We start from the raw sequence: 72,089 nt of genomic DNA on the forward strand, positions 1-72,089 counted from the left end.
TGCGCGCTGTCTATTCCCACGCTCCCAGCAATCCTTGACCCCACCTGCCCGTTGTTAAAAGCAAAAAACTGCAGATGCTGGAAATCCAAAACAAAAACAGAAACAGAAATACCTGGAAAAGCTCAGCAGGTCTGGCAGCATCGGCGGAGGAGAGCACAGTTGACGTTTCGAATCCTCATGACCCTTCAACACTTTACTTAGTTCTGTTGAAGTTCGCTCTGGGTGCCCGGGAGGAACTGGGGAAGTCTGGGGCTTTGCCGTTTTGGAAGTTAAACCTGTTTTAAGGTACAGGCTAGGGTCAGACTCATTCTCCCTCAACATACAATTATTGGGATTAACACCCATGTCCTTAACTGCCTGACCTGAGATCTGGCAACATCTGAATTTCAGCATGGCCCCAAGGCTGCCATTGAGACACTGTACCTGTGTACGTCTCCGTATACACTGTGGGTGGGCTTTTCATAATTCACACGATGAGGCAAATGTATTCAGACATTACTACCAGTTAATTTATTTTAGTGATATTTGATTGAGGGAGGAACAGGAATACAGGACAGAACACTGCAAGAACCACCCCTCCCCTCCCCTCACCACACCCTTGGAGTTTTTAAAAAAAATTTCTTCTTTTATGGGATGTGAACATCCCTTTGTTGCCCACCCCCATCCCTAATTGCCCTTGAACTGAGTGGGTGACTAGGCCATTTCAGAGGGTGTGGGTCCAGAGTCACCCCAGACCAGGCAAGGATGGCAGATTTCCTTCCCTAAAGGGGCATTCATGAACCAGATGGGGTTTTTTAAAAACAATTGATGATAGTTTCATGGTCACCATTACTGAGACTAGCTTTATAATTCCAGATTTTGTTAACTGAATTTAAACTCCTCCAGCTGTCGTGATGGGATTTTGAACCCATATCCCCAGATTACCAGCCAAGTGACGTTACCACGACCCTCCCAGAGTGCCACCAACTGAGCTAAACTGACCCAGAGGGATAGATCGGTAACTGTCATGATAATAATCCAGGAGAAATAGCCCATGATACAATCGATGGACCGAAGGCAGAATGGGTTAATGGAAGTGAGCCAAAGTGTGTAAAACAACCAGTTTACTTCTGGGGTGTATCATGCAAGTGTAAAGAGTAGACTTGATAGAGGGCAGAGGGGAAAAAAAATGGCAAACTGGGGAAATGTGAGACTTAATGTGGTCTTGCCCAGGGACCAAGCTGTGATCAGCATGGTGCTAAAATGAGTCGAAAATATTCAGGTTGAGAAATCACCGTCTTGCCTCCTTAAGACAGACTAAATTGGAACATAAATTCTATATAATTATCTTAAATGAGATTCTGAGCCTCCCGCTGTTCTAATACAGAATCTGCTTGCAGCCCACGATTGGAATGGAGAGTACAGCCATATTTCCACTGGGTATTCTGTCACAACCGCCTTCAGGAACATCCTTCAAAATTGCTTTAATGGAGGTTACAGGGACAGCACAGGACGCGATTGTTCACAATTTCACAGTCAGTTTGGAAAAGGAGATCGGCTTATTCCACGTCTCTCTCTTAGCTGCGGGTGCAGCAACCTCCTTAGGATCCGCGGAGCTCGTTCATTAACTATCACCCCACAAACCCTCCCAACCCACCCCGCACCGCCCCACCACATACACACACTGCCCATCAACTGTGAGCAATATGCTCCTTAAAGCTTATCCCTTTGACCAGGCTTTTGGTCACCTGTCCTCGTATCTTCTTATGTGGCCCATTATCAAATTTTGTTTGGTGACACTCCTCTCTTACTATGTTTTGGTGGTTATATAGATGCAGGTTGTTGTTGTTGTATGTTGGCTCCCGGACATCTCTGACTGATGAAAGTGCTAGCAAGATGGACAGTGTACATGAAAAAGGAATTAAGGATCAGGAAAGAGCTTGATGACAGAATAATCGAACACCAACTGTGGCGGGAGATGCTGGGTGGGTCAATGGCTTTCTTTTCACTTCAGACTCTCTTATCAATATTTTGAACACTGGGGGGAGGGAATTCAGCTCCGTAGAGAGCCTGGGATTGATAGGGGAGAAATTGCGAAATTTGGCGCAGCCTTAAAACTGGGTTATTAGTGTTTGTGTCACAGTGCATTATAAAGAATTGCAACATATGTAAGGCACAGAAAGAGGTCATTTGGACCAATCAGCCCAGTGTTTATGCTCCACATAAGCCTCCTACAGTCTCACCCTGTCAGCAGATCCTCCTGTTCCTTTCTCTCTCTGATGTCCTTATCTAGCTTCCCCTTAAATGCATCTCTATAATTAACTGTAGTTGTAAACACACACAACTGGCCCGCACGAGGAGACTTAAATTTGCCAGCATCTGCCAAGTTGGCAGGTTAGGGCAGAGTTCTCCTTCAGCTTCCCTCAAGCCACATGTGTCCCCAGACTCTGGTGATCCAGATCTTGAAACCGATCCCTTTGACATTTTGATTTCTTACTCACGGACTGTGCCGTTTTAATTTCCTGGGTGGCTTCGCACTGTTGCTTCAGTTGTGAAGAAATCCTGAATCAGAAGTCCAGGCTTCTGTTGGCATTCAGAATGGAAAGATATGCAGTTTAGCAGGAATGAAGATTTAATCTTTCTTGATGACTCCATCCTCTGTGTCTCCAAGGTATAAATGTTGGACCATGGGGTTAAACGTTTGAACTCCGGCAGAGTAAGGTTTTCAGCAATAGGATCACACTCGATATTAATAATTGTTGCATTGGCCTCAATTGAACTACTAGACAAAGGATTTTCACATGAATATTGTTTATCAGCTTAATTAATACAACAAGTTGCATTTATATAGCACCTTTAATATTGTAGAAAGACACAACGTCCCCTCGATCTTGTATAGGCCGTCCTTCAGCCTTGTTTGGACAGTGTCCCTGGGTTGTGTTTAGACAGTGTCCCCAGGTTGCATTTGGACAGTTTCCCTGGGTTGCGTTTGGACAGTGTACCTGGGTTGCGTTTAGACAGTGTCCCTGGGTTGTGTTTAGACAGTTAGTCCCTGGGTTGCATTTGGACAGTGCCCCTGGGTTGCGTTTAGACAGTGTCCCTGGGTTGTGTTTGGACAGTATCCCTGGGTTGTGTTTAGACAGCGCCCCTGGGTTACGTTTAGACAGTGTCCCTGGGTTGCATTTGGACAGTGCCCCTGGGTTGCATGTAGACAGTGTCCCTGGGTTGCGTTTAGACAGCGCCCCAGGGTTACGTTTAGACAGTGTCCCTGGGTTGCATTTGGACAGTGCCCCTGGGTTGTGTTTGGACAGTGTCCCTAGGTTATGTTTAGACAGTGTCCCTGGGTTGCGTTTAGACAGTGTCCCCGGGTTGCGTTTAGACAGTGTCCCTGGCTTGTGTTTGGACAGTGTCCCTAGGTTACGTTTAGACAGTGTCCCTGGGTTGCATTTAGACAGTGTCCCTGGCTTGTGTTTGGACAGTGTCCCCGGGTTGCATTTGGACAGTGTTCCTGGGTTGTGTTTGGACAGTGTCCCTAGGTTACGTTTAGACAGTGTCCCTGGGTTGTGTTTGGACAGTGTCCCTAGGTTACGTTTAGACAGTGTCCCTGGGTTGTGTTTGGACAGTGTCGCGAGGTTACGTTTAGACAGTGTCCCTGGGTTGCATTTAGACAGTGTCCCCGGGTTGTGTTTGGACAGTTTTCCTGGGTTGTGTTTAGACAATGTCCCTGGGTTGTGTTTAGACAGTGTCCCTGGGTTGTGTTTAGACAGTTTCCCTGGGTTGTGTTTAGACAGTGTCCCTGGGTTGTGTTTAGACTGTGTCCCTGGGTTGAATTTGGACAGTGTCCCTGGGTTGTGTTTAGACAGTGTCCCTGGGTTGTGTTTAGACAGTGTCCTTGGGTTGCATTTGGACAGTGTCCCTGGGTTGCATTTGGACAGTGTCCCTGGGTTGTGTTTAGACAGTGTCCCTGGGTTGTGTTTAGACACTGTCCCTGGGTTGCATTTAGACAGTGCCCCTGGGTTGCATTTAGACCGTGTCCCTGGGTTGTGTTTGGACAGTGTCCCTGGGTTGTGTTTAGACACTGTCCCTGGGTTGCATTTGGACAGTGCCCCTGGGTTGTCTTTAGACAGTGTCCCTGGGTTGTGTTTAGACAGTGTCCCTGGGTTTTGTTTAGACAGTGCCCCTGGGTTGTGTTTAGACAGTGCTCCTGGGTTGTGTTTAGACAGTGTCCCTGGGTTGTGTTTAGACAGTGTCCCTGGGTTGTGTTTAGACAGTGTCCCTGGGTTGCATTTGGACAGTTTCCCTGGGTTGTGTTTAGACAGTGTCCCCAGGTTGCGTTTGGACAGTTTCCCTGGGTTGTGTTCAGACAGTGTCCCTGGGTTGTGTTTAGACAGTGTTCCTGGGTTGTGTTTAGACAGTGTCCCTGGATTGTGTTTAGACAGTGTCCCAGGGTTGTGTTTAGACAGTTTCCCTGGGTTGTGTTTAGACAGTGTCCCTGGGTTGTGTTTAGACTGTGTCCCTGGGTTGTGTTTGGACAGTGTCCCTGGGTTGTGTTTAGACAGTGTCCCTGGGTTGTGTTTAGACAGTGTCCCTGGGTTGCATTTGGACAGTGTCCCTGGGTTGCGTTTGGACAGTGTCCCTGGGTTGTGTTTAGACAGTGTCCCTGGGTTGTGTTTAGACAGTGTCCCTGGGTTGCATTTGGACAGTGCCCCTGGGTTGCGTTTAGACAGTGTCCCTGGGTTGTGTTTGGACAGTGTCCCTGGGTTGTGTTTAGACACTGTCCCTGGGTTTCATTTGGACAGTGCCCCTGGGTTGTCTTTAGACAGTGTCCCTGGGTTGTGTTTAGACAGTGTCCCTGGGTTGTGTTTAGACACTGTCCCTGGGTTGCATTTGGATAGTGCCCCTGGGTTGTGTTTAGACAGTGCCCCTGGGTTGTGTTTAGACAGTGTCCCTGGGTTGTGTTTAGACAGTGTCCCTGGGTTGTGTTTAGACAGTGTCCCTGGGTTGCATTTGGACAGTGCCCCTGGGTTCTGTTTAGACAGTGTCCCTGGGTTGTATTTAGACAGTGCCCCTGGGCTGTGTTTAGACAGTGTCCCTGGGTTGTGTTTAGACAGCGTCCCTGGATTGCATTTGGACAGTGCCCCTGGGTTGTGTTTAGACAACGTCCCTGGGTTGTGTTTAGACAATGTTCCTGGGTTGTGTTTAGACAGTGTCCCTGGGTTGTGTTTAGACAGTGTCCCTGGGTTGTATTTAGACAGTGTCCCTGGGTTGTGTTTGGGCTGTGCCCCTGGGTTGTGTTTAGACAGTGTCCCTGGGTTGTGTTTAGACAGTGTCCCTGGGTTGCATTTGGACAGTGTCCCTGGGTTGTATTTAGACAGTGTCCCTGGGTTGTGTTTAGACTGTGTCCCTGGGTTGTATTTAGACAGTGTCCCTTGGTTGTGTTTGGGCTGTGCCCCTGGGTTGTGTTTAGACAGTGTCCCTGGGTTGTGTTTAGACAGTGTCCCTGGGTTGCATTTGGACAGTGTCCCTGGGTTGTATTTAGACAGTGTCCCTGGGTTGCGTTTAGACAGTGTCCCTGGGTTGCGTTTAGACAGTGTCCCTGGGTTGTGTTTGGACAGTTTCCCTGGGTTGCATTTGGACAGTGCCCCTGGGTTGTGTTTAGACAGCGTCCCTGGGTTGTGTTTAGACAATGTTCCTGGGTTGTGTTTAGACAGTGTCCCTGGGTTGTGTTTAGACAGTGTCCCTGGGTTGTATTTAGACAGTGTCCCTGGGTTGTGTTTGGGCTGTGCCCCTGGGTTGTGTTTAGACAGTGTCCCTGGGTTGTGTTTAGACACTGTCCCTGGGTTGCATTTGGACAGTGTCCCTGGGTTGTATTTAGACAGTGTCCCTGGGTTGTGTTTAGACAGTGTCCCTGGGTTGTATTTAGACAGTGTCCCTGGGTTGTGTTTGGGCTGTGCCCCTGGGTTGTGTTTAGACAGTGTCCCTGGGTTGTGTTTAGACAGTGTCCCTGGGTTGCATTTGGACAGTGTCCCTGGGTTGTATTTAGACAGTGTCCCTGGGTTGCGTTTAGACAGTGTCCCTGGGTTGCGTTTAGACAGTGTCCCTGGGTTGTGTTTGGACAGTTTCCCTGGGTTGTGTTTAGACAGTGTCCCCAGGTTACGTTTGGACAGTGTCCCTGGGTTGCATTTAGACAGTGTCCCCAGGTTGCGTTTGGACAGTTTCCCTGGGTTGTGTTTAGACAGTGTCCCTGGGTTGTGTTTAGACAGTGTTCCTGGGTTGTGTTTAGACAGTGTCCCTGGGTTGCATTTAGACAGTGTCCCGGGGTTGTGTCTAGACAGTGTCCCTGGGTTGTGTTTAGACAGTGTCCCTGGGTTGTGTTTAGACAGTTTCCCTGGGTTGTGTTTAGACAGTGTCCCTGGGTTGTGTTTGGACAGTGTCCCTGGGTTGTGTTTAGACAGTTTCCCTGGGTTGTGTTTAGACAATGTCCCTGGGTTGTGTTTAGACAGTGTCCCTGGGTTGCCTTTGGACAGTGTCCCTGGGTTGTGTTTAGACAGTGTCCCTGGGTTGTGTTTAGACAGTGTCCCTGGGTTGTGTTTAGACACTGTCCCTGGGTTGCGTTTGGACAGTGTCCCTGGATTGTCTTTAGACAGTGTCCCTGGGTTGTGTTTAGACAGTGTCCCTAGGCTGTGTTTAGACAGTGTCCCTGGGTTGCATTTAGACAGTGTCCCTGGGTTCTGTTTAGACAGTGTCCCTGGGTTGTGTTTAGACACTGTTCCTGGGTTGTGTTTAGACAGTTTCCCTGGGTTGTGTTTAGACAGTGTCCCTGGGTTGTATTTAGACAGTGTCCCTTGGTTGTGTTTGGGCTGTGCCCCTGGGTTGTGTTTAGACAGTGTCCCTGGGTTGTGTTTAGACAGTGTCCCTGGGTTGCATTTGGACAGTGTCCCTGGGTTGTATTTAGACAGTGTCCCTGGGTTGTGTTTAGACTGTGTCCCTGGGTTGTATTTAGACAGTGTCCCTGGGTTGTGTTTGGGCTGTGCCCCTGGGTTGTGTTTAGACAGTGTCCCTGGGTTGTGTTTAGACAGTGTCCCTGGGTTGCATTTGGACAGTGTCCCTGGGTTGTATTTAGACAGTGTCCCTGGGTTGCGTTTAGACAGTGTCCCTGGGTTGCGTTTAGACAGTGTCCCTGGGTTGTGTTTGGACAGTTTCCCTGGGTTGCATTTGGACAGTGCCCCTGGGTTGTGTTTAGACAGCGTCCCTGGGTTGTGTTTAGACAATGTTCCTGGGTTGTGTTTAGACAGTGTCCCTGGGTTGTGTTTAGACAGTGTCCCTGGGTTGTATTTAGACAGTGTCCCTGGGTTGTGTTTGGGCTGTGCCCCTGGGTTGTGTTTAGACAGTGTCCCTGGGTTGTGTTTAGACACTGTCCCTGGGTTGCATTTGGACAGTGTCCCTGGGTTGTATTTAGACAGTGTCCCTGGGTTGTGTTTAGACAGTGTCCCTGGGTTGTATTTAGACAGTGTCCCTGGGTTGTGTTTGGGCTGTGCCCCTGGGTTGTGTTTAGACAGTGTCCCTGGGTTGTGTTTAGACAGTGTCCCTGGGTTGCATTTGGACAGTGTCCCTGGGTTGTATTTAGACAGTGTCCCTGGGTTGCGTTTAGACAGTGTCCCTGGGTTGCGTTTAGACAGTGTCCCTGGGTTGTGTTTGGACAGTTTCCCTGGGTTGTGTTTAGACAGTGTCCCCAGGTTACGTTTGGACAGTGTCCCTGGGTTGCATTTAGACAGTGTCCCCAGGTTGCGTTTGGACAATTTCCCTGGGTTGTGTTTAGACAGTGTCCCTGGGTTGTGTTTAGACAGTGTTCCTGGGTTGTGTTTAGACAGTGTCCCTGGGTTGCATTTAGACAGTGTCCTGGAGTTGTGTCTAGACAGTGTCCCTGGGTTGTGTTTAGACAGTGTCCCTGGGTTGTGTTTGGACAGTGTCCCTGGGTTGTGTTTAGACAGTTTCCCTGGGTTGTGTTTAGACAATGTTCCTGGGTTGTGTTTAGACAGTGTCCCTGGGTTGCCTTTGGACAGTGTCCCTGGGTTGTGTTTAGACAGTGTCCCTGGGTTGTGTTTAGACACTGTCCCTGGGTTGCGTTTGGACAGTGTCCCTGGATTGTCTTTAGACAGTGTCCCTGGGTTGTGTTTAGACAGTGTCCCTGGGCTGTGTTTAGACAGTGTCCCTGGGTTGCATTTAGACAGTGTCCCTGGGTTGTGTTTAGACAGTGTCCCTGGGTTGTGTTTAGACAGTATCCCTGGGTAGCGTTTGGACAGTGTCCCTGGGTTGCGTTTGGACAGTTTCCCTGGTTTGTGTTTGGATCTGGACCCTCGGTCTTGTTTACCATTTCAATCTTGGATAAATAAGAAAAGGAAGATGTTGAAAGAAGTTTCACCTTTTCATTATTATTCACCTTAAAATTGAGGCATCCCTGTGCCACAGCTGTTACAGATGTAGAGCTAAGAACAGACCGCAACATTTTTAAAACAAATCAGTTACCAGAAGAAAACACTACAAATTACCCCATGTCAAAATATTTTAAAAATTGCTTCCTTTCAGCATCTTGCTGCCAGCTTTTAAAGCAGCTGTCTGTCATCATGATTCCACTGAAAGCGGAACAGACTAACCCCGCTGGCCTACCACCCAGCAGCCCTTTCCCGTTCCCTCCACTCTGTCAAACACACAAACACACACAGACAAACAAACACACACAGACAAACAAACACACACAGATAAACAAACACACACAGACACATACATGCACAGACACACACACAAACACACACACACACACAAACACACACACAGCACACACAAAGAAGTCACACATCACACACAGACATAGGCACAAACACACACCACATAAACACATGTACACACAGACAAACACATACATAGCACACACAAAGAGACACACACACACAAACACACACAGACATAGGCACACATGCAGACACGCACACACACACATACACATGTACACACATACAACATACAGACACATGCACACAGACACACACATACGCATACAGACACACAAATGCAGACACACGCAAACACATAGATACACAAATACAGACACACAGGCACACAAACACAGACATACACAGCGACACACAAGCACAGACACACACACACACAACACCCCTCCACACAGACACGCACACACAGAGACAGACACATACAGGCACATGCACACACACGTCCTATTTAGAAAAGATCCTGTACAAGGCGTGCAATTGAAGAATGACGTTTGGGCTCTTAGAATATAGGGTTGGCATTGTTCTGACTGAGGCCTGGCTGGACTCTACCTCTACCTTTCTATAATATAGCATCAGTCAAATTCTTCAGTTCTTGCTCTTCTGCAGCTATCCCATTGTGCATTTCCTTCCTCGGTATCATCCCTCCTTCTCTGTCCCTCTGACTACACCGTCTGTACTTTCCCTTTTCATTATTTTCCTCTGTCCTGTAGGAGGCCATTGTATTTTCAGCAGGGTCATACCTACGCTTGTGAACTATTTAAACCTGGGGATAATTCAGCTGGGCCTCGGCAAACTGCAGAAGGAACTTTGACACGCAAACAAAAGGAGATTGCTAAACCATTTAGTATTACCAAACACCGATATTTGTACTGTTTCAGACATTACTGTGTCCTATTGTAACAAATAATCAATTCTATCTAAATACAATGGCCAGAGCATAAGTTGCTGAAGTGCTGGACTAATTAGATCACAGTGACTTGTGGCCACAAGTGGACGAGGTCACCCACCAACCGATTCGATCACTGTGGTCCCTCGAAACCCTGCCTACACGAAGAAAGGAACCCTGCAGCAAAGGAGGGTATAAAACCTGTCAGCTTTAAGCCATCAAGGGAGGGAACACAGAGAGAGAGAGAGAGAGGGAGAGAAGAATGGAAGAAGAAAGAAGACAGCTAATCTGCAGACAGACGCAGTAAGAGGAGTTTGGCTGGTCACTGGCTGCACGGCGCCCACTTCACCAACGGAAGAGTGACCGGGCAGCTGATAGTGAGCGTACCTGGACACTGTCAGTAAGTGTTGTCTATTATAGTTTTACCCAAGCATTGAGAACAGGTTTGCAATCAAAGTCTGGTGTTGGAGCCTCACCTTGTAATCCTGAGGTTTAAGAACTGAAAAGGGGAGTTGAACGGTCACATGTCAGAGACGTGTAATCCAGGGGGATACAGTGGCACATCAGAGACTTGAAATCCAGGGGGATACAGTGGCACATCAGAGACCTGAAATCCAGGGGGATACAGTGGCACATCAGAGACCTGAAATCCAGGGGGATACAGTGGCACATCAGAGACCTGAAATCCAGGGGGATACAGTGGCACATCAGAGACGTGTAATCCAGGGGGATACAGTGGCACATCAGAGACCTGAAATCCAGGGGGATACAGTGGCACATCAGAGACCTGAAATCCAGGGGGATACAGTGGCACATCAGAGACCTGAAATCCAGGGGGATACAGTGGCACATCAGAGACGTGTAATCCAGGGGGATACAGTGGCACATCAGAGACGTGTAATCCAGGGGGATACAGTGGCACATCAGAGACCTGAAATCCAGGGGGATACAGTGGCACATCAGAGATGTGTAATCCAGGGGGATACAGTGGCACATCAGAGACATGAAATCCAGGGGGATACAGTGGCACATCAGAGACGTGAAATCCAGGGGGATACAGTGGCACATCAGAGACCTGAAATCCAGGGGGATACAGTGGCACATCAGAGATGTGTAATCCAGGGGGATACAGTGGCACATCAGAGACGTGTAATCCAGGGGGATACAGTGGCACATCAGAGACGTGTAATCCAGGGGGATACAGTGGCATATCAGAGACATGAAATCCAGGGGGATACAGTGGCACATCAGAGACATGAAATCCAGGGGGATACAGTGGCACATCAGAGACCTGAAATCCAGGGGATACAGTGGCACATCAGAGACGTGTAATCCAGGGGGATACAGTGGCACATCAGAGACGTGAAATCCAGGGGGATACAGTGGCACATCAGAGACATGGAATCCAGGGGGATACAGTGGCACATCAGAGACCTGAAATCCAGGGGGATACAGTGGCATATCAGAGACATGAAATCCAGGGGGGATACAGTGGCACATCAGAGACGTGTAATCCAGGGGGATACAGTGGCATATCAGAGACATGAAATCCAGGGGGATACAGTGGCACATCAAAGACGTGTAACCCAGGGGGATATGGTGGCACATCAGAAACGTGTAATCCAGGGGATACAGTGGCACATCAGAGACATGAAATCCAGGGGGATACAGTGGCACATCAGAGACGTGTAATCCAGGGGGATATGGTGGCACATCAGAGACGTGTAATCCAGGGGTCTATGGTGGCACATCAGAGACGTGTAATCCAGGGATACAGCCACATGTCAGAGACGTGTAATCCAGGGGGATACAACCACATGTCAAGGACGTGTAATCCAGCAGGGTACGGGAATTGTCCCAACAGTCCTATCAGACTCTGGCAGGAGGTCTTGTGGTGCAGTTGGTTGTGCCCCTGCCTCGAGACCAGCAGCTTGGGGTTCAAGTCCCACTCCACGGCGCGATGACCACAGAAGGTGGGTTCATAACGTGGCCAAACAGGTTAATTATTGTCTCCTGTATAAGGACAGCTGCACTTCTTCAGTGTGTACTCAGTGAGAGCCTTTACTGAACTGATTTTAAGGTGTCTGCCTCCAGAGGCAGCCTCAGGGAACAGTCACATGTCAATCAGGCTGATTACATTCTAATCCCAAACAATGATCAGCCTGTGAATCCTTCCAATACGCCAGTTGGCAGGTGGGAGAATTTCCTGGTCAACCATACTACCACTTAGGGCATGGTTCCTGGAGCAGGATCATCCTGCTGTTACTCTGTTTCTGTTACTTACTGAAACTTCCCTTTTTCCTCTCTGGGTCAATCTGTTTTTCAGTGTTTCTACGGCCCTCCACCATCACACTCACTCTTTCTCTCTCTCTTTCTCTCTCTCTCTCTCAGAATCACAGAATTACAGAATTTTAATGGCACAGAAGGAGGCCATTTGGCCATCGAGAGCACCGGGTTCTCCAAATGAGCATGATGACCTAGTGCCATTGCCCTGCCTTTTCTCTGTACTCCTGCACATTGTAACCACACTTTGTGTGAAAAAGTTTTTTCTCACGTCACATTTGCTTCTTTTGCAAATCACTTTAAATCTGTGCCCTCTCGTTCTTGATCTTTTTCAAGTGGGAACAGCTTCTCCCCATCTACTCTGTCCAGCCCCCTCATGATTTTCAAAACTTCTATCAAGTGTCTTCTCAGCCTTCTCCTCTCCAAGGAGAACAGTCCCAACCTCTCCAATCTATCCTCATAACTGAAATTTCTCATCCCTGGAACCATTCGTGTAAACCTCTTCTGCACCCTCTCTCCAATGTGTTCACATCCTTCCTATAATGTGGCACTCAGAACTGTACACAATACACCAGCTGAGGTCTAATGAGTGTCTTATATAATTTCAGTATAACCTCCTTGCTCTTGTACTCTCTGCCCATATTAATAAAGCCCAGGATACTATACGCTTAATTAACTGCTCTCTCCACCTGTCCTGCCACCTTCAATGATCTATGCACATGTACATCCATGTACATTCTGCTCCTGCACCCCCTTCAAAATTTCACCCCTTATTTTACACTATCTCTCCACGTTCTTCCTACTAAAATGCATCACCTCACACTCCGCATTGAACTCTTTCCCTTGTACTTCACTGATCTCTTACAGTGTCCTGTCCCTCTCTCTCTCTCTGCTTTTCTCTCTCTATATAAATACCTTTCTCTCTCTCATTCCCCTATTCTTCTTTCCGTGTTTCTTTTACAACATTTCATTGTTTCACCTTTAATCTCTCTCAAGGTGCTTAAACACACCCAAGCTAAGATTTCAAAGGATAATAGCAGCTCAGAAAGGTCTTCAACTCCTGCCATTTACACAGCAGGTTTCACAAACATCTTTCTGCATGACATTGGATGAAAGTACTAGACTGAGTTACCTATTCAAACTCGTCGTTGACCATAAGTTAAAATGACTGCTGCAGTTTAGGGCTTTGCCGGATATTTCCCTAATGCTTTACCGCAAAATCAGCTCCTGCAGAGAGACCTGACTCTCTATGGAATAGGGACAGGGGGAAGCTATTCAAGTGCTTGAGCATGTTCCACTGTTTAATATAGCTGATTTGTACCTTGTATCTTTTTCTGTGTCTGAGCTGTATTCCATCTACCCGTCTTGATTCTGTAACCATTCATGCCGCTTCTCAACTGAAATCTTTCACCCTCAGATCAGAGACTTTCAATTGTCCTCAGTTTAGCAACAGCTTTTGGAGGGGCAGAGAGTTCCATCTTCCGCTCCCCTTTGTGTGATGAAGTGCTTCCTTACATCACCCCTGTACAGCCTGGCTCTAATTTTAAGGTTATGCCCCCTTATTCTGGATTCACCCTGCCTGAGGAACTAGTTGCTCTCTATTTACCCTATCAATTCCTTTAACCACCTTAAACACCTCAATTAGATAGAAACATAGGAACAGGAGTAGGCTATTCGGGCCATCGCGCCTGCGCCACCATTCATTTAGATCATGGCTGATCATCTACCTCGACGCCACTTCTCCGCGCTATCCCCATATCCCTTGATGTCATGTTAGGAAATAGAGATGGTTTAAGTAAGTTATATTTGTATTTTTGAGTGTTAGGAATGAGTTTTAGCTTTAATATTTAACTTTGATTTGTATTTCTGTATCTGTGTGTTAAGAAAAGGTCGGATTGAGTTTTATTTTCACTTAAAGAGGTGCCTGCATTTCTAATGAGAGTTTTACGACTGTTGCAGCTAAGTTAAACAAACAGGAGTAGAGAAACTGGGCTGTTGCCTTGCAACAGGGGTCCTGAGAGGCAGGTCCTTCCCACAGACATACACAGAAGAAACTAGAAACAGCAGTTTGATTTGGAAGCTGTTTGAGGTCTGTTTGAAAGTAGCTTCCAGGTGAGACTGGAACAAAGGGGACAGGTAGCCAGTCCTAAGCTAAAGAAAAGACCCCAAAAATCCAGGGGAGTGGAACAGGAGAAAGACCCATGCAGACCTTCTAGGCAAAGGGAGGGCAGGGACCTGGAAAAGGTCCTGTTAAGTGAAGTTAAGAGTGACGGGCAGAGAGAAAAGCTCCAAGTTTCAGATTTAAAGAGAAAAAAGCTGAAGAAAGCAGGTTTAAATTGAGGACAGCTTGCAAGATGCCGGAAGGTCCAAAGAAACAACTGAAGGTCTGTAACTCTTTGCTATGGGCATGTGAAGCAATGGTGTACTGTTGACAGCTGAGTGGGTGAGAGACAGTGCATGGAAGACAGCTTGAACGCATATAGTGACCCAGGGCAGAGGAACATCGGAAGGAGAGTTTGAAACCCTGGAGGTGAACCCTTGCTGAAGGCATCTGAGAGAAAGCATTGGTTTGGAAGAGGATTCCAAAATGAGCTCTTGTAGAGTGGAGATTGGAAGCCCTCATGTGAAGGACGGAGTTCAGTGAGACTGGTTGGCTTATGGTGTGACAAGCGTCTGGGTGAGGGGAGTTGATGAGAGATCCATAGCATCTGGCTGATGTGGACATCTGTCACTTGGTTTCAAAGTGTGGTGTGTCTGACCACAGGTTGCCATAGGTTTACATAAACTATGTACCTACTGTGAACATTAAATTATAAGGTAATTTTTGTAACTTGTGTTATCCTTATAATTCTGTACATACCTGTAAAGGTATAGTTGTGGGTGAAAGAGTATTGTAATATAATTCATCTTTTCTTGTTGGATAAATGTTTTATTCTTTTAAAGGTTCATCATCTGACTCCAGTGACTCTGTTCAGTAGCCACTCTCCACTTATATAAATAACCAAATAAACTTTAGGATCCATCAAGTTGGGTTGCACCCTGGGATCAGGCTTGTCCAGTAATAACATCAGCTGGGCTCATAACACTCACTAGAACGTAGAACTCTATCGATTTCTGTCTTGAACATACTCAATGACTGAGCCTCCGCAACCCTCTGGGGTAGAGAATTCCAAAGATTCATTACCCTCTGAGTGAAGAAATTCCTCCTCACCTCAGTCCTAAATGGCCTACCCCTTATCCTGAGACCCTTAGTCTTTTATATTCAAAGGGAGTACACGTCTAGTCTATGAACTTCAGTGTGACATTATACACATAGGACTGCCTTTCTCCAGGGATGAGAGGATGGGGTGGGGGGTGGATGGGGTGGGCAAGCTGCTTGCCCCTTCGGAAGGAAAATTGGTCAGAAGCCAACCCAACAAGAAGAAGCCCACTTCCCACCCCCCCCCACCCCCAGCCAGAGCTCAGTAGTGGGCACTGCCGGGACTCTAAGAATAAGGATGAAGAAGATCGTGGCTGCCCATGACAGGTAAGTCCCGGGGTTTTAGGGCGGGGAGAGATCTGAGAGCCCAGGGAGGGGGGAGAGTGGGGTTGGTGGAGGGGGTAGGGTGGGGCCGGGTTTTTGTAGGACAGGTGGTGAGGAAGGAAGTCGCGGGGGTGGGGGGGGGAGGGGGTGAGATCTTGGGGGAGGGGGTGCCCCCAATGCACGCAGGGCTCCCCACTGAATGATGACCCCCCTCTCCTTCCCTTTTCATCTAGACCTTAAGAAATGGTCTGTCCACTCCTGCCCGCCTGAACATGTCAGCCGTATATTGGTGTGGGCAGCGTATTATCCTGGCCAATAGGTTTTCTAATAAACTTAATTGACCTTTGGTTATTTTTTCACATATGACACACAGGCTGTGAATTTTGGCACCGAGCCTTGTGGGGACGCGTAAAATTCAGCCCATGGTGTCTAAGAGTCATCTGGATCAAACATGTGTCCTTGCTAACGTCATTCATTCATTCGAACGATACAAACTCTCTTGTCTTCTCTTGTCTTCCCATATCGGGGTTAGGTGGGAATGTGCAAGTCGAAACACAAGAAGATCAGCCATGATCTTATTGAATTGGCGGAGCAGGCTCGAGGGGCCGAATGGTCTACTCCTGTTCCTATTTCTTACGTTCTTATCCAGAGTATTAAAAATCGATCACAACCAACAATTTTAGGCCCCGTCCCAAAATCTAGCTCAGACACAAAATTTCAGTCTGCCTCCAGCCCCAAATGCTAAATGCTAACCCGGGTGCCGGCCCTAAGTCTAATTGTAAATCCAACCACAAATGAGTTTGAGTGTAAACAGTGAGTCAAATTGCAAACATAAGCCCAGTATCAACCATAAACTCCAGGCCAGAATCTATCATCTACCATTTTGGATAAGAGGTGGGTTTGGTGGAAGAGCGGGCTTCCTAGACTTTTTTAAAAATTTGTACTTTCATGGGATGTGGGCATTGCTGGCAAGGCCAGCATTTATTCCCCATCACCTAAGTGGCTTGCTCAGTCATTTCAGAGGGCAGTTAAGAGTCAACCACATTGCTGTGGGTGTAGAGTCACATGTAGGCCCAGACCAGGTAAGGATAGCAGATTTCCTTCCCTAAAGGGCATTAGTGAACCAGATGGGTTTTTACAACAATTGGAAATAGCTGTATGGTCACCATTACTGAGACTAGCTTTTAATTCCAGGTTCTAGCTGTTATGTGTGGGATTTAAACCCATGTCGGGGGAGCATTAGCCTAGGCCTACTAGATTACTAACCTGGTGACACTACCACTATGCTACCAGCTCCCCCAGCTGGTGTCGTGGATGAAGAACTTCAATTACGTGGAGAAACTGAAGAAGCTGGGTTTCTCAGTACAGAGAAGTTATAGAGGAGGCTAAGAGTGCCCTGCTAGCTAGCCCCCTTACCCATGTAGGAGGATGGTAAATGTTGCTTAGCATTAACATCTGGGTAATCCTTTATCCGCAAGAGTGACCATTGCATTAACCTCAGTGCTAACCCGATACAGCCCCTGCCTTAACCTGAACCCTAATTCCAGCCAAAGTGCAAACCCTGTGCCGAAAAGGATAAAGACGTCTTTTTTTTTGCAGGATATATCATCGAATCCAACAAATGCTCAGAATGTTCTAGAGCACCTGACAGCCAACAAAATGCTTCTAAAGTGTAGTCGCTGCGGTCACGCGGGCAGCCCAGCAGCAACATCACACTCAGCAAGATCCCGCAAGCAGCGAGGTGATATTGGGCAGCGAACCTGTTTTCAGTGACAAAAACACCTGGAAAAACTCAGCAGGTCTGACAGCATCTGCAGAGAGGGATACAGTTAACGTTTCGAGCCCGTGTGACTCTTCATCAGACATACGGACTCGAAACGTTAACTGTGTCCCTCTCTGCAGATGCTGTCAGACCTGCTGAGTTTTCCCAGGTATTTTTGTTTTTGTTTTGGATTTCCAGCATCCGCAGTTTTTTTGCTTTTGTCCTTACTGTTTTCAGTGACGTTGGTTCAGGGTTAAATACTGATCCGGAAAAGCAGGGGGAAGCTCCCTCCTCTTCTTTAGGCAGTGTTGTGGGATATTGTCTATCTGGCCCCGAGGAGCTGGAATGAAGACTGGGGCCATCCCCGAAAACAGGCCCTGGATGATTTCAGCAGTGGCCAGACCGTCTGCGCGGATTGGCCGCAGTGATAGGGAGGAGTCGGGGGGAGTGTTGGGGTGGGGGGTGGGGGGTGGGGGGGAGGACCGGGGGGAGGGCTTTCTTGCACCTATTCTAAGCCCATCAAAAGGTAGCAACAGTGTTAAATTCAAAGCCTGAGACGATGTTGATCAAAGTTACGCCTCCAAATAAAAAGCAATTTTGGAAGGAAACGTGAGACTGTTAAATGTTAAAGGCTATGGGCTGGTCGTTTCCAGTCATTGCAGGAGCTGCTGACACAGTTAAAGAGTTAAGGTGGTGTTGGAAGTTCACTTCTACATTAGTGTCAGATCCCTAAGGCAGCCAAACCATCATTGCTAGACCCAGTTAGTGATCTGATTTTTCACATGCAGCCAGTTACTGTACAATTACTAATCGCTCCACAGAGACCGAAATTCTACTATTCAAATAGAAGAATCTTACGTCGCTCTCCCCTAAAGTGCAAAAGGCACATTGGATGCAAGTTACTTTTTAAATTAGTTCGAGGTCAAGAGCAGCAGTGAGCCAGTCAGAATAGAAGCCTTTTAATAGAAAGAAAAGACTTGCATTTATGTAGTGCCTTTTATGACCTCAGGACATCCCAAAGCACATTACGGCTAATTAAGTACTTCTGAAGTGTTGTCCCTATTGTAATATAGGTAGCATGGTAACCAATTAGCACAAACAAAGAGGAACGTGATAATGGCTAGCTAATCATTTTTTTGTTAATGTTGCTTGAGTAATAAATATTGGCCAGGACACTGGGGAGAGCTCCCCTGCACATCTTCGAAATAGCGGCTGAGGGATCTTTTTATGTCCACCTGAGGGGGGCAGCTGGGGCCTTGGTGCAAATGTGATGTGTCTACTGATACCACTGCATCAGGCAATGAATGGAGAGGGCATGGTTTACGGTAGGACCCACAGCAAACAGAGTCCATTTAAAAAGAGTCCCTATGAATGGCAGCAAAAAGGACTCACAGTCGAAACGACAGCAAAATCACCTAATAAATGCAGTGTGGTCTCTCTAGTGAAACACAGTGAGCAGAGGATGGTTTCCTTAAACAAATTATTTGAGTCAAATCAATGCCACTCTCTCACTGTCCAATGGTCTAATCATCTTCACTCTGGCTGGAAATAGCACTTTCACTACACGCAGCCCAATAAACGCCGGCCTTGCCAGCGACACCCACATCCCAAGAATGAATTTTAACAATGTGAGATAAGATGATAGCTCTGGTTTTTCCAGATGTCTAATCCCGGCCTGGAACCTGTTTGCCGGGACCATGTATCGGACCATTGAGGAAATGTGGGAAATGTGCTCAATTTCCCGATTAATCACTGCCAGCAACGCTTTAATGGCTGTCAGCCAGCTGCTTGACACATACAAGCTAGATCTTCCTTACCCAATTGCCACATATGTGTTCCATTCCAAGCTATGGAGCCTTCGCTATCCTCCCTCCCAACTCCAGCCAGCAGGAGTAAACCAACTGGTGCCCTGCAGCGAAAGCCGGCTCATCCAGCAATGACCCTTGCATGTTTTAGCTCGTTCTGGGTTGAGCGGATGTTGCATTTATTGCGCTGACCCACCACAATAATATTCCCGAATCAGTGTTGTCGGCCGTGAAATGGTTAAAAAGTCAAAGTACTACTGTTCGGTTTATAATGATTGAAAAAGGCGAGGGGTTCCGTCCCCACTGTGTGCAAGTCATTTGGAGTTTTTTTTCAGCCCATTGCAAAATATCTCAAATTGAAAAGCACTGCGGCAATTTCCCTCCATGTGAGGGTTTCTTAGCAGCTTGAAGTGCGACTGAACACAAACAAAACATTCTCTGTTCTTTCCCCCAGAATGAATGTCTTACTGCTGCCTGAATAAACAAACGGACGAGATTTGCTAGGTTTCTTTAGACAATTACACTCATTTAGCTGTCGAGAACAAGGACCCGGCACTGGACCTAAACTCAAAACAGGACATTTTTGAGGACCTTGTAAAGTTGCCCACTTAAACTTGGTTTTATTTGGCTGTGGTTCCTATGACCTCATGGTGTGCCTTAAAGTTCCCCACTCTACACTTGTCACCGTTTATTCCACATTATAAAAAGGATATAGAAGCACCAAAAATGACAGAACTGAGGGGTTATACCTATCAGAAGGATTGAGCAGGTTGAGGGTCTTTTCTCTAGAAGAGAAAATACTGACTGGGGGGGCGGGGGGGTGGGGTTTGCAGGGGGTGTGGAGGTGCAAGGGTGACCTGTTAAGGCCTTTAAGATTACAATAGGGTATCGTAATATCCTATAGAGAAGATGCTTCCATTTGCGGACAAGATCAGAACTAGGGACCTTAAAAATAAGATAGTCACTGATCAACCCAACAGGGAATTCAGGAGAAACCTCTTTAATCGGAGAGTGGTGAGAATGAGGGACTCGCTATTGGGAGCAGTTGAGGTGAATAGTGTAGATGCATTCAAGGGGAAGTGAGATAAGCACGTGAGGGAGAAGGAATAGAATAGGGTGAGATGAAGAGGAGTGGTGGGAGGTTTGTGTGGAGAATAAACACTAGCCCATGGGGTAGTTGGGCCCAATGGCCTGTTTCTGTCCTGTAAACGCAAAGGCGCTTCACAGCAGCATACTTAGACAAAACTGACACTGAGCCAAGGGAGATATTAGAACGGGTGATCGAAAGCTGTGGTCAGAGTGGTAGGCTTTAAAGTTGGAAAGGTTTAGAGAGGGAATTCCAGAGCTTAAGGCAGTTGAAGGTATGGCTGCCAGTGGGGGAGTGATTTAAAATCAAGGATACAAAAGTGGATTGCAGAGATTGCTGTAGTCAGTCTCTTCAGACCCAGACCACCAAGGGACACCTCCTGGAAGATGAGTTTAACGTTTTTGTGTTTACCATATACCAGAAGGAGTTAGAGTGCGACCACATTAATCCATGGGACACAGCTGGACTCCCCTCACCTACCCTCCTCACTTTCTGACAGCCTCACTTACACCTCCAGACTCTCCAAGTATATGGGTGGAATTTTTTTTTCTCTGCATTCATGGAATGTGGGCATCGCTGGCTAGGCCAGCATTTATTGCCCGGCCCTAATTGCCCTTGAGAATTTCACAGAGGGGGCAGGGCCGTAAAACGAGGCAAGTCGTTCAAAAGTCCATTGACTTTGGCTGGACTGTAAAGTCCCGCTGGTGGGGAGGGTCACAAAATTCCACCCTATGATACTGCTACCTCCTCCTCCAAGGAGGGGTGGTCTCCCTCTGAAGGAAGGAAATGCTTCTATTTCTATGAGATATTTTGGGACTTCCCAAGGCATGTTACAGCCAATGATATGCTTTTGAAGTGTAGTCGCTGTTCCAATGAAGGCCACACCAAGCTTCCACATACAGCAATGTAACAATAACTAGGTAACCTTCTATTTGAGAAATGGAAGGAGGAGCAAACATCAGCCCAGGACACCAGGGAGAACTCCCCTGTTCTTCTTCAAATAGTGGCCACAATTTATATCAACCTGAGAAGGTAGACAGAGCCTCAGTTTAAGGTCTCATCAGAAAGATGGCACCTCTGACAGTGTGGCACTACCCCAGCACTGTTCTGGGAGTGTCAGGCTCTGATTTTCAAGAAGTGGATGGGAGGCTTTCATTGTAAAGTCCGGGACTCCGGGAGCTTGTTTCCATTAAGGAGGCTGCTGCCCGATATTTTTGTTCCACGGAGGGGCGTTTGGGATAGGGTTGGGCCCCACCGCCTCTGAGGGCAGGCCCGAAGCAGCGAGAGAGATGGGCAGGTGGCGAGGTCGGCAAACTGTTTACTGGGCTACCGGCCCCATTGTAATCATGAGTGTTAGGCCCTCAGGCCTCCACACCCCCAAACCCTCCCCTACCCTCCACCTTTATGCCACTTCATATCTCCCATGGCCCTTCCATGCCCCTGCCCCATGAATCCTCCAGACCCACTCTTCCAGTATCCACCAGGCATAGAGCCAATGAGACATTGGCAAGTCTTTGAAATGCTCATGAAACTGACGCAATAGCAAGAAGATTTTGAAAACCTAATGTGAAAAAACTGTTCAGTTTACAGCTTTAAAAAAGTGTCAGTCAATTACAACTATTCATAGCATCAATGACAAAAGCTATTTTCTACTTCACATCTCTTAATTTGACACCAAGCAGTTAGAACCGAATGTTTTTCCAGATGGCCTCATTATGAATGTTTGGCTGAGCTCCAAGAATGGATAATCCACTTACCTCACAGCAGGGGCATGTTTACACAGCTGCAGAGGGGAGTTCCAGCTTTGTTTGAATGGCATATTTATTATCTTGTAATAATCAGATCTTTCTTTGAAGAGGTTTTAAATGCCTGTGTGTTTATTTACACAAGATTAAGAAGTGGGAAGTGCATAATAGCCTTTTGTCATTTATACTATGAATACTGTGAATGATTGACAGCTTTATGAGAAGGTAAGAGGGGGAATGTTATTCACTCCTCTGAGGTGCCGTGTACCACGTTAACATAATGAGTCCGACTCCATCAAAATTGCAGCGGGTCTGAAATACCCACCTCCACATTGGGGCCGGCACGGGTGGGCTATCACATACCAGTGAAAATTGCCAAAACAGGAGTGGGTGCATGAATTCTAGAATCAGGTCCCAGCTCAACCTGATTCTACAGAAGTCCTGGCTACAATCAAGATTACGTGCTGAATGAAATCTGCCATTGTTTCCTTGCCTGGCCTACATGTGACTCCAAACCCACAGCAAGGTGCTTGCCACTTAACTGCCCTCTGAAATGGCCAAGTTAGCCACTCAGTTCAAGGGCAATTCGGGATGGGCAACAAATGCTGGCCCTGCCAGTAAAGCCCACATCCCATTAAAGAATTTAAAAAAATCAATCACTATATAGCAGCACACCCTTCAACTCGGGGAAAACCTCAATGCTAAATTAGCAACGTGATCTCAGAGCCTCCTCCCACCCCGCTTCATCTCATCCCCTCAACATATCCACCCATTCCTTCCTCCCTCATGTGTTTATCTAGCTTCCCCTTAAAAGCAACTATACTACTCACATCAACCACTCTGTGTGTTAGTGAGGCCCATATTCTCACCACTCTGGGTAAATACGTTTCTCCTGAATTCCCTATTAGTTTTATGACTGATTATCTTTCATTTAAAGCCCCCCTAGTTTTAGATTCTCACACAAGTGGAAACATCTTCTCTCTGTCTCCCCTAGCAGATCTTTTGTAATAGAGGTTTTATCTTATATTCCTAGTCCTTAACTTTGTCCCCCACCATAAGGTGAAGGACTTTCTCTTTGTTTTCCCCTATCAAGCCCTTTCACAATTTTAAAGATCTCTTATCAGGCCCCCCCCCACCTCAGTCTTCACGTTTCTTGGGAACAGAGCCCTAGTCTGTTCCGTCTTTATTGATATACATACCCTATTAGTTCTGATGTCATTCTTGTGAATCCTTTTTTGCACCTTCTCCAGTGCCTCTGAATCATTTTTATAACATAGGCACCAGAGTTGTTGACAGCGCTCCAAATGTGGTCTAACCATGGGGCTGTGCAGGCTTGAATGTCAGCCATGGCTCAGTTCTGGATTCAAGCCTCACTTCAGGACTCGAGTGCAAAAATCAAGGCTGAGACTCCAGTGCAGTACCGAGGGAGCACTGCATTATCAGAGGCTCATTTCATTTCAGGCGAGATGTTAAACTAAGGGCCCCATCTATCTGCTCAGGTGGATGTAAAAGATCCCATGGCCACTATTTGAAAGAAGAGCAGGGGAGTTATCCTCAGTGTCCTGGCCAATATTTATCCCTTAACCATTGTCCCAAAAAAATCCAATTATGTGGTCATTCTCACATTGCTGTTTGTGGGAGCTTGCTGTGTGCAAATTAGCTGCCGTGATTCCTACGTGACAACAGTGACCACATTTCAAAAAGTACTTCATTGGCTGGAAAGCACTTTGAGACATCCGATGGACAGGAAAGCTGCTATATAAATGCAAGTCGTTCTTTCATAATTTCTCTGCTCTTCAACTCTATCCCTCTAGAAATGAATCCTAGTCTTGGTGTGCTTTTTATTTTTGCTCCTATTAATCTGCATCACGAGTGATTTTTGTATCTGTACTCCTTGATTCCTTCCCTCCTCTACCTTTTTTAGACCCTTATCGTCCAACCAGTTTCTTTTTCATTCTTTCATAGGATGTGGGTGTCACTGGCAAGGCCAGCATTTGTTGCCTATCCCTAATTGCCCTTGGAATGAATGGCTTACTAGGCCATCTCAGAGGGTAGATAAGAGTCAACAACATTGCTGTGGGTCTGGAGTCACATGTAGGCCAGGCCAGTTAAGGGTGGCATTAGTGAACCAGATGGGCTTTTATGACAATCAATAACAGCTTATTGCTGAGATAAGCTTTTAATTCAAGATTTTATTAATTGAATTTGAAGTTCGTCCACTGCCATGGTGGGATTTGTCCCCAGGACATTAGCCTGGACCTCTGCATTATTAGTCCAGTGACATTAGCGCGTGTGTGTGTGAGTGTGTGTGACTTCCATATTCTTCCAATCAAAGTTCACCACTTCACACTATCTATATTGAAGTTTATTTACCAATTACACACCCAAATACCCAACTGCAAGTTACTTTATTTTTCCCTGAACCTTACTGTGTTCCTCCACTGCATTAATGATACCGCCCCCACCCCCTCCCCCACAAATTTCGTACCATTGGCAAAGTTGGAAATTGTACCTGCGACTTCAGAGTCTAAATCATTCAAGTAGATGTTGAAAAGCAGACATTGAGGAGGTCTCAGGTGGCCTCCACCACAGGCTCTGCTCTAGCATTTGTAACCTTTCACTTGAGGGAATCAAAAGTGTTCCTTCAACGTGCTCGAAATTAGAGGCTGGGTGCCTCGATTGACTCACGCCCTGTCTTTGGTCGTTTGTGATGGGACATCTTCAATCGATTGTGTGGGAGCTATCCCCTTGGAGGGAGCCCTCGTTCAACCTCCGACCATCCAGATATGCTGTGCCACCACACCCACCACCCCCACCGCTGAGGAGTACCCCACTCCAATCGGGTCCACCACATCTTGCATGAGCAATCAGGTTTCCGTGCCAATTCCTAGAGCAACTAGATTCTCTTCAGAAGCAGAGCTGAGGCGTCCACCCAAAATAAGGATGAATAAAAAAACCACAAAATATTCCGAAGCTTGCATTGAATTATAGACACAGCGCACAGGCAGAGGTCATCCAGCTCCCCTTGACTGCCCCAATCCTGGCCTATTTCTGCAGGGTCTGTTTAGTTTTGTCCCATTTCTTTTGCCCCTCTACATTCTGAATACCTGTCCAGGTACTTTTCGAAGAAATGTCATAGCCTCTGCCTCAACAGCTACTTGTGGAAAAGCATCCAATGTCCTGATGACCCTCCGACCCAATCTTAATGCTGTCTAAGTGAACGGATTTTAATTGAGTTAAATCTTTCCCCGGATCTGTGTGAACTAAACGTTCTTCCACTTTCACCTCTTTGCCCTCAATTCTCTCTTCTATGCTGATTGATGCAGTTATTGTAATGGAGTTCGCTTGGTGCCAGTGATAACATTTGTCATATTTATTTGCGAGCATTGTTTGGTTTTTAAGAGCGTGATTACCCGTGGCCTTTATAGGGTCGCAGTTGAGTTGAGGGAAAGCGATGGGTCGTATACCTTCAGGCTAGACGACAATCAGTGCTGTTCGAGACCAAATTAAGGACGTGAAGTTTATCAAGTGAAGGAAATGACTTCTTAAAAATAACATTCCAAACCTGCCATTTGGTTCTAGTTTTAAATTTATGGGTTTCATTATGTACTTTCCATAAAGTGTGCCCAGATGTTCTTTTACTGCTGCAAAGCATTTAATCTGCTGTTTAACTAGATTACAAACGGCCATACTTTGAGCCTCCATGTTAAAAGCACAGTTTGGATGTCTGATTCCAAAGTGTTACTCAATTAGTTCGACCCTTATACCCCGTGAATACCCACATGACATCAAATCGGTTTTAGCTGTTGGCTGCAATCCATCCCGTCAAGAAGCAACAACCATGAGTAACAACATCATGGAGTACACAAGCACAAGAGAGAACGGAACAAAAAACTGCTACCCGGCCCATATAATCCTCTCTTCCACAGCTCAGGTGCCACCTGCCCTGTCACGGACTCTCTCCTGGGGTTGCCAAACCCCTCCAGGATTGACCTGGAGTCTCCCGGAATTGAAGGTGGATCACCAGGACACTGCCATGTGCACCCCTGGAGAAAGATCATCGGGATATTAAAAAACATTGGGTTTTTTAGTCATTTCCTTTGAACGTTTCTCTATACCAGATATAAAAATGGGGGGAGAAAGGCTGTTTGGCTGATAGTCAGGCATGATTCAATTGGGTAATGAGTCTTTTTGCTTTCCAATTGGTGTAGGAAGGCAGTGCGTCACAAGGATGGATGTGTTGGTCGACTAATGGCTGGAGTGTGGAGGTAAGTCATGTGATGACACCTCCAGGAATACACTTAATCACAGTTGGCAACCCTATTCTATCCACCCATTTAGGGGTGGCAGTGGCATAATGGTAATATCACTGGGCAAGTAATCCAGAGGCTCAGGCTAATGCTCTGGGGACATGGGTTCAAATCCCACCACAGCAGCTGGTGGAATTTAACTTCAATTAATAAAATCTGGAATTGAAAGCTTTGGTAATGGTGACCATGACAACAACTATCATTGATTGTTGTAAAAACCCATCTGGTTCACTAATGCCTTTAAGGAAAGGGTTGAGAGGCTGGTGTGTGGAATGACCTGTGATGGTGGGTGACAGCTTGGGTATGGAAAGGAGGGAGGGGTTGTGGAGGCTTAGGGAGTGTTGAGGGGTGGCAGTGGATGGAGAGGTCAGGAGTTGGGGGAATTGGAATTGGCAGGAGGAGATAGGAAAGGTCAGGGTGAGAGAAATGTCAGCAGCGGGTTGACCCCAAACTCCTGTATCTCATTGAAATGTTGGACAGTACCTGTGTATAGATTGTCAGGTTTGAACATGTTCAGCTTTGATATCCTTCATACTCCAGAGACTTGAGCACAGAAATCTAGGCTGACACTCCCAGTGCAGTACTGAGGGAGTGTGACACTGTCAGGGGTGCCATCTTTCAAATGAGGCATTAATTTGAGGCCCCATCTGTCCTCTTACATGGATGTAGAAGATCCCACGGCCACTTTTTTGACAAGGACCATGTGTCCCAGACCCACATTTGTCTCTTACCAAAATCACTAAAAAAGACACAGATTATCTGGTTATTATCACTTTGCTGTTTGTGGGAGCTTGCTGTGTGCAAATTGACTGCCACATTTCCTACATTGCAACATTGGTTCTAAGGTGGTTTAGGGGGTCCGGAGGCGCTGTATAAATGCAGGTCTTTCTTTTCTCAAATAGCCCCTGTCAGCTGAGCCAGAGAGCCTGGCCCATGGTGGGTTAACAAACCAGTTCCCATGGAAACATCGCCCAGCATGTTGTTCCAGGGTGACGACCGGTACCCACAGACCTATCATACAGCAAGGCATACCGCAAGCGACTGAGAATCTAGGAAATCAAGTTTAGGATGAGCCGCAGTGCCCTATAGCCAATAATTTACTTGTGAACCGTTGTCATTATAATTTGTAGGAAAGTCCAGCAGCACAGTAACATCCCATAAAGGGAAAATCAGGCAAATGACCAGTTAATCTGTTTCAGCGATATTGGTTGAAAGATAAATATTGGCCAGGACACCAGAGAAAATTAACCCAACCTAACCCTCACCCCCACTTTTCTTTGAGTAGTAGCCTTGGCGTCTTTTAAACCCTATCTGGAAGAGCAAATGGAGACCTTGGCTTAACGTCTCATCGAAAAAGACAAAGCCTCTGACAGTGCAGCATTCCCTCAGTAACCTGCGCACTGTCAGCTTTGGGATTATGGGGCTCAAGCCTCTGGGGTGGGGAAGTAAGTGGATCGACAGGGCAACTGAGTTATAAATTGTTATGCCATCACGGCCTGGATTACTCAGTGAGTCTGGCTTTGGATCCAAACTGGGGCCATGCAGCAACTTTGGCAGTTGTGGGGGGCCCGTGGCAAACTCCACATTTCTTCACTCAAAGGGTTGTGAAGCTTTGGAATTCCCTACCTCAGAGGTTTGTGGAAGTTGCATTGTACAATACACTTAAGGCTGAGATAGATGGAGTTTTGGCCTCTCAAAGAATCAAGGGATATGGGGAGTAGGGGGGCGGAGAAAGTGGAGTTAAGGCAGAAGATCAGCCTTGATTTTATTGAATGTCAGTGCAGGCTTGAGGGGCTAAATGGTCTACTGCTCTTAATTTTTATGCTCGTATATTTAGAAAACAGTTGAGATACTGTAAGGGGAAATAGAACAAAGTTAACATTCTGGCAGAATGAGGTCAGCTTTACTTGACCGACTTTCTTCATCCCAACCCTACAGCCCTGCAAAGAATTGAACATAAGAACATAAGAAATAGGAACATGGGTAGCCTATTCGGCCCCTCAAGCCTGCTCCGCCATTCAATAAGATTATGTCTGGCCCTCTTATGTCTCAATTTCCACATTCCCATCTAACCCCAATAACCTTTGATTCCCTTGCCTAACAAGGACCCATCTACCTCTGCCTTAAAAATATTCAATGGGGAAGGTGATGGTGTAGTGGTATTGTTGCTAAACTAGTATTCCAGAGACCCAGGGTAATGCTCTGGTGACCTGGGTTTGAATCCCAACATGGCAGATGGTGGAATTTGAATTCAATAGAAATCTGGAATTAAAAGTCTAATGATGACCATGAAACATTGTTGATTGTTGTAAAAACCCATCTAGTTCACTACTGCCCTTGAGGGAAAGAAATCTGCCGTCCTTACCTGGTCTGGCCTACACGTGACTCCAGGCCCACTGCAATGTAGTTGAATCTTAAATGCCCTCTGAAGAAGGGCAATTAGGGGTGTGTAATGAATGCTGGTCTGGCCAGTGACACCCACATCCCAGAGCAAATAAAAAAAAATTCAATGACCCTGCTTCCGCTACCTCCTGAGGCAGAGAATTCCAAAGTTGCACAACCCTCTGAGAGAAAAAATTCCTCCTCATCTCCGTCCTACATGGGCGACCCTTTTTTTAAAAAAACCCTAGTTCTGGACTCACCCAAGAGGAAATATCCTTTCCACGTCCACCTTGTCATGACCATTCAGGATCTTATATACTTCAATCAAATCACCCCTCACTCTTCTAAACTCCAGTGGAAACAAGCCCAGTCTGTCCAACCTTTCTTCATAACACAACCCACTCATTCCAGGTATCAACCTAGTAAACCTCCTCTGAACCACCTCCAATACATTTACATCCTTCCTTAAATAAGGAGACCAAAACTGCACACAGTGTTCAAGATGTGGTCTCACCAATGCTCTGTATAACTGAAGCATAACATCCTTACTATTATGTTCAATTCCTCTCGTAATAAAGGATAGCATTCCATTAGCCTTCTTAATTACTTGTGTACCTGCATTCTAACTTTTTGTGACTCATGTACTAGAACACCTAGATCGCTCTGCACCTCAGAATTATGCAGCTGTTCTCCATTTAAGTAATACTCTGCTTTTTGTTCTTCCTGCCAAAGTTAACAACTTCACATTTTCCCCCATTAAACTCCATTTAACAGATCTTTGCCCACTCACTCAACCTATCTATATCCATCTGCAACCTCCTCATGTCCTCTTCACAACATACTTTCCCACCTATCTTTGTGTCATCTGCAAATTTTGCTACCATGTCTTCACCCCCTCATCTAAGTCATTGATCTAAATCATAAAAAATTGAGGCCTCAGCACAGACCCCTGTGGGACTCCACTTGTCACACCCTGTCAATCCGAAAAAGACCCATTTATACATACTCTCTGCTTTCTGCCAGCCAGTCAATCTTCTATCCATGCTAATATGTTACTCCCTACACCATGCGCATTTAGTTTCCGTTACAACCTTTGATGTGGCATCTTATCAAATGCGTTCTGGAAATCCAAGTACAGTACATCTACAGGCTCCCCTTTACCCACCGCGCACATTACTCCTTCAAAACACTCCAATAAATTGATTAAGCATGATTTTCCTTTCACAAAGTGATCACTCTACATTCTGCATTCGACATTCTAGCTCCTTCTGTATACAGAAAGAGATGGAAAGGCATTGGCGAGTGACTTGATGGAATATCCTGTGACCAGCCCAAGTTACTACTCCAGTGATCAGATGGTAAGTTCAGTGTGGCACTGAGAAAAGACTTCAAATAGTGCCCATAGGATCTTTTTAATATTGAGCTCAGAGAGCAAATGGAGTCTCAGTTTAATGTTTCATCTAAAAGTCGGCACCCGTGACAATGCAGCACCCCCTCAGTACTTCATGCGAGTGTCAGCCAGGATTATGTGCTGAAAGAAGTTACAGTCCATCTTTACAAATCATTATTAGGCCTCAGCTGGGATATTGTGTACAATTCAATTTAGGAAGAATGTCAAGACACTGGAGTAGTTACAGAGGAGGTTACTGGGATGATACGGGGAATCCAGTTATGTGGAGAGATTGGAAAATTTGGGATTGTTCTCCTTAGAGCAGAGAAGTTTGGGGAGATGTAATATATTTTTTTATTCATTTACGGGATGTGGGCTTCACTGGCTAGGCCAGCATTTATTGCCCATCCCTAATTGCCCTTAAGAAGGTTGGTGGTTAACTACCTTCTTGAACCACTGCAATCCATGTGGCGTAGGTACACCCACTGTGCTGTTAAGGAGGGAGTTCCAGGATTTTGACCCAGCAACAGTGAAGGAACGGCAATATATTTCCAAGTCAGGATGGTGAGTGGCTTGGAGGGGATCTTCCAGGTGGTGGTGTTCCCATGTGTCTGCTGCCCTTGTCCTTCTAGATGGTAGCGGTTGTGTGTTTGGAAGGTGCTGTCGTAGGAGCTTAGAAGTGTTCAAAACTATGAGGGCTTTCAATAAAGCAAGTAGGGAGAAGCTGTTTTCTCTGTCAAGTGGATTGCTGACCAGAGGTTATGTATTTAAAATAATTAGCAAAAAGATTACAAAGGAAATTACTTCAAACAGAAGGTGTTAAGATCTGGAACATACTGCCTGAATGGATAGTGGAATCAGTTCCCATGGAATCTTTCACAAGGCAATTGGACATGTACCAGAATAGATTGAATTTACATATCAATAGGATTAAACTGTGGTGTGGGACTAATTGAATGGCTCTTTCAAAGAGCCAGCATGCACAGCAGGCTGAAAGGCCTCCATGTATGCTGGAGCATTTGATGTCTCTGGAGTGAGACGTGAACCCATAATCTTCTGACCATTGACCCATGACACCTGGTTAAAAGTCATGCCTTCCTGCGCTCTAAATGTTTTTTTTATTTAATCATTCATGGGATGTGGGCATCGCTGGGTAGGTCAGCATTTATTGCCCCACCCCTAATTGCCCTTGAGCTGAGTGGCTTGCTTGCTTGGCCATTTCAGAGGGCAGCTAAAGAGTTAACCAAATTGCTGTGGATCTGGAGTCACATGTAGGCCCAGACCAGGTGAGGACAGCAGATTTCCTTCTGCAACTGATGTTAATGAACCAGATGGGTTTTTTAATGACAATCGACAATGGTTTCATGGTCATCATTGGACTCTTAATTCCAGATTTGATTTTTACATTGAATTCAACCTTCACCATCTGCTGTGGTGGGATTCAACCCCAGGTCCCCAGGGTCATTACCCTTGGCCTCTGCAATACCAGTACAGTGACAATGCCGCTTTGCCACCTCCTCTCCCCGAATAGATGGTCTCAGCTGGCCTGACAGTTAGCGGGTGCTGCACTAGGTGCCCCTTGGGACCAGGAATAGAAAAGTGCCATCCTCCAGATCTCAGACATTGCCCAATGACATCTGCTGGAGAGTGGCTGCGAAGTGAGAATAGGATTGGATGCGATGCCCTTTACGCTGAAATAGCCTGGCAGATCTCGCTGTCTAGGCTCACACATGGGTGTGGCGGTGTAATGGTTATGTTAGTGGACAAGTAATTCAGAGGTAAAAGCAAAAAAACTGCAGATGCTGGAAATTCGAAACAAAAACAAAAATACCTGGAAAAACTCAGCAGGTCTGACAGCATCTGCGGAGAGGAACACAGTTAACGTTTCGAGTCCGTATGAAGAGTCATACGGACTCGAAACGTTAACTGTGTTCCTCTCCGCAGATGCTGTCAGACCTGCTGAAGTAATTCAGAGGGATGGGCTAGTAACCCTGAGAATGGGTACTTTGAGAATTCGAATCTAGTTTTAAAAATATGGAAGTTAAAAGGCTGGTTATCAGTAAAAATGACCACGAACCTGTTGCACCGTCATTAAAATCCATCTGGTTCATTCATGTGCCTTTAGGGGAGGGTAACATTGCCCTTTCTACGCCGATATGTGACTCCAGTCTCACATCAACTTGGTCGACACCTAACTCTACCGTGACCCAGGCAAGACACCCAGGCTGTTATCAGGGTGACGGGTGATGGGTAATGAAGGTTAGCCCTTGTCAGTCACGCCCACCGCTCAAGAATACCTTTTTTTAAAAAAAAAAAGATGGACATCTGGGCGAGTTATTGGAGGTTGTGGGTCACTCATGGAATTATCCTCCAGCACGAATTAATTATTTTGAAGAGAGGAAGGAGAAAACTGAAGCTCATCTTCTCGGAGTAGAGAAGGCCAAGAGGAGATTGGATGGAGGCATTTAAAATCCCGAAGGGTTAAGACGGAGTAAATAAAGAGGAATTGTTTCCAAATGGCCACAAGGTCAATAACCAGAGGGCACAGATTTAAGGTGATTGGCAAAAGAGCTAGAGGTGACAAGAGGAAAATCTTTATTATGCAACAGATTGTTCAGATTGGAATGCCTTCCCTGATCGGGAAGTGGATACAGATTCAATCACAGCCTTCAAAAGGAATTTGGATAAATAACATAAGGAGAAAAATTGTTGCAGGGGTATGCGTAAAGCACAGGGGAGTGAGACCTATTGGATTGCTCTGCAAAAGAGCTGGCATAGACTCGATGGGCCAGATGGCCTCTTTCTGACCTGTACTATTCTAGGATTCTGAGAGCATATAAAGCGAGATTTAAACGCTTCAATATTCAAAGCCGTGACATGCCTTATGGTTTTCAATCACATCTGGGATGTTTTTCATGTTTAATTGTGATTTACGAGCAGAACGTTTGGACAGTCTCAATCTCCAGCAAGAAAGAAGGTCCCAAACCGAGAGAGTATAAACAAGAGTCCGGAAATCATTTGTCAAGAGAAAAATAATCGTTCGTCTAAGAGACTCGGAGCTCTGGGTGGCTTAAGGAACGAAATGAAACAAAACAAGTGCGGGAGAAAGAGAGATAAGAACTTGCCCTCAGCCTGTTTATATCTGACTCTATTTAAAGCACTCTTGCCCTTTTATCTTTTCAGTTAGTGAAGACTGTAAGAAAACATCCCCCCAAAAAATCAAATCATCCTGATTAGATTTAAAATCTTGTTCATGATTGTTGAAGATACTCTCCACTTGTAAACCAGGCTCTGGGAAGCTTTACCTCATTTACAATCGATAGCGAGGGCCACAGTCCTCGGCTGTCGCAGAAAAATGGAACCAATGCAGTTTAGACAAATAGCACCTCATCCCGTATAAGAACAGGAAAAGACCATTCAGCCCCTCGAGCCTGTTCTGCTCTTCAATTTAATCACGCTCGATCTTACATCAACTCCATTTACCTGCCTTGTTTCCGTAACCCTTAACAACCTCACCACAAAAAAAAAATCTAGCTATCTCAGCTTTGAAGATTTCAATTGGCCCGCAGTATCCGAAACTTTTCGAATATTAAGAAAAGCTTAATATCATTCACCTGGGCCCGGGTACCTGCTTGATCTGAGGCCTCGGGTGGGTGCTATACAGGCAGCAACCACTGCCTCCCCAGTGGCGCTGCTGAGTGACAGGAGAGCTGAGTGCCTCTGATTGGCCTTGATCTCAGGGGAAGGCCCACCACTGACCTGACAAGTGCCCGAATGGCACTTCTGTATACAGAAGGAGCTAGAATGTAGAATGGCACTCCTCGAAATGAGATGGCGTAGGGCTCTCGACGGACCTCTAGCCGATGGTCAAGATCCCCGTTGTCTCCACAAGATTCAGCCCGTGAACTCTCTTTTACTCTCTCTACAGGTGCTGCCTGACCTGCTGAGCATTTCCGGCATTTTCTGTCTCTATTTCAGATTTCCAGCGTCCGCAGTATTTTGCTTTTGAGGCTGGCTCATGGGTCCAGACACATGTCCTCGCTCCTAGTGCCATTCATTTCTTACTTGCTGAAACTTGTGGGTTCAGGGTTTAGGAAAGCACTGTTTTTAGTGCTGGGTTCTCATTGGTGGATGTATCCTAAATCCGAACACCAAGGATAAAAGTTCTGTGGAAAGTTTGGAGAAAATTGTTGTTGTTCTCCTCAGAGAAGAAAACATTCAGGGGAGGTGTTAATCGAGGTGTTCAAAATCGTGAAGGGCTTTGATAGACTAAATAAAGAGCAACTGTTTCCGGTAACAAGAGAGTCATCAACTACACGAGACAGATTTAAGATAATTTGCAAATGAGCCGGATGGGAGGTGAGGAGAACTTTTTTTTTGCGCTGCGAGTTGTTGTGATCTGGAATGTTCTGCTGGATAGGGCAGTGGGAGCAGATCCAATGGGAACGTTCAGAAGGGAATTGGATAAATACTCGAGAGGGAAAAGAAAAATTGCAGGGCTCTGGGGATAGAGTGAAAGTGAGTGGAGCTAATTGGATAGCTCCTTCAAAGAAACAGTACTGGGGTGGTGGGAAGAATGGCCCCCACCCGTGTTGCATGATTCCATTAGGAAGGGGCAATAAATACTGGCCTTTACCAGGAACACCTACATCCTGAGAATGAATACATTTGAAAGGAAATACAGCCACACCAGAGTTGAGATACAGATCAGCCATGATCTAATTGAATGGCGGAACAGGCTGGAGGTCCTCCTGTTTCAGTGTTCCTTCCTGCCTATGTTCCACAGCTAGGAATAACTAGCAAACTTCACGGATACCACCGGCATTGGATCCCTCTGTCTGTCCGTCATTTAATTCCATTCTCTGTTCAGTGGCAGGCGTTAGTGCTAAGGAATGCAATGTTTTCTCTTCATTTACTGCGCTTGGTGTCCACATTAAGAGGTCGGTTTAGTCGTCACAGGGAAAAGCTTTCTCGACACTGTCCCATTGTGCCCTAACCCTGACCTCAGAAGAGAACATTTCACAGCGGACATTGCTGTGGCATTTCCTATAGCTTTGCCAACTTAACTTTACAAATCCCGCATGTGGTATCATCACACAAACATGTAAAGTTCCCGAACCATATTATTATATTTGCACTTAATGGCTCTTTAAAATACCAGACAATCAAAATGGAAGCTATCAGCTGTGGTTCAGGGGGTAGCACACTCAGCTAGGAGTTGGCAGCTCACCTTCAAATTCCCCTCCAGGAACGTGAGCACAATATCCAGGCTGATGCTCCCAGCGCAGTGCTGAGCAAGTGCTGCTTTTTCGGAGGGTCTACCTTTCAAATGGTTCAGAATCTGAGGCTCTGTCTTCCCTCCCAGGCTGGTGTGAAAGATCCCATAGCACCCTTTCAAAGGAGAGTTGAGGGGTTCTTCCTGGCCAATCATTATCCCTCACCCAATATATTTTAAAAAAAAGCAGATTACCTGCTCATTATCGCATTACTGTTTATGGGATCTTACTGTGCACAAATTGGCTGCTGCGTTTCCCTAAATTACAACAGTGGCTACAATCCAACAAGCACTTAATTGGCTGTAAAGCGCTTTAGGACATCCTGATGTTGTGCAGAGCGCAATATGATTGCAAAGCTTATTTTTAAGCTGATACTTGCACCCAGCAGTTTCTCGACTTGTGACGTTTGCAGCTTGATATTATGGGACTCATTTCTCCGGTTGTTGGATGGAGGGCACTTCCTAGAACTGTTTCTCGGATATCGAAGAGCTGATGCCCTCGCTCGCTGACCTGCCGGCTCCCCGACTGGCAACGCCTCAATTTTAAAACCCTCCTTTTCAAATCCCTCCATGGCCTCGCCCCACCCTATCTCCGTAATCTCTTCCAGCCCCACAACCCTCCGGGGTGTCTGTGCTTCTTCAATTCCTGCCTCAGGCGCAATTTTAATTGGAGGCCGTGCCTTCAGCTGCCTGGGCCCTGAGCTCTGGAATTTTCCCCCTTAAGCCTCACTGCTCCTCTACCTCTTTAAGGCATCGATAATCTGCAGGAGGGATAACTTTCTTTTGAGTGCGCTTTGGGATCTTCGCTTTCCACCATGGCTCATCTCCCCCCAACTACCGAACTCCAGCCAGGATGTAGGCTGGATCCCATAAGAACTCAGGCCGAGGAGTCTACATCCATAAATTCAAGAGTTGCTCCTCACTGTGGAAGGGACAAACCCATTTGTTACAGAGTATAGTGCACCAGGTGTGATCTTGTGTGCCGTAGGCAGCATCCCTGCCAGTGAGCCAATGGCTTTGAGTCCCACCCCAGGACTTGATGGTCAAGGAAGGTACATTCTGAATGTGGCCAAAACAGGCTGATTATCAACCTGCAAGTCCCTCCCAAACATGTCAATGGCAGGCAGTAAGAGCGGGAGAGATTCCTGGTCAGCCATATGGTGGAAAGAACATTGGTGCCATTACCATCTCTATCCATAGCTCTGCACTACAACATGCAGGTAAACGTGTATGTTGCCACAGCAACTCGGACTCCCTGAGTGACCTGTAACTGCTACCATATTGTACTAGATAACCCACACTTGGCACCTGCTTTTCTTAAGTAAATTTAAATTTGCACATTGCGCGTTGAGAGAGCTGTCTAAATCTCTTCAAGATTAATATTTCCTTTCTTCCCATACCAGGCCCTGAATATTATAACACAAAAGGTGGATACATACCTGCAGTGCCCACAATCAATCAAACAGGCGATAGCAAACCACAAGTTTTCACAGGATCAAGGTGAGCAGGTGAAGATCAGGTGGCCTCTGAATTTTATTTTGTGGCTGGGATCGCTCAGTGGATCAGTCACCATCAAACACCCAACGAGCAAACAAATGTTTCATCCCACACTGGTTATTTCTGAGTGCGATTAAATTAATGCTCAGTTTTGTGCTCTTTGCTTGTGTCACTCATAACTGATTTATTTAGTAATTAATTGAATTTAAATTCCCCTGGCTGCCATGATGGGATTTGAACTCATGCCTCTGGGTCATTATTCCTCTGGTTTACTAGCCCAGTAACATAACAACTATGTTACCGTACACGTATGTGGCACGTGGAACAGCGGCCTCAAACAGGTGTTAAGCCTCTTTATTTGCATATTCTAAAACTCTAATTCATGTTCCAGGCGTAGGAACTGCACAACAATTATTTTTGGGCCTTGAGCTATACGTTGGGCAGTTCTCGACTGGTTTGTAATTAACATCCTACCCATAACATTGGAGGTTTAGGAGGCCATGTTGTGCCTAATAAAGCAGACGAATGTCTACGCCATTGTTACAGACGTGTTTGCCTTGGAATCATTACAGGAAACGAGAGCTGAGGTCACAATCAGGTCAGCCATGATCTTATCGAATGATGGAGCAGGCTCAAGGAGCTCAAATAGGAACTCCCCGCTCCTAATTCGTAGGTTCATATGTATGTATGTAGACAACATAATGAGACTTTTGTCACGACAGTTAGGGCTGGGTTTGGCCTCATCCCCCTGTGGAGCCTCCTCCACTATCCAGTTCTCCTGATATACTCATGGATTCCAATGTGGGATCTATGAAGGATTCTGACTCAGATTCTCCCCTCCAATTTCCCTCCTCCCTTCCTGCAACTCAATGGTTTGTGATTCGTTTATAACTGTCCATTCTTCATTTGACAGCCTAGGCACTGGCTGTCTCAGATTATCAACCATATGGCATTGCACCTAACCCTAATCCTGCATTATTCAATTGTTCAGCATTTGATTGTGTGTGTCTGTTTACTGTTGATGCCCACTGCATGTGATTAGTTGAGCCTGGTTGTGTTGACTTAGAAAAGTAAATAAATTGCAGGCAAGAAGCTGCTGGAGCTAGAAAGAGCAGGCATTTTAAAGCATTAAATAGAACTCCTGCTGCACACATAACAGCTGGTGTGTCATCTCTGCACAGCTCCAAGGCATATAAAATACACTACACTTTGCACACCTGACATCAACACACCTGATCACTTTTTTAACAGAGGTCACTATATAATGAGGAGGAATTGGACTCCTCACTTGTCTCCCCTCCCAGGCCAGGGGTGTACTGATTGATTGCAGTTCTCCAACTACCACAGGGGTTGAGAGTAGATCAGTCCAGAGCTGAAATCAAATCCAGTTCATTCCTAGTCTGAATGAATGGTTCAGTGCTGCACCACATAGTACATTCACCAATGGAGACACTGGACCAAATGCATAAACCTTTGAGATGGATAGTGAGTGTAGGACGTACAACAACAACTTAAATTTATATAGCACCTTCAACAAAGTTAAAATATTCCAAGATGCTTCACGGGAGCATTTTAAAACAAACTCTGACACCAAACCAGATCAGGAGATATTTAGTCAGGTGGTCAAAAGCTTTGGTCAAAGGGGAAGGCTTTAAGCAGCATGTTAAAGGAGGGAAGCAAGGTGGAGAGGTTTAGGGAGGGCGATTCAAGAGCTTGGGGGCCTAAGGGACTGAAGGCACAGGCACCAATGATGGAGTGAATAAAATCAGGTTTGTTCATGAGGCCAGGATTGGAAAAACACAGATCCCTCAGGTTAAAGAGATAGAGAGAGGCCATGGAATGATTTAATCACAAAGATGAGAGTTTTAAATTTAAATTATTAGTGAGGAATTTAGGACAGAGAGCAGGAGAAATATTTTTACACAGTGTTGTGAGGTGACGGAATTCACTGATTCATTGCAGTGAACACGCTACAGAGCGAGTGGATGAAGCAGAAACCACATCAGCATTTAGCAATAGATCAGTGAGATGACTGATGAAAATGGGAACAAAACAAGCTCGAGCACAGAGATTTACTGCTCATGGGAAGATAAACACCAACATGGACTAGTTGGGCTGAATGGTCGTCTTCTGTCTTATCGTTTCTATATAGTTCTAGAATTGTGTAACCCTTCCCCCCCCAATTGCCTCCCCCCACTTCACCTCCTTGTTGCTGGTCTAATGGTACAATTGTGACTTCAGTGTCTATTTATATAGCGCCTTACACTGGGCAACATGTTTCATGCTGCTTCACTGTCAGGTGGCAGTGCTGAGCAGGAATGGGGCACGGGGAAAAGGGGGGGCTGGTTGGGGAGGTGACCAAAGCCCATGTTTTGAAAAGGTAAGGTTTGAGGAGGATTTTGAAGATGTCGGGATGGGGGTGGTGGTGAAGTGGCAATGTGGTGAAGAGATTATTGGGGTGAGAGGCTGAGGGCGGGGCTGGTAGAGAGAATTATCGACAGTGGAGAAAAGTGCCTGAATAGCTGTGCCGGATGGTGTGCACTTGATTTCACACAGTCTGCTCCACTAGAGTCACACCAAGTTAAATACATATAAACTGTTTCCTTCTCTTGGTACACTGGTTGAATATGGAAGCATGGATGAAGTCATTTGTTGTTGCAATGAGCTATAAGCAGCTGTACAGACTTCCCTGGTCTTGTTGGGAGCTCCATGCCTGCCCAGCGATCTTGTCTGGGTTCATGCTTGTATTGTTTATCTTCGATCACTGGACTTCCTGGCAGAGTTCTGAACATGGATGATGTCACCCGTGTCCTGTCAGGATGGATTTACTCATGAATGGATTCAGTTGAATAGGCTGCAGCAGGGGCCGAACACAAAAGGAAGCAAACTGCAATTGGCTGCCCTCACCCTCATACTCTCGGCACAATACCTTGTGCTCGGTCTTCATAGGATCATAGACACAGCACAGGAGGAGGCCGCTCGACCCATACAGTCACAGAGTTATACCTTCGGCCCATCGTCTCTGTGCCAGCCATCAAGCCCCTATCTATTCTAATCCCATTTTCCAGCACTTGGCCCGTAGCCCTTTATGCTATGGCATTCCAAGTGCTCATCTAAGTACTTCATAAATGTGGTGAGGGTTCCTGCCTCTACCGCCCCCTCAGGCAGTGTTCCAGATTCCAACCACCCTCTGGGTGAAAAGTTGTTTCCTCAAATCCCCTCTAAACCTCCTGCCCCCTACCTTAAATCGATACCCCCTGGTTATTGACACCTCCGCTAAGGGGAAAAGTTTCTTCCTATCTACCCTATCCATGCCTGTCATAATTTTGTACACCTCTATCAAGTCCCCCCTTCAGCCTTCTCTGCTCTAAGGAAAACAACCCCAGCCTATCCAGTTTCTCTTCATAGCTGAAACGCTCCAGCCCAGGCAACGTCCTGGTGAATCTCCTCTGCACCCTCTCCAGTGCAATCACACCCTACCTATAGTGTGGTGACCAGAACTACTACACTACTCCAGCTGTGGCCTAACTAGCATTTTATACAGCTCCATCATAACCTCCCTGCTCTTACATTCTATGCTTCGGCTAATAAAGGCAAGTATCCCATATGCCTTCTAAACCATCTTATCTACCTGTGCCGCTGCTTTTAGGGATCTATGGATATGTACACCAAGGTCCCATTGATCCTTTATACTTCCTAGGGTCCTATCATTCATTGTATATTCCCTTGCTGTGTTAGTCCTCCCAAAATGGTTAGGGTTAGGGTTAGGGTTATGCATCGCCTCACGCTTTTCAAGATTAAATTCCATTTGCCACTGCTCTTCCCATCTTACCAGCCCTTCTACATTGTCCTGTAATCTGAGGCTTTCCTCCTCACTATTTACTTCACAACCAATTTTCGTGTCATTTGCGAACTTACTGATCATACCTCCTATATTCCCATCTAAATCATTAATGTACACTACAAACAGCAATGGTCCCAGCACCGATCCCTGCGGTACACCACTTGTCACAGGTTTCCAATCGCAAAAACAACTTTTGACCATCACCGTCTGCCTCCTGCCACTAGGCCAATTTTGGATCCAATTTGCCAAATTACCCTGGATCCCATGGGCTCTTACCTTCTTGACCATTCTCCCTTACGGGACCTTGTCAAAAGCCTTACTGAAGTCCATGTAGACTACATCAACTGCACTACCCTCATCCAAACAACGAGTCACCTCCTTGAAAAATTCAATCAAATTTGTTGGACTTGATCACCCCCTGAAATCCATGACTATCCCTGATTAATCCTTGCCTCTCCAAGTGGAGATTAATCCTGTCCCTCAGAACTTTTTCCAATGGTTTCCCTACCAATGATGTTAGACTCACTGGTCTGTAATTACCTGGTTTATCCCTACTATCCTTCTTGAATAATGGTACCACATTCGCTGTCCTCCAGCCATCTGGCACCTCTCCTGTGGCCACAGAGGATTTGAAAATTAGTGTCAGAGTCCCTGCAATCTCCTCCCTTGCCTCACATAGCAGCCTGGGATACCTCTCACCTAGGCCTGGGGATTTATCCACTTTTAAGCCCACTAAAACCATTAATACCTCTTCCCTTTCAATGCTAATTTGTTCAAGTATATCACAGTCCCCCTCCCTGATTTCTACACCTACATCGTCCTTCTCCATAGTGAACACAGATGAAAAGTAATCATTTAAAACCTCACCTAAATCCTCCGGCTCCATGCACAGATTGCCACTTTAGTCCTTAATGGGCTTTCCCTGGTTATCCTCTTGGCCCTAAATACATTTATAAAATGCCTTGGGATTTTCCTTTATCTTGCCCACCAGTGTTTTTTCATGCCCGCTCTTCGATCTCCTAATTACTCTTTTAAGCTACCCCTCCTCCCACCCGACTACACTTTCTATACTCCTCGAGGGCTTCTGCTGTTTTCAGCCCTCTGTATCTGCCATAAGCCTCCTTTTTTCTCCTTATCCAATCCTCTATATCCCTTGACATCCAGGGTTCCCTGGACTTGTTGCTCCCACCCTTCACCTTTACAGGAACATGTTGGCCCTGAACTCTCACTATTTTTGAATGACACCCATTGGTCTGATGTAGACTTTCCTACAAGTAGCTGCTCCCAGTCCACTTTGGCCAGATCCTGTCTTATCATATTGAAATTGGCCTTCCCCCAATTCAGGATCTTTATTTACGGTCCATCTTTGTCCTTTTCCAAAATTACCTTGAATTTTACAGAGTTATGGTCACTATCCCCGAAATGCTCCCCCACCGACACTTTTACCACTTGCCCAGCTTCATTCCCTAAGATTATGTCCAGTACCGCCCCTCCTCTTGTAGACTTTCTAAGTGCTGGCTCGAAAAGCTTTCCTGGATGCACCTTAAGAATTCCGCCCCTTCTAAGCCTTTCACACTAAGACTATCGCACTTAATATTGCGGAAGTTGAAATCCCCTACTATTATTACCCTATTGTTTTTACACTTCTCTGAGATTTGCCTACATATCTGCTCCTCTATCTCTCCCTGATTGTTTGGGGGTCTATAGTACACTCCCAGCAAAGTGATTGCCCCCTTTTTGTTTTTAAGTTCTACCCATATGGCCTCATTTGAGGAACCTTCTAAGATACCATCCCTCCTTATTGCAGTAATTGACTCCTTGATCAATAGTGTAATACCACCTCCTCTTTTACACCCCATCCCTGTCACACCTGAAGATTCTATACCCTGGAATATTGAGCTGCCAATCCTGCCCTTTCCTCAACCATGTCTCTGTGATAGCAACAATATTATATTCCCATGTGTTAATCAACACCCTCAATTCACCTGCCTTAATTGTAAGACTCCTTGCATTAAAATAGATACAATCCTGCCTTGCATTATTCCCTTGTGCTTTTAACAGGTCTATATTTGCTCTGCCTTCTAGACTGACTTAGTTTCTCTTCTATATTTGGCTGTAGCCCTGACTGTACCTCCGCTCTGTATCTCATCCCCCTGCCAAATTAGTTTAAACCCCCAGCCCCCCAACAGCGCCAGCAAACCTCCCCACAAAGAGTTTGTCCCGTTCCAGTTCAGGTGCAACCCGTCCGACTTGTACAGGCCCCACCTTCACCAGAAACAGACCCAGTGATCCAGGAAACTAAAGCCCTCCCTCCTGCACCATCTCTTCAGCCACACATTCATCCTCTCTATCCTCCTATTCCTGTACTCACTAGCATGTGGCACAGGGAGTAATCCAGAGATTATAGCCTTTGAGGTCCTGCCTTTTAATCTGCCACTTAACTCCCTAAATTCTTGTTGCAGGACCTCATCCCTCTTTCTACCTATGTCGTTGGTACCAATGTGAACCACGACCTCTGAGTGTTTGCCCTCCCCCTACAGAATGCCCTGCAGCCGTTCTGTGACATCCTTGACCCTGGCACCAGGGAGGCAGAAGGGCCTGTCTGCACCCCTCACTATTGAGTCTCCTGCCACTATTGCTCTTGGACACTTACTCCTCCCTCCTTGTGTAGCTGAGCCACCCACAGTGCCGTGAACCTGGCTCCGGCCGTTCTCTCCAGAGAAACCTTCACCCTCATCGTTTTCCAACACAGAAAAACGGTTCTTGAGGGAGATGCACTCTGGAGCTTTCCTGACTACCTGCCTGCCTCCCTTCTTCTGACTGATGGTCACCCATTCCCTCTCTGACTGCACTTCCTTAAGCTGCAGAGTGACCACATCTAAAAACGTGCTATCCACGTAACCCTCAGCCTCACGGATGCTCCACTGTGTCTCCCTCTGACCCTCAAGCTCCAAAACCCGTTACTCAAGCTGGTCAAGCCGGTGACACTTCCTGCATATGTGGTCATCCGGACTGCAAGGAGTGTCTGAGAATTCCCACACGCTGCAGGCCTTACAACACACGGGACTGAGCTCCCTCGCCAAACTTATTGTTTGTTTTTAATTCAAAGACTATTTCCCTAAATTTAAGCCAGGTACAAAACTACTTCGTTTTTCTTAAAAAAACAGAATCTGAGACTCTTCCCTTCTGTAATATCCCTTTAAAGTGGAAAAAAAACAACTTACCCACTACCAAACAATCAGCTCTCTCCCTTGTCCTGACATCACACCTTTCGAATTCCAACATCAACAAGTGTCTGGGTGAGAACTGGCTCCCTCACAGGTAAACTCTGCTTTGCTCTCTATACAGCCACTCCACTCCCACTACCCTCGAGGTGCTGCTGACTGCCTGTCCCAGACTCCTCCTCTCACACTCTCCTCTAGGTGCTGCTGACTGCCTGTGCCAGGGCCCTCCTCTCGCTCTCTCCTCTAGGTGCTGCTGACTGCCTGTCCTAAGGTCCTCCTCTCACTCTCTCCTCTAGGTGCTGCTGACTGCCTGTCCCAGGGCCCTCCTCTCGCTCTCTCCTCTAGGTGCTGCTGACTGCCTGTCCTAAGGTCCTCCTCTCACACTCTCCTCTAGGTGCTGCTGACTGCCTGTCCCAGGGCCCTCCTCTCACTCTCTCCTCTAGGTGCTGCTGACTGCCTGTCCTAAGGTCCTCCTCTCACTCTCTCCTCTAGGTGCTGCTGACTGCCTGTCCCAGGGCCCTCCTCTCGCTCACTCCTCTAGGTGCTGCTGACTGCCTGTCCCAGGTTCCTCCTCTCGCACTCTCCTCTAGGTGCTGTTGACTGCCTGTCCCAGGTTCCTCCTCTCGCTCACTCCTCTAGGTGCTGCTGACTGCCTGTCCCAGGTTCCTCCTCTCGCACTCTCCTCTAGGTGCAGCTGACTGCCTGTCCTAAGGTCCCCCTCTCGCACTCTCCTCTAGGTGCTGTTGACTGCCTGTCCCAGGTTCCTCCTCTCGCACTCTCCTCTAGGTGCTGCTGACTGCCTGTCCCAGGTTCCTCCTCTTGCACTCTCCTCTAGGTGCTGCTGACTGCCTGTCCAAGGGTCCTCCTCTCGCTCTCTCCTCTAGGTGCTGCTGACTGCCTGTCCTAAGGTCCCCCTCTCGCACTCTCCTCTAGGTGCTGTTGACTGCCTGTCCCAGGTTCCTCCTCTTGCACTCTCCTCTAGGTGCTGCTGACTGCCTGTCCCAGGGTCCTCCTCTCGCTCTCTCCTCTAGGTGCTGCTGACTGCCTGTCCCAGGTTCCTCCTCTTGCACTCTCCTCTAGGTGCTGCTGACTGCCTGTCCAAGGGTCCTCCTCTCGCTCTCTCCTCTAGGTGCTGCTGACTGCCTGTCCTAAGGTCCTCCTCTCACATTCTCCTCTAGGTGCTGCTGACTGCCTGTCCCAGGTTCCTCCTCTCACATTCTCCTCTAGGTGCTGCTGACTGCCTGTCCCAGGGTCCTCCTCTCGCTCTCTCCTCTAGGTGCTGCTGACTGCCTGTCCCAGGTTCCTCCTCTTGCACTCTCCTCTAGGTGCTGCTGACTGCCTGTCCAAGGGTCCTCCTCTCGCTCTCTCCTCTAGGTGCTGCTGACTGCCTGTCCTAAGGTCCTCCTCTCACATTCTCCTCTAGGTGCTGCTGACTGCCTGTCCAAGGGTCCTCCTCTCGCACTCTCCTCTAGGTGCTGCTGACTACTTGTTTCAGGGTCCTCCGCTCATACTCTCCATATTATCTCTTTGAAAGAGCAATCTGATGCAAAAACTAGGGTTGTATTCCTTGGAATTTGGGAGGATAAGGCGTGGCTTGATGGAAGTTCTCACCCATCTGGTTCACAGGAAGGAAATCTGCTGCTCTTATCCAGTCTGGCCCACATGTCACTCTTAACTGCCCTCTTAAATGGCCTAGCAAGCTACTCAGTTCAAGGACAATCAGGGGTGGGCAATAAATGCTGGCCTTGCCGGTGACTCCCACATTCTGTGAAAAAGTAAACAAAAAAATGATATTAAGAGGAATTGATAAGGTAGATAGAAATAAACTATTTCCCATTCACTGGGGACTCTAGGACTAGAGGAGATAGTCAAAAATAAATAGAGCCAGATCTTTCAGGAGAGAAATTAGGAAAGACTTCTACATGCAAAGAGTGGTAGAAGTTTGGAACTCTCCTCCCAGACAGCAATGCATGTTCGATCAATTGTTAATTTTAAGTCTTTAAGAGATTGATAGATGTGTGTTAATTGTAGGTATTCAGGGATGTGGGTCGCAGGTGACGTTCAAAAAGGAGGAATATGGAAATGAGCTTGACTGATCTTTCAAAGCACCAACAAATGCACAACAGGGCATTCACAACCTTCTGTGCCATAAGTTTCTATGACTATGATATGGAGTTATGTCGCAGGTCTGCCATGACCTCATCAGTGAATGACAATAAAGGCTCGATGGGCTGAATAGCCAGCTCCTCTTCCTCTGTTCCGAAGAACATTAAAGACTCAAGGGGCTGAATGGCCAACTCCACTTGCTCTGTCCCAAAGTTCCACTTCCTCCTGCTCTGACCAGCTCTGAAAATTTTCCCTTTTCAAATTTATATCCACCACCATTTGGAAAGGTGCTATTGAATTGCTTCCTCCATTCTCTCAGGCACTCCTGTCTTAACTTGGAATGGGCTAAATTCCGTATAGGCCTGAGCTGTACTTTTGTTGATTAGGACTTTGGGAGGGGGCCAGAGCATGTTAACCTCCTTTGTTTAGTTTCTTCTTCCTGGTTCTCCACTTGCCTCCCAGATCCTAACCCGAGCCTCTCCCACCTTCCTGTCTGAACACAGCCCCCAAGATGACCCCCAACCCTTCTCTGAATCTGACATTCGCATATGTAGATCGGGTAGGCAGTGGCTCTGTGGGTCACATGCTGGCCTCTGACTCATGAAGTCAGAGGCTCGAGTTCCACTCCAGAGACTTGAGCACCAAAATCTAGGCTGACACTCCCAGTGTGGGACCGAGGGAATTCTGTGCCCTCAGAGCTGCTTTCATTTGTCAAACTGAGGCCCTCTCTGCTCTCTCAGGTGAACATAAAAGATTTCCCAGCTACAGTTTTGAAGAAGAACAAGGGAGTTTTCCCCAGTGTCCTGGCCATTAATTATCCCTCAATTAGCATCGGTAAAATAGATTATCTGGGCATTGCCTCACTGCTGTTTGTGGGAGCTTGCTGTGCGCAAATTGGCTGTTGATTTACCCATGTTACAACATTGGCTACACTTCAAAAAGTAATTAATTAGCTGTGAAGTGTTTTGAGATATCATGAGGTTGTGGAAGGTGCAATAGAAATGTATAGAAATGTATGTGCTTCTTTCTGACTGGGTCATCATTAGGAATAGGAATTCAGGTTGATTTTTTTTTACCGCTCTCCCTCGGGGTGAGTACTGAGGCCAATTGTGGAATTCTTAACACCATAATCTCAGGTAAGAAAAGGTCAGACCAAGGATCCAGTCTGAACCTTTCTTCTCTGAATAACCCTGTTGCACAATGAACAATGCACTTGCCTTGAGTTTAGGAGATTGAGGGGTGACCTAATTGAGGCTTTTAAAATGTTGAATGAGTTCTGCATCCTCTAGTGCAGGAATTCAGGACAAGGTGCGATCTAAAGATTAGAGCAAGGCTGGTCAGACACATTGTCAACATCTTGCGGGTTACCATTGACCAGACGCTGAACTGTGGCGACAGGGGCAAGTGAGAGGCTGGGAATTCTGTGGGGAGTAATTCACTCCCTGACTCCTCGAAGCCTGTCCACCATCTACAAGGCACAGGTCAGCACTCTGGGTGTACCTACTGCAACGGTTCAAGGTGGTGGCTCACCACCACCTTCTCAAGGGCAATTAGGGATGAGCAAAAAATGTTGACCTGCCCAACGACGCTCACACCCCATGAAAGAACTTTTAAAAATTGTTGACTAGAAATGGACATCCTACCAGCGACGTCAGATAGAATCTATTACAATGATGGTGGCGAGCACCACTGATCTGGCTTAGACCAATTCAAGCATTACAAGGTATTACAAAGTATCTACAGCACAGAAAGAGGTCATTCAGCAGAAAGGATCCCTACTGGTGTTTATGCACCACATAAGCCACCTCCCACCCATCCTTTGTCTAACCTCAGCAGCGTATCCTATAGCGGACATGCAAGCTTACGAATTAGGAGCAGGAGTAGGCCATTCAGCCCTTCGCGCCTGCTGCATCATTCAATAAGATCATGGCTGATCTGGTTGTGGTCTCAACGCTACATTCCCACCTACCCCCCTGATAACTTTTGACTCCCTTGTCTGTCAAGAATCTATCCACCTCAACTGTAGAAATTTCAATGACCCTGCCTCTAATGCTCTCTGGGGAAGACAGTTCCAAAGACTCACGACCCTCTGAGAGAAAATAAATTTCTCTTCATCTCCATCTTAAATGGGAGACCCTTTATTTTTAAACTGTGACTAATCTTTCCTCCCTCATATTTTGCTTATCCAATTTGCCTTTAAATGCATTTATACTGTTTGTCTCAACCATTTCTTTTGGCATTTTGTTCAACATTCCAATCACATTCCGGGTTAAGAAGTTTCTCTGGAATTCTCTATTGGATTTATTGGTATTTATCTTATATTTATGGCCCCCAGTAAGTGGAAATATCTCCATACCTACCTATCAAACCCTTTCATAATCTTGAAGATCTCAATCAGGTCACCCCTCGTCTTCTCCTGTCTAGAGAAAAGAACCCTGGCCTGTTCAATCTTTTAATGTCCGGTAACATCCTGAATGTCTGTCAGTTCGCTGACCCTGGAGAGCTCAAAGTGAAGACACCAGCTATCAAGCATTACATCTCTCACATTCCTGCTGACTGCAGTACATCTCCTGCCCTGACCCCTGATATTTTGGCAGCTATTCACAACCTCCAAACTCTTTAAAAATAAACACACAAAATTCACTTTTCAGTCTTGGCATCTCTTCCGCGCCAAATATGGTCAATGTTTAAAATTATGAAAGGGACTTGATAGGGTAGCTAGCAAGAAAATATTTCCTCTGGTAGTGGAACTGAGGGGACATGACCTTAAAATCAGAATTTGGCCCATAACAAGTGTAATCAGGAAATACTCCTTCACAAACAGTAGTGGAAATTTGGAACTCTTTCTCCCAAAAAGGCTGTGGAAGCTGGGGGAGCACTCAAGTCTCAGATTGATAGATTTTTGTTAAGTAAGGACATCAAGGGATATGGAGCAAAGGTGGGTGGATGGAGTCAAGATACAGATCGACTACTGAGTGAATGGTGGAGCAGACTCGAGGGGCTGAATAGTCTCTACCTGCTGTTGAACTATCTGAGGAATCTATGATCACAGAAATCACAGAGGCCAGAATTTTGACGTAGGTGAGCAGGGGCGGGCCCCACACGCCGACAGGTAAAATGACGCTGCGTGTGTCCCAACGTCACCGCGCGTCATTTAGATCTTTTGCTTGGCGGGCGTGCACTGGAGGCGGCTGCACGCCCACCGAACTGCCAAAGATCTGTTAAGGCCATAAGAAAACTAATTGAGATAATTGACAGGGCTGCCAGTCCAACCTTAAGGTTGGCGGGGGGGCAGGCGAGGAGCCCAAGCGGCCTTCGCGTTTTTCAGGAAACCTCATCCACGGGCGGGATGAGGTTTCATGAAGGTTTTATTAAATAAATAAGTATATTTTTCACAATTCATAAACATGTCCCAGCTCATGTGACACTGTCACATGAGGGGACATGTCTAAATGATTTTTATCTTTCTTCATTTAAAAATTTCAACATGAAATTAATCTCCCTGAGGCAGCTCGGCGCAGGCCCCGACTCTCCCTCCTCCCCCCAACCCGCACAGGTAGCATTGAGCGCTCCCGGCCGCGCATCACACTGGGCGGGGCCTTAATTGGCCCACCCACGTAAAATGGCGGCGCGGAGCAGATCAAGGATGGCGATCGGCTCTGCGCCCGCTCCCGACCGGCCCGCCCGATAGGCAGAAAATTCTGCCCAGAATCTTTACAGTGCAGAAGGAGGCCATTCAGCCCATCGAGTCTGCACTGGCTCTCTGAAAGAGTATTCCTCCTAGTCCCACTCCCCTGCCTTATCCCCGTAACCCTGCACATTCTTTCCTTTCAGGTAGCAACCCAATTCTCTTTTGAATACCTCGATCAAACCTGCCTCCACCACCCTCTCAGGAAGTTCGCCCCAGGCTCCAACAACCCTCTGGGTGCAAAATCTTTCCTCACATCACTTTTGCCAATTATTTTTCTTCCTTTAGTGGGAACAGTTTCTCACTATTTAAAAACAAAAAGCTAAAAGCTACTGCGGATGCTGGAAATCCAAAACAAAAACAGAATTACCTGGAAAAACTCAGCAGGTCTGGCAGCATCGGCGGAGAAGAAATCAGTTAACGTTTCAAGCCTTCATGGCCCTTCGGCAGAACTGAAGCATAGTTAGGAGAAAGGAGAAATATAAACTGGTTTAAGGTGGGGGGAGGGGGGGGCGGTGGGGGGGTGGAAGAGAGAAGTTGAGGGTGTGGTGATTGTGGAGATAAGCAAGCAGTGATAGGAGCAGATAATCAAAAGATGTCACAGACAAAAGGATCAAAGAGGTGTTGAAGGTGGTGATATTTGTCTAAGAAAAGTGCTAATTAAGAATGGAAGACAGGATACTCAAAGTACAGCTCTAGTGGGGGTGGGGTGGAAAAGACTAACAAGGTTTTAGTTTTAGATTTAAAAATAATGGAAATAGGTGGGGAAAGAAGAATCTATATAAATTATTGAAAAAAAAAGAGGGGGGAGGGGGGAGAAACGGGGTGGGGATGGGGGGAGGGGGAGTTTAAGATCTAAAGTTGTTGAATTCAATATTCAGCCCGGAAGGCTGTAAAGTGCCTAGTCGGAAGATGAGGTGCTGTTCCTCCAATTTGCGCTGGGCTTCACTGGAACAATGCAGCAAGCCAAGGACAGACATGTGGGCAAGAGAGCAGGATGGAGTGTTAAAATGGCAAGCGACAGGGAGGTTTGGGTCTTTCTTGTGGACAGACCGCAGGTGTTCTGCAAAACGGTCGCCCAGTTTGCGTTTGGTCTCTCCAATGTAGAGGAGACCGCATTGGGAGCAACGAATGCAGTAGACTAAGTTAGGGGAAATGCAAGTGAAATGCTGCTTCACTTGAAAGGAGTGTTTGGGCCCTTGGACGGTGAGGAGAGAGGAAGTGAAGGGGCAGGTGTTACATCTTCTGCGTGGGCATGGGGAGGTGCCATAAGTGGGGGTTGAGGAGTAGGGGGTGATGGAGGAGTGGACCAGGGTGTCCCAGAGGGAACGATCCCTACGGAATGCCGTCAGGGGGGGTGAACAGCACCTCATCTTCCGACTAGGCACTTTACAGCCTTCCGGGCTGAATATTGAATTCAACAACTTTAGATCTTAAACTCCCCCTCCCCCCATCCCCACCCCGTTTCTCCCCCCACCCCACCCCACCCTTTTTTTTTTCAATAATTTATATAGATTCTTCTTTCCCCACCTATTTCCATTATTTTTAAATCTAAAACTAAAACCTTGTTAATCTTGCCACCGCACCCCCACTAGAGCTGTACCTTGAGTATCCTGCCATCCATTCTTAATTAGCACTTTTCTTAGACAAATATCACCACCTTCAACACCTCTTTGATCCTTTTGTCTGTGACATCTTTTGATTATCTGCTCCTATCACTGCTTATCTCCACAATCACCACACCCTCAACTTCTCTCTTCCCCCCCGCCCCCCCCCCCCCCCCCCACCTTAAACCAGTTTATATTTCTCCCTTCTCCTAACTATGCTTCAGTTCTGCCGAAGGGCCATGAAGGCTCGAAACGTTAACTGATTTCTTCTCCGCCGATGCTGCCAGACCTGCTGAGTTTTTCCAGGTAATTCTGTTCTCACTATTTACCCTGTCCATATCCCCCAGGATCTTAAATACATCTATCAAGTTTCCTCTCAGCCTTCTTTTCTCCAAGGAAACCAGACCCAACCTCTCCAATCTATCCTCATAGCTCCAGTTCTTTATCCCTGGAATCATTCTTGTGAATCTCCTTTGTACTCTCTCCAATGCCTTCACATACTCCCTCAAGTATGGCGCCCAGAACTGGACGCAGTACTCCAGATGAGGCCGAACTGGTGTCTTATACAAGTTCAACATGACCTCCTTACTCTTGTACTCAATGCCCCTATTAATAAAGCCTAAGATACCACACGCTTTATCAACTGTTCCCTCAACATGCCCTGCCATTTCCAATGACTTGTGTACATATACACCAAGGTCCCTCTGTTCCTGCACCTCCTTTAGAGTTTCTTCCTTTATTTTGTACTGTCTCTCCATATTCTTCCTGCCAAAATGAATCACCTCACACTTCTCTGCATTGAACCTCATCTGCCACTTGTCTGCCCAATCCACCAACATGTCTATGTCCTTTTGAAGTTCAAGACTATCCTCATCACAGTTGACAACGTTTCCAAATTTTGTATCATCTGCAAATTTTGAAATCATGCCCTGCACACCACAGTCTAGGTCATTAATATAGTTCAGGAAGAGCAAGGGTCCCAACACAGACCCCTGAGGAACTCCGCTACAAACCTTTCTCCAATCCGAAAAACAACCATTGATCATTACTCTGTTTCCTGTCACTCAGCCAATTTCTTATCCAAGGGCCTACTTTCCCTTTTGTTCCATGAGTTAGAATTTTGCTCACAAGTCTGTTGTTGGGCACAGTATCAAATACAAAGACTTGGAAAGATTGTTCCAAAGGTCATCTGAATCATCGAACCAGCTTCACCCAGTTTGGCCTCTGCATCCTGGGCATACAGTCTCCTGGGAGAGGCAGAAAAAGTCCCCAGGCCAAATTTGGGAAGGACCCTGGCAAATTTGCAGGTAAGATTAATTGCTCTTGGGAGGCAGAGGGAAATGGGCGGCAGTGAATCAACAGGTGCTCGCATTCCACCTGACTTTCTTTGCCAAATGAAACCAAGCCACAGTTTGAATTCTGAAGGGTCCGAGAGTTGATACTGAAATCCCAATACCCTAATGACGGGAGTGACTGAGAGGCCTTCTCCCGAATAAAAAGCAAAGCAGGGAATGCTGGAAATGTAAAATAAAACCTACAACACTAATTTGCATTTATATAGCACCTATAATGTCATAAACTGTCCCAAGGTGCTTCACAGGCGCATAATCAGATTAAAAATTGACACTGAGCCACATAGGGAGATGACAGAATGAGGGGAGGGCTAGGTTTTAGGGAATGTTTTAAAGGAGAAGAGAGTGAGATGGAGGTGTTTATGGAGGGAATTCCAGAGTTTAGGACCAAAGTGGTTGAAGGTGAGGTGAAGAAAGTGGGGGGGTGCGGCAAATAGGCCAGAGTTGGAAGGATGCAGGGTTCTTTGGTGGGGGGGGGGGGCGTGGGGAAGGAGGTTGTGTGTGTGGGGGAGGTTATGGAGATAAGGAGGGGATGAGGCTATGGAGGGACTTGAACATGAGGGTGGAAAATGCTCGTGCCAAAAAATTCTGGAGAAGCTCAGCAGCCTCAGTCAGTATCATCAGGCTAATGTTATGAGTGGAATGCGTGAGTCACGCAAACTAATCTCCTGAAGGCCCGAGCTGATTTGGTGTGTATTTTCAGCTAGTAAGCTAGTTTGAATATAGGGAATCTACACAGTCTGAGTGGGGGATGATTATGGTAAATTATACTTGCAGGAACTCTGTGTGTAACTAGCAGTGGCGCACTATGTAATTAGCATCACTGAATCGTTGAAATTTACAGCACAGAAGGTGGCCATTCGGCCCATCGTGCCTGTGCTGGCTCTTTGAAAGAGCTGCATGTTCAGCCTCACATCCCCGCTGTTTGTCTGGGACCCTGTAAGTTCCTTATCCTCACCCGGTGGGACAAGTCCCGCCTTGGAGGACTGCTGGCCAATCTGATTGGCCGGCAGCTCTCTGGTCCCTGCAGTGACAACAGCTTCAGTGGGTAGAAGAGGAACTTCAGGACGACGCCTCAGCCAGTCCCGGGAGTGAATGGCAAGGTCATTTTACAGCGTCCCAGGGTGGGGAAGGTAGGGAAGGTCTGTGGGGCGTGGAAAGTGGGTGATTGGGGTGTTGGGGAGAGGCCGGGAGGGGGAGGAGGTCCAGAGGCCACCGGACCTTAAGGAGGGTGTCTTCTGATGGAGGCACCCCACCCCACCTTCCCGCCCGAGGCCTAACTCCATCCATTTTCGGGCTTCCCCCATGCCTGGGAAATCCTCCCGCCTGATTAAAAATTGAGGCTTGGTGAGAAAAGGCCCCTTAAGTGGCCGATACTTGGCCATTTAAGGGCCTCAACTGGGGCAAGGCCTGAGGCCTTGCCCGGCCCAGCACAAATTCACCGCGAGGTCAGGGAGGGCAGGACCCCGGAGGGAATCCCGTTCCTCCAATTTCACGCTCCCTCCCCACCTAAAAACCAGCCGGCGGGGGAATGTGAAATTCAGGCCCGCGTGTTAAGACTGAATTTCAGTTGGGAGTGCGACAGGATGGAAGTCATTATTTACAAATATCAAGAAACACTCGCCAAGAACAGAGCTGGTGATGTTCAGATATCTGACTGTTTACATAGGGCGAGAAGGAACTAAACCTACATGTTAATAATATAAGCCTCCTGGGAACCACACACTCCCCTGAGGAGCCTGTTTTGCCAATGCACGTTGTTTAGACTAGACTTATCACAGATTTCAACATGAGGTTTACATGTTTCAACTTATAAGTTGTTTTCTTTACACCCAATAGGATCTTATTTTCTGTGACACATTTCCCCTTTTGGGCTCAGAGATTGAACAGTGTGGCGGCAGCCCTGCTTTTAACCCTGTCCTCCACCACATCACCTTGTGGAAACCATTTCCTCGCTTCCTCCCTATCTCTATAACACCCTCGAGCCCTTACAACCCCCCGAGATCTCTGCGCTCACCCGCCTCTTGCACATTCCCGCTTTTAATCGTTCCACCATGGTATGCTTTCAGTTGCCGGGGGCTTTAAACTCTGGGATTCCCTATCTAAACCGCTCTGCCTCTCTACCTCGCCCTCCTCCCTTAAGATAGGGTTGCCAACCCTCCAGGATTGGCCTGGAGTCTCCAGGGATTGAAGATCGATCTCCAAGACGCTGTTGTGTGCGACACTGGAGAAAAATCATCAGGACATTAAAAAAGATTGGGTTTTTTTGGTCATTTTTTTTTTGAACATTACTCTTTAGAACCATAGAAAAGTTACAGCACAGAAAGATGCCATGAAGCCCATTGTGCCTGCCGAAAAAGAAAAAAGAAAAAAACTAGCCGTCCATTCTAATCCCACCTTTCAGCACCTGGTCCGTAGCCTTGCAGGTTCCAGCATTTCAGATGCAGATCCAGGTACCTTTTAAATGAGTTGAGTGTTTCAGCCTCAACCACCAATTTAGGCAGCGAATTCCAGACACCCACCACCCTCTGGGTGAAAAAGCTTTTCCTCATGTCCCCTCTAATTCTTCTACCAATCACCTTAAATCTGTGCCCCCTGGTAATTAATCTCTCCGCTAGGGGAAACAGAGCATCCCTGTCTACCCTATCTAGGCCCCTCATAATTTCGTACACCCCAATCAGGCCCTCAGCCTTCTCTGTTCCAAGGAAAACAACCCTAGCCTGTCCAATCTTTCCTCATGGCTGCAATGTTCAAGTCCTGGCAACATTCTCTCCAGAGCAATTATGTCCTTCCTGTAATGTGGTGACCAGATCTGTACACAAAATTCCAGCTGTGGCCTAACCAGCATTTTATACAGTTCCATCATCACATCCCTGCTTTTGTATTCAATACCTCGCCCAATAAAGAAAAGCATTCCATATGCTTTCTTGACCACCTTATCCACCTGCCCTGTCACCTTCAGGGACCTTTGGACATGCAGTCCAAGGTCTCTAACTTCTTCGACCCCTCTCAATAACTTCCCATTTATTGTGCATTCCCTAGCTTTGTATACCAATGAAGTGTCTGCTACTTAACTCTATCATTAGTACCAAACTGGCCACCCCTTACAACAAATGTATGAACAGGATACAACGAACTGGTGACTAGGATCCAACAAACTTGTGATGAGGATTAAACAAATTAAACAGAAGCAAGCAAGAGAAACGAAATCAGCGCTGTATCTCACACAGCAATTATAAGTAGAAGTTCTGTTCAAATCATCAAGGTAACTTCCTCACAGCATGCTGCAATTCGGAAGAATTGATCCTTTTGATTCAGCAATGGATGATTGGCCCCATTATATTGAGCGTCTCTTGTTCTTTTCCCAAGCAAATGAGATTTCGGTGGAAGAGAAGAGGCGAGCGGTCCTCTTAAGTACATGTTGGAATAAGACGAATGGCTCGATTTGAAGTTTTATGGCACCCAGTGCCCCAGACTGGAGAAATTTTGAGCAATTAGTGCACCTGGTGAAGGGCCATTATCAACCAAAGCCCTCAGTAATGATGCAAAGGCTCAAGTTTCATTCAAGAATTAGATCCCCGGGGGAGACAGTTGTGAGCTATGTGGCAAGCTTGAAGCAATGAATGGAGCATTGTGAGTTTGGTACATCCTTAAATGATATGCTTAGAGATCATTTAGTGTGCGGTGTGACTGAGGACATGGCTCAGAAGTGATTGTTATCCAAAACAAATTTGGACTTTAAGAAGATGCTAGAGGCGGAGAGTGCAGTTAGAGATTCAAAAGCCTTAAAGTGGTATTGTCGCTGGACTCGTAACCCAGAGACCCAGGGTAATATTCCGAGGACCTGGATTTGAATCCCACCACGGCAGATGGCGGAATTTGAATTCAGTAAAAACCTGGAATCAAAAAAAGTCTAATGATGACCATGAAACCCTTGTTGATTGTTGTAAAAACCCATCTGGTTCACTAATGTCCTTTGGGGAAGGAAATCTGCCATCCTTACCTGGTCTGGGCCTACATGTGACTCCAGGTCCACAGCAATGTGGTTGACTCTTAATTGCCCTTTGAACAAGGGCAATTAGGGATGGGCAATAAATGCTGGCCCAGCCAGTGAAGCCCACATCCCATGAATGAATAAAAAAAAACCCCAGCCAAGAAGAGTGCAAAAACGCTAGACTCCACTGAGAGGTGGGAAACAGACCTTGCTAGCAGGAAAATGAGAAAAAATAACTTAGCAGCGAAAACCAGGAGTCATATCAGTAGGAGTGGAAATAAACAATCTTTTAACCATTGGCACTTTAAAAAAAATAGAGTTTTTTTATTGTCATAAAAACAGTCACATAATGAGACAGTGTAAGGAAAAAGTCAGGCTTTTAAACAAAAAAAAACAGTGAGATCTACAATGTAGAAGAGCCTGAAGCAACAGATTCTGATATTTATTCGTTGTATAACTTGAAGGTTGGAAAAACAGAACCAATCTATGTAACAGTGAAAGTGAATGGTGGACCTGTTCGAATGGAAGTTGGCACAGGAGTTTCCACTACAGTAATACCTTCAAATACCTGAGTAATGGAGAACATCAATTAAATTTGGAAGAAACAACTGCCCAATTAAAAACATACATGGGTGAAGACATCCAAGCCAAAGGCATAAATAGTGGAACTGTTAATTATGGGATCCGATCAGTAAAGCTGCCCTTGATGGTGGTAGCAGGCAAGGGGCCAAGCCTTCTGGGGCAAAACTGGCTAAAAGAGATCAAGTTGGGATGGGCTGAAATTTTCCAATTGAGAGCAAGTGGGTGACCAGAGCTACTACAAAAGTACGCCACGGTCTTCAGGGACAAGCTTAGGGAAATCCAGGGACTGCAGGCAAAAATTCACGTGGACCCAGAGGCCACCCCCTGATTCGGGAAGGCCAGACCAGTACCTTATGCATTGAGAGAAAAGGTCGACATTGAATTGGACAGACGAGAGAAACTGGGCGTTATACAACCTGTGCAGTTCTCAGAATGGGCAGCGCTCATACTCCCCGTCCTTAAACCCGACCAGAGCGTCCGTATTTGTGGACACTACAAATTGACGGTTAATAAAGTAGCTAAGCTAGACAGACACCCCATACCAAAAACCAAAGACCTGTATGCCAAGCTGGTAGGTGGAACCACCTCCATGAAGCTTGACCTGAGTCATGTTTATCAATAATTAGAGTTAGATAATGCCTCCTGGGAATTTGTCACAGTTAATACACAAAGGGTTGTACCAGTACACTCGGTTGCCTTTTGGCATCTTCGCAGCTTTGGCCATCTTCCAGAGAGCGATGGAAAGTTTACTGCAGGGAGTGCTCCAGGTTATAATCTATTTAGATGATGTTTTGGTGACAGGGTTCACTGAAAAAGAGCACATGGCAAACTGAGAAGAAGTCTTAAAACGTTCCTTGCAGGCTGGAGTGGTTTAAAAAAAGAAAAGTGCACCTTCCAAGCAAGGGTTTTGGGTCACCGGGTAGATTCCCAGGGCCTCCACCCAGTTGAGGAGAGAGTGAGAGCCATAAGAGAGGCTCCTGTGCCAAAGAACACCTCAGAACTCAAATCATTCCTAGGAATGATCAATTATTATGGACAGTTCTTACCAAATTTGTCTACAAAACTAGCACCCCTACATTATCTACTCAAGAAGAACCAACGTTGGTCTTGGAAGGTGCCCCAGAAAAAAGCTTTCAAGAAGGTCAAACAATTGTTGTCCAACCTATTAGTACATATGACCAGAGGAAAGAATTAGTGTTGACTTGTGATGCATCCCCCCTATGGAGTGGGAGCAGTGCTCTCCCATCGGATGGACCATGGCATGGAATGGCTAATAGGTTATGTACTAAGAACGCTCACCGCAGCGGAATAAGGTTACTCGCAGATAGAAAAAGAGGGCCTGTCAATCACCTTTGGTGTTAAGAAATTTCACCAGTACTTCCTCGGCTGCCATTTTACTCTCATTTCAGACCACAAGCCTTTGCTATGATTGTTCAGTGAGAACACATAGCCTCAGCAAGAATACAATGATGGGCTTTAATCCTGGCAGCGTACGAGTATATTTTCATACATAGGCCTGGTAGCCAAATTGCAAACGCCAATGAACTTAGCCATTTGCCTTTACAAGAAAAGGATGTGGAAGTCCCAGTTCCACAAGAACTTATTTTGTTGTTACATTTCTTAGATTCATCACCAGTATATGCTCCACAGATCAGAGGCTGGACAAGTAGGGACCCAGTCCTATCACAAGTACAAGAACAAGTACTTCATGGTTGATCATAAGAGCCTGTATCTGATTAAATGAAACCATACTTTAACAGAAGTCATGAAATATCTAGCCAGGATGGTATCTTATTGTGGGGAACACGAGTGATAGTATCACCAAAGGGTAGAGAGCCATTGCTAATTGAACTACACAGCGCACACCCAGGAATATCCCGAATGAAGGCCAAAGCACACAGCTGCTTATGGTGGCCTGGGAAGGATGATGAAATAGAGAGTTTAGTGAAGAATTGTGTGCAATGTCAGCAGCTGCAAAAGTTACCTTCAATAGCTCCATTAGCCCTTGAGAATGGCGAGGAAGACCATGGGTGCAGTTACACATTGACTATGTGGGACCTTTCATGGGAACAATGTTTTTGCTCATTGTTGATACCCATTCAAAATGGATGGACATAGATGAGGTGAAATCACCAACGTCTTCTGCTACAATTGAGAAGTTAGGTCAAAAGTTTTGCCATTCACGGCCTACCAGGAGTGGTCGTTTCTGATAACAGCACGGCATTTACGAGTGCTGAGTTTCAGTGGTTTATCAGCCTCAACGGTATCACTCATGTAAAAACTCCACCGTACCACCCTTCCTCTAATGGGCTGGCCAAAACGGCGGTTCAAACATTCAAGGCTGGCATGAATAAGTTAACCAGATATTCCTTAACAACCAAGCTAGCATGCTTTCTTTTTGATTATAGGACCATCCCTCTCACAACAACAGGTGTCACACCTGCGGAATTATTGATGAAATGCCGTATCAAGTCAAGATTGAGCATAATAATGCCAAATTTAGGGGGCAAGGTGGAAAGGAGTCAGGGAAGTCAGAAAACTAGACACGGCTGGTATAGCCGTGGGAGAGCCGGTATAAGTGAAGAACTCTGGAGAAGGACCAAAGCAGTTACCGGGTGAAATAAGTGCAGCGACTGGACCTCTATCTTACCACCTGGATGTGGAAGTCTGAGTCGTACGGAGACATGTGGATCATCTAAGGAAGAGAGAAACTATGCAGCAAGAAATAATTCCACCAGTGTTCCTGACCGGGTCAGTGTTTCCTGTTGAGAGAACTCAACCCAGTTCAGACACATCTGTTGTTCCTTCAAGAGTTGAGGATACAGATCTGCAGGTGCCCACTGAAGCACCTGATGTTCAGGCAACTCCGAAAAAGGAGGTTCCTGACGAGGCATCTGAAGCTGTGGAGCTGAGACACACACAAGGAAACCCCCAGAAGACTGAATTTGTAAATTACTTATCAGTATAAATATTTTGCCATTTTGAGAAGATTGTAAATCTAATTATAAAATGTATTTCTAAGTAAAGGGGGGAAGGATGTGGTAATCTGATGTGTAATATACCATTAAGAAGAATGTTATAATGGCAGATCACATGATCTTAGTATCCAATAGCAGAGCAGCGCAGGCTACCTCTGTAGTTAGTAGCCTGTGGTCAGTAGTTAGTAGTTAGAGTAGTGTAGAGATAGAGTTTGAAGTGTTTGCATATGTTTAGTTGCCGCTGAGTATCTTTGTAAATAAATGCAGAGTTTCTACATATGAATTGTCTGCGACTCAACTCTATCATTGGTACCAAATCGGCCATCCCTTACAACAAGCGTGCGAACAGGATCCAACGAACTGGTGACTAGGGCCCAACAACTGAGCCCTGTGGAATGCCACTGGCAACCATTTTCTCTTTGCAAAAACACCCATCAACCATTGCCCTTTGTTTCCTGTCACTGAGCTAATTTTGGATCGAACTCTCCACCTTCCCCTGTATCCCATGGGATTTCAATTTTCTGACCAGTCTGTCATATGGGACCTTGTCAAATGCCTTCCTAAAATCCATGTAGACAACATCCACTACACTCCCCTCATCAATCCTCCTTGCTACTTCCTCAGAAAGTTTGATTAAATTAGTAAGATGAGACCTTCCCCTAACAAAACCATGCTGACTATCCCTGATTAATCTGCTCCTTTCAAAGTGACAATTTATCCTGTCTCTCAGAATTGATTCTACTAATTTACCCACCACTGAAGTCAGACTGACTGGCCTATTATTTTCTGTCCTATCTCTCACACCTTTTTAAAATAATGACAATGATACAAAGTTCGCAGACCTCCAATCCTCTGGTACCTCACTTATATCTAGTGAGGATTGGAAAATGATCCTCAGAAAATCCGCTATTTCCTCCCTGGCTTCCTACAACAGCCTGGGATACAATCCATCCGACCCTGGTGATTAATCCACCTTCAAGGATGCCAGTCCCTCCAGTACTTCCTCTCCCACTATGCTTATTGTATCTAATATTTCACACTCTGCCTCTTTAACTAGAATGTCTGAATCATCCCTCTCCTTGGTGAAAACAGAGACACAGTACTCGTTGAGAACCCTGCCCACATCTTCAGCATCAACCCACCAGCTACCATGTACATCTCGAATAGACCCTATCCTTTCCTTAGTTATTCTCTTGCTCTTAATGTACTGATAAAACATCTTTGGGTTTTCTCTGATCTTACCTGCCATTATTTTTTTGTACCCTTTCTTTGCTTTCCTAATTGCTGTAGGAATTACCGCTTTATTTAGTGCGTAATGTACCTCGTTAGGAGAGATCACATGATCTGTAGTAACCAATGGGTGAGTAGCACGGGCCACCTCCACAGTTGGTGTAGAGATAGAGTTGGAGTTCAAAGCACGCGTGTAGTTGTTACTGAGTATATTGTAAATAAACTTAGGGCAGAATTTTGCCCTTGGTGTGCGGGCTCGGTGGGGGCTGGCAGGGGCATTCGGGAAGCTGACCACCGCCCGTGATCGGGACCGCACCGCGATTTCATGCAGGCGGGCCAATTAAGGCCTGCCCCGCGTGGAACGCGAGTGACAGCAACTGAGCACTGCCTGTGTGGGTGGGGGTGGGGGAGGTGCGAGCGGGTCTAGCGCAAACTTCACGGATGTCGCACGACACAGCGCTTCAATCCCCCTGAGGCATGGAGCTGTTTAAAAAAAATATATAAAGAAAATAAAAATGTCATAAAACATGTCCCCTCATGTGACTCTGTCACATGAGCAAGGACATGTTTTTAATTCAAGTGTAAAATTTATATTTGATTTCTATTTGCTCTAGGAAACCTCATCCCGCCCGTGGATGAGGTTTCCTAAAAAGTGCAGAGGCCGCTTGGCCTTTTCGCCTGCCCGCCAACCGTAAGGTTGGACAGGCAGCCGTAGATTTGAATTTAATTACCTTTTTAATGGCCTTAACAGGCCTTTTAATTGGCGGTGGGCGTGCTGCCGACTCCAGCGCACGCCCGCCGAACGAAATATAGCAGGGCTACGCGACGATGACAGGACGCTTGCCCGACACCATCACACGCCGTCTTACACTCGGCTGGGTCGGGCGTGCACCCGCCCACCAGAGCTTAATGTTCTGCCCTTAAAGTTTCCACACAAGAAGTGTCTGCAGATCAACCCTATCATTAATAGCACAACTCGGCCATCCTACAACAATTACCTTTTTTAATTCACGCCTGCACTTTCTATACTCCTCTAGGCTTTCTGCAGTATGAAGTTTTTTGTGACTGTCATAAGCTTTCCTTTTCCTGCTTTATCTTACCCTGTATGCTCCTAGATAACCAAGGGGCTCTAGATTTGGCAGCACCACCCTTTTTTCTTTGTGGGGACATGTCTACACTGTGCCCGTCGAATCTCGCTTTTCAATGTCTCCCACTGGTCTGTCACTGATTTCCCTTCAAGTAGCTGTCACCAGTCCACTTTCATCAGAGCACCTCTCAGCTTTGTAAAAGTTGCCTTTCCCCAATTTAGAACTTTTACTCCTGTTCTATCTTGATTCTTTTCCATAATGATGCTAAATCGAACTGTATTGTGGTCACTACCTCCAAAATGGTCCTCCACTTCTACTTCATCCACTTGCCCAGCTTCATTTCCTAAGACGAAATCTTTACCAGATATAAAAATATTGAAAATGGGGGGGGAAAAGGCTGATTGGTTGACAGTTAATCATCATCCAATTGGGTAATGAGTGTTTTTTGCTTTCAAATTGGTGTAGGAAGGCAGTGCGTCACAAGGATGGATGTGTTGGGTGAGTAATGGCTGGAGCGTGGGGGTAAGTCATGCGATGAAACCTCCAGGAATGCATTTAATCACATTTGGCAACCTTACTTTAAGTTGCTCCATAAATCCTACCGCTTTGACTAAGCTTTTGCTCATCTGTCCTAATATCTCCTCATGTGCTTCAATTCACTTTGATAATCGCCCCTAAGAGGCACCTTGGGATGGTTTATGATGGCTGAGGCATTAAACCGAGTGTCCTTTTGCTATCTCAGGTGGACATGGAGATCCCTCAGCCATTAGGCTGAAGGTGAGCAGGGGAGTTTTCCCTGTGTTTTGGGCCAGTATTTATCCCTCTGGTGTCATTATTGAAACATATTAGGCCGGAACTTGCGAGCTCCAGGTCAGCGTATCTGGGGTGGGGTGGGGTAACACCAAAGATGCGCTGGGCAAACCACCTCCCACCCACAGACGTCCCCAGGTAAAAGGATTGCATGGCAGTTGCCTGGGAAGTTCAAACTTCCTTTGGGCAATTGCCCTGCACTGGGAACCATCCAAAAATGTGATTTAAATCACAAACTTCAGATAGTTCCGACTATCTTACATCAGTAGCTGCCCAGAAAAAGTTAGGATTAAAACCACTTCTGGCCCCTGGGTGACTATTGTACAGAGACCCCCACGGGAATCCTGCCAGCACCACCCCACCCCCACCCCCAAACCTCCAGGGGACTCTCTCCACACTCCCAACTATTCCCCCAACCCCAACTTCACCCCCTCCCCAGCACACCCAACCCCCAGAGGACTTCCCCTACATGCCCAACTACGCCTCCCCTCCAATGGGACACACCCCGTCCCCCACGGGACTCCCTCCACTTCCCAGACCTCCCAATCACCATGGGTGTCTCCACCCCTCATGGGTTTCCCCCAGCCCCTAACTAGCGCACCCCTCTCCCCAAGGAACCCGGGTCCCCAGAGCATTACCCTGGGTCTCTGGATTATTAGTCCAGTGACAATACCACTATGCCAACGGCCTCCCCTTACTGGAGCATTATATTAGAAGTTGATGGTCACCCCACAAAATTCAAGCTAGATACTGGGGCAGGTGTTTCAGTGTTATCTGATGAAGTAAAATGGGCATTTGGTATCACAGAACTCGAGTATCGCTGAGAAAAAGAGACATGATGTCGACGCTTTTCATCTTGCACTCATTCGGACAGATTATCAAGAATATCAATTCGAAAGGGAACAACAATTTATACTGCACGAGAAGAGAGCACTGATTGGTTGGCAAGTGGACTCTGAATGGTTGAGGTGTTGCCATGGAGAATGCAACAGGGAACAGTTAACTGCCAAGCTTTTGTTTAAATTCAAACCAAGCAGGTCAACTCTTATTGGTCAAGGCATTGCCATGGAAAATGAACCAGGGAATGGCTGTCCCACAAGCTTTTGTTTGGTTGTAGAAGGTGTAATGCATGGACATGCTCCTCCTGACTGCAAAGGACAGGGCTCTGTGTGTGAATATATGTAGCTCCTAGCACACGTAAGTAAGCCACACTATGAGCCCGACTGATAGTCTTAAATTGGTTGGCAGTATAATTCTTAGCACAATCAGGATTGTTGGGAGATGTAGTGGTAACATTACTGGACTAGTAATCCAAGGACCCAGGCTAATGCCCTGGGGACATGAGTTCAATGAATAAAATCTGGAATTGAAAGCCAGTCTCAGCAATGGTGACCATGAAGCTACTGTCAATTGTTGTAAAAACTGATCTGGCTCAATAGTGTCCTTTAGGTAAGGAGATCTGCCATCCTTCCTTGTTCTGGCCTACACGTGACTCCAGACCCAAAGCAACGTGGTTGACTCTTAACCGAAATGGGCAAGCAAGTCACTCAGTTCAAGGGCAATTAGGGATGGGCAACAAATGCTGGCCTTGCCAGTGACACCCACACCCCATGGAAGAAGAAATTAAAAAGCACTACGTTGGCTGTAAAACACTTTGGTTCTTGGAAATCGCTATACAAATGCAGGTCTTTCTTTCTCTACAGTAGATGTCCGCCCAGCTGGCCAGTTCCTAGGAATCCAGTCCCCAACAATAAACTGTTCCTTCTAGTCTCAGAATAAAGGGTCAGCCATCAGCCATGGGATGAGGAGAAATTTCTTCAATCAGAGGGTGGTGAATCTTTGGAATTCTCGAGCTGCGAATGCTCAGTCATTGAGCATATTCAAGGCTGAGAATGATAGATTTTTTGACACTCCGGGAACCGAGGAATTTGAGGAAAGTGCAGGAAGGCCGAGTCGAGTTGGAAGATCAGCCATGATCGTATTGAATGACAGAGCAGGCTCGAGGGGCTGAGTGGCCTACTCCTCCTGTCCTTGTGAAATAGGAGCTCAGTGTTACACTCTGACTCTCTGGGGAAATGGGAATATATCTGCAGGTATTTTCTCAAGTAATTATACTTTATAGCCAGCCTCAGTTGTTCTCTGCAATAAAGGATTGCATTGTGCTGCTGAATGAGGCTTTTATGAGAGTTTATTTTGTGTTGTAGTTGGTGAGATATAAATCAGTGTAAAATACCAGACTGCTTCACCCGTCTCACTTTGGGTTTTGCCGGTTTCTGTAATGTAAAGGTTAATGAGTGAAGACATCCAGAAATTGTGGAGGGAGGATAGATTTTCAACTTTCCCCCCCACCCAGAGTATGATATTGGCACTGAACGTTGCCCACCAGTTACAGAACATAAGAACTATGAACAGGAGTGGGCCATTGGACCATCGAAACTGCTCCATCACTCGATAAGATCACAGCTGATCTGATTGTGGTTCAACTCCACTTTCCTGTCTATCCACTCTAACCCTTGACTCCCTTGTCAACCAAAAATCTGTCTAACTCAGCCTTGAATATATCCAGTGACACAGCCTCCACTGCTCACTGGGGAAGAGAGAAAAAAAACATTTCTCCTCATCTCCCTCTTAACTGGGAGAGCCCTCATTTTTAAACTGCATCCCTGAGTTCCAGATTCCCCCCACAAATAGGCTCAAACGGCTCAGCCTTTCCCCTTCATCCCAGGAATTAGTCGAGTAAACCTAGAAACAGGGATGATCTTCATCTCCCCGGTTTTACAGCCAGGATAGCACGCTGAAAATTTGCCCGTGCTTTTCTTGTAAGCTGATCGGGTCATAACAAAATGGCCGATCATCAGCCTGCAAGGACTAATTGTATAAAGTTAGATATAGGCCAGGAGGTGGTTCTATTCCCAGACGTTAGTGCACATCTGGAACAGGGTGCCCGGCTTGCACGATGGATGCCAACTCGCTGAGTCCATTCAAGCGAGAACCTTGTCTCTTCCTCAGACGGAGAACACCTTGCACAAGAATTTGGTGCCTTGTAAGCTAGTGTCCCACTCAGGAGCAGATTCAAATACTGTTGGAGGGTGGGTTGGAGTGGGGGGGAGAAGAGGGGATCAATGGACATCACAGGATCCACAATTTGCATTTATGAATGAAGCTTGCAAGGACATAATAAATAGAGGCAGGAAGCCATATTTGGCCCTTCAAGTCTGCTTCATCATGGTATTAGGAATGGTAGCATTAGTTGTTATGTTGGTGGTGTGTTACAATTCACTGAGGGAGCCCAAATTACTATGGCAACATGCATGTTGTAGTCTGGAGCTACAGATATTGATGGTAGAGGAAGAAAATCTGCCAGCCTTACCCAACCCACAGATACCTGTTTTTTTCTAATTCCTTCAAAGGATGTGGGCGTCACTGGCTAGGCCAGCATTTATTGCCCACCCCTAATTGTCTGCATTCAGAGGGCATTTTTAAGAGTCAAGCAGATTGCTGTGGGTCTGGAGTCACTTGTAGGCCAGACCAGGTAAGGACAGCAGATTTCCTTCCCCAAAGGGCATTAGTGAACCAGATGGGTAAAAACAACAATCATTTCATCACTAGATTTTTAATGAATTCATATTTTACCATCTGCTGCGGTGGGATTTGAACCCACATGCCCAGAGCATTACCCTGGGTCCCTAGGCTAATAGTCCAGCAACAATACCACTATGCCACTGCCCCCTATCTGTGTTCTGAAATGACCGCATAAATCACTCTGTTGTCAAGATGCCTGCTCCAGGGCAATTGGAGATGAGCAATCAATACTGCCCTTGTCAATGATGCTCACATATTGTGCATGGATGAAAAGAAGGATTCTAGCTGCATTGTTACGTAGCCCCACTCTTAGTCTAATGGGTCATCACCCAACTCCAAAACCCGTGGAGCTAACGTTGGCACAGAGCGAAGTAATGGCGTCACTCCATTTTCACCAGTCATTCTTCCCTCGCCCCTCCTGCTACTTTTCACTGGTCAAGTTGAGTTGATATTCCCACCTGGTATAAAGCATTTGCAGCATGGAACCAGGCCATTCAGCCCAACAGGTCCATGCTCCACATGACCCTTCCCCCACCCTATCCCCTCTCACCCAACAACATATAGGCGTAGGTGTAAGCCATTCAGCCTCTTGAGCCCCTTGAGCCTGTTCCTCCATTTAACTAGATCATGGCTGATCTTCTCCCTCAATGCCATCTTCCTGCACTATTCATTGGCATCTAGAAATCTATCAGCCTCTGTGGTTAGAACATACTCAATAGCTAAACCTCCTCTGGGGTCGAGAATTTCAAAGACTCACCCCACTCTCTGTCTGAAGAAGCCCCTCCTCATCTCAGCCCTAAACAGCCCACCTCTTATTCTGAGACTGTGTCCCCTGGTTCTAGACCCCACAACCAAGGGATATTTTTTAGTTGATACTCAACCCTGTTTGGCCACATTATGAGTATATATTCCATGGTCATCAAGTCCTGGAGTGAGACTTGAACCTAGAGCTTCTGGTTCAGAGGCAGGGACACTACCCTCTGCACCTTAAGACCTGGAAAAGCCTTTGATTCTTTTCCCCCTCTTTTGCGTATCTAGCTTCCCCTTAAATGCACCTATAATATTCACTTCAACTACTCCATGCGGTAGCAAGTCCCACATTCTCCACACTCTCTGGGTAAAATTGTTACTCCTGAATTCCCTACTGATTTACTACTGACTATCTTATATTTAAAGCCTCTAGATTTATCCTCCCCACAAGTGGAAACATCCTCTTTTTGTCTCCACTATTAGATCCTCTCGTAATAAAGCCTTGCAGGAAAGAGTTTTTATCATAAGAAGGGATTTATAAGCTGTTGCCAGTTTTGGCCTGTTCAAAGTGAATTCATCCAAGCTTTAGCAGGGAATGTGTGCCTTTGGGGCTGTGTTCTGACATGCGCAGTCATACATGTGCAGACACATTAACGGAATCTAGCAAATTACTGAGGCAAAATTAAATCAAAGGTTTGTCTCTCCCCCCCTGGATTTGTGCTTGTAAATAATATTTAAGACTTGGCAAGAAAAGTGGAAAGTTAATTTCCTGTAATCACTGAATCCTGAATCCACACTTATATCTGGATGTGCCTCAAGTGTTATAGACTGTGAGTTCAGACTTGATTCTTCTTCTGTCTACAAAGGAAGACTTGCATTTGGGTAACACCTTTCATGAGCTCTAAACGCCCCAATGTGCTTGACACCCAATAAGGTGTTGTTGATGTCAGTTCACTGCTTTCAGTGAAGGAAGGGTTATAATGAGCAGGTGTTATGTTCTTTAATGATGTTGTCTGAAATATAAATATTGGCCCAGGAGACTGGGGAGAGCTCTTTTGTTCATTTATAAAATAGTTTCCATGGTACATTTAAAATCCCCGAGTTGGACGGGAGCTAATGTTGGGGGTTCGACAGCATAGAATTGACACCATTTTTTCCTTTCTGACTCCCCTTATCCCAGCCGGAAGCCAGATGGGGGAGGGGTGGATGTTCCCGTTGGGAAAAACCCATACTTACTCACTGGAAATGTGAGGACTCGTATCGGAAATAGTAACCGCTGATACCACGGTGCCCGAAACTGCTCTCAATCTTTCAAACCCGGCTCGCCCGCTGTCCTCCAGTTGTGCCAGCCAGCAGTGGTTCTGAGGGAGGGCTGAGCTGCCGGAGGTGCTGTCTTCTATGTGAGGCGTTGAGCCGGGGCCCTGTCTGACGGCACTGTCTCAAAGAGAACAGGGGAGTTCTCCCCGGTGTCCCCGGCACCAATATTTATCCCTCAGCCGGCATCACAGATGAAACAGATTATTTGGTCATTGGGAGCTTGCCGCATGCAAATTGGCTGCTGCATTTCTTACATTATAACAGTGACTTCACTTCAAAAGTTCTTCATTGAACGTGACGCGCTTTGGGATGTGACAGGCTAAATATAAATGAAAGTTGTTTTTTCTTTTTTTTTGCATTTGTCCTTCATGGTTTGTAGCTATGGTGCCCTGTTTCCAATGTAAGACGTTTAACAGTCTTTGTTTTGAGTGCTTACGCAAAATTTTGTGAAGTTTCAAACCAAGTAACAACATCTTGCATTTGTATAGCACCTTTAATGTAGTAAAGGAGGAGAGAGAGAGAGAGAGGTGGAAAAGTGTAGGGAGGGAATTCCAGCGCTTCGGGCCCAGGAAGCCGAAGGCATCCACAAACCTTCCCTTGCCCTCGTGCGTCAGATTTGTAAACATTGGAGCAAATTTTGGGATATAAAGGCAAGGTAAGGCTGCCAACACACAGGGATGAGTCATGTCACTAATCGCCCCTCATGTCTCACCACGTGAATCACTATTTTTTTCAGTGGAGGATATGGTCTGCAAGGACAAAGTGATGAGATCATTTCGGCTCCGCTGACGGGAAACGGCTTTCCTCCTTCCACCGATGACCAAGTGCAAATTGTCAGCCGAGCCCAAATGTTGGCACTGCCCTCAGGGTGGTCAGTCCTCCAGGTTTGTCCAGGCAGGAATTAAAGACCAATTCATTGCCTGGCCGCTGCTGTGAGCTAAAAAACCAGGGAGTTGGGGCGGGTGGGGAACAAAAAAATGTCTTAAGTGCTTTTAAAGAAATTGTACGGTTTAGTTTATTCATCATGAAAGACATTGGAGCTGGTTGACCAGGAGGGAAGGTTGCAGACAGGAAATCATGTGACACCCCAGGAATATGGCCAACTAGAAATTTTTGTCCCTCAATGCTGCTTCAGCCCCCACTTTCTTTGTGAGGGCTGATTATGTCTGGGAATGGTTCTAGGCCCTTGCCAGATGGGAGCCCGTTTTGTTACGATCAGCGGCTGCTTCTAGCTACTAAAGCTCCTTTGTTTTCAATCTCGCAGGACTTGCAGATGCCGGAAGTCCACCCTACCCCTCCTCTCACTCCCCCATTTCTGCACTGGGAGAGGCTGCCGCTCCTGATCTCCCTCCCTCTCTCTCTCTCTCTCTTTCTCTCTGTGACAAAATGCCATAGCACACAGCAGCCATTTATCAAACTCTGACTGGCTTCCTGTAAGTGAAGTGTTGCTTAACCCCCTCGATGCTGAGTCAATCACAGCCATTCTGTGAATGGTACAAAAACTTACAATTAATGGAATTTTAGAGTGTAAAAATAAGACCATTTAGCTCTTTCCCTGTGCTAGCTCGTCAAACCTGCTGTCCAAGTCCTAGCCCATCGGTAACGCGACTCATTCCTTGGGTTGCTACGATTTATTTATTTTTCTCCCAAGTACTTATCCAGCTCCCGTTCTTAAAGGACGGGGTTTCCCCTTCATCGGTCCGGCCTGGGATCAGCCGTGAAACAGACCCCCGCCCACGATCGGCACCCCCCCACCCCCGCCCGGCCGCGATTTCACACTGGTTGGCCAATCAACGGGCAGCCGGTGTAAAACGCGCGCTGAGAGTCTCAGCGCTGCCGGGGTGTGGAGGCGGGAGGAGCTCGAGGGCTGAAGTCTGGTCCCACGTGGGGGGTTGGGGGGAGTGCGCACGGAAAGCTCCCGGAAGGCTCAGAGCTACCTCAGGGAGCCGAAGAATTTTACAATGAAAAACCCAAAGATTTCAAAACGAAGGGAAACATGCCCGATATGTGACTCAGTCACACGGACAGGAACAGATTAAAAGTGATGTTTACATTTTTTTTAAATTACGGTTGGAAACCTCATCCATCCCGCCCGTGGATGAGGTTTCCTAAAAAAAACCACAACGGCCGCCCGGCCTATTCGCCTACCAACCGCCCACCGCAAGGTCGGACGGGCAGTGAAAAAATGCAAATTAATCATTAGCTTAATTGTCGGAGGGCGCGCTGCTGACTCTCGCGTGCGTCCGCCGAGGGAAATATGGTGCGAGTGCGCGATGACCTCGGGACGCTCGCCCGACATCATCGCGCACTATTTTACTCCCGATCGGGTCGGGCACGCGAGGCGTGAAATTCTGCCCAAAGTTACTGTTGAATCTGCTTCCGCCGCCCTTTCAGGCAGCACATTCAGATTATCACAATTTTACCGTGTAAACTCTTCGCCTTTCCCCCTCTGAATCAATCGTCTTAAATCCCTGCCCTCTGGCTGTTGATCATCAACCTTTTTTAAGCCAAAGCCACATAACCACCAGGGAGAGGTTCCCCCCCACCCTCTCCCAAAGTTGCAGTTGCACATTTCACCACACTTGGGCTACACTAGGCTACGCCAGGGGAGATGGTGGCGTTCGTGGTAATGCCATGGGACTGGTGATTCCCATTTACCAGACCCCAGTTGATGCTCTGGTGACATGAGTTCAAATCCCACCATGGCAACAGGTGGAACATGAACTCAACGTAAAAAAAAAATCTGGAATTGAAAGCTAGTCTCAGTAACGGTGATGAAAATATCATCATTTGTTGGAAAAAAAATAAAATCCAGCTGGTTCACTAATGCTCCTTTGGGGAAAGAAATCTGCTATCCTTACCTGGTCTGGCCTATACATGACTCATTGCCACAGAAGGCTGTGGAGGCCAGGTCACTGAGTGTATTTAAGACCGAGATAGATAGGTTCTTGGTTGGTAAGGGGATCAAAGGTTACGGGGAGAAGGCGGGAGAATGGGGTTGACAAACTTATCAACCATGATTGAATGGTGGAGCAGACTCGATGGGCCGAATAGCCTAATTTCTGCTCTTATGTCTTATGGTCTTATGACTCCAGACCCACAGCAATGTGGCTCACTCTTAACTGCTCTCTGCAACGCTCTAGCAAGCCACTCAGTTCAAGGGCAATTAAGGATGGGGCAACAAATGCTGGCCTTGCCAGTAACACTCACATCCCATGAAAAAG

The 72,089-nt window shown here is 46.5% G+C and overlaps 1 long non-coding RNA gene across 1 annotated transcript; it reads left to right on the forward strand.

The window, feature by feature from the left end:
• Window positions 1-9,631: 9,631 nt before the first annotated feature.
• On the forward strand, window positions 9,632-37,221 carry LOC144685310 (uncharacterized). The gene is made up of 3 exons (XR_013577707.1): window positions 9,632-9,957; window positions 29,814-29,909; window positions 36,620-37,221. It is a non-coding gene; the product is annotated as an uncharacterized LOC144685310 (long non-coding RNA).
• Window positions 37,222-72,089: the final 34,868 nt, after the last annotated feature.

Source organism: Cetorhinus maximus, chromosome 10 (genome assembly GCF_964194155.1).
Source record: "Cetorhinus maximus chromosome 10, sCetMax3.hap1.1, whole genome shotgun sequence".
Classification (NCBI taxonomy): Eukaryota; Metazoa; Chordata; class Chondrichthyes; order Lamniformes; family Cetorhinidae; genus Cetorhinus; species Cetorhinus maximus.